We start from the raw sequence: 63,036 nt of genomic DNA, 5'->3' as shown, positions 1-63,036 counted from the left end.
AGGAGCTGAAAGGCAGATTTCGGCCAACAGTCACGTGACAGAGAAGAGGGAAAAGAAAAGAAAGAGAAGCAAAGGAAGAGAGAGAGAGAAGGGGGACAAAACGCAACAAAGAGAGAGAAGAGAGAGAAAGAAGGAATCAGAGAGGAGAAGGGATGGGTGTCGAAGAATGACCTGTGAGTGCAGAGCGAGACAAGAAATAGGAGGGTAGTGGAAGACTAGACCAAAGGATCATAGGAAAGAGAAGATGAATAGAGAGAAAAGAGAGAGAGAGAGGGGGACAGATCAAGTAAAAATGAGAGAGAGAGAGAGACAAACAGAGAGTCGTACCATTATTAAGAATATGTGTTCACATTAATGATAAGGGGGGTACGGGGCGCCTGGAATATATGTTAAGGTATGTAGAAAAATACAACATGGACAAGAACGTATAACTCTTAGAAGACGATACAATAAACATATATATATATATATATATAGATATATATATAGATAGACATATATAGATATAGATATATATAGATATAGATAGATATAGATATAGATATATATAGATATAGATATATATAGATATAGATATATATAGATATAGATATATAGATATATATAGATATATATATATAGTTGGCCAAACCGCTAAGTTACAGGGACGTAAACACACCAGTATCAGTTTTCAAGTGATGTTGGGCAGACAAATATTCACACACACACACACACACATACATACATACAAAAACATATACACACACATACATACAGTTTCCATCAGCCAAATCCACTCACAAGGCTATGGTCAGCCTGAGGCTATAAATGAAGACACTTTACTAAGGTTCCACGCAGTGTGGCTGCACCCGAAACCATGTGGTTGGTAAGCCAGCTACTTTATTTCATTAAGATTTGCCATAAAGGCATTACAAAGAGCAGCTTGCGGGCTGAACATATACATTGATGAGGTGAATGATGAAACAAGGATGATATTGATGAGAGAAGGCAGAAAACGCCCGCCAATTTTCTGCTTCTCTAAAACATTGTTCCTTTTTTCCATCAAAAACGACAATTATTGGACTTTATAGTCCATTACAAATATATGTACTAAATTATTCAGTATACAGACAATCTATAAGATCAATCCTCCTCATCGGAGCCTCCAAGCAAATGACACGCCACCTGTAGGAAAGCCTGCATCGGCAGGTCGGGGCCCAGAAAGAGGAAAGGAAAATCTTGACCTTGAACAGCTCCATGACATCCGCAGCTACCTACAGAGGCCAGTCTGGACAGTCTATACAAACCGAATCCAGTCGTTCTCGGCCTGGAAGACCGTCCAAGCACTTCTCGACAGGCCCTTCCCTGAGATAGAAAACGACGGGTTTCATGTCCTCCTCACGGGGAGGGGCCTCAGTACGCTCTTTCAGTGGCACAATTCCCATTGACAGAGCCTCTCACTCCGGTGGCACACCTTCCACCGGAGGAGCATCTGATTCAGTCGGCGGCACAGCGTTGTCTGCCGACCGTCTCCCGACCGTCTCCCGTTTCTCTTCCTTCTCTTTTCCTTCTTATGGGTTCGGGAGTCGGAGCCTCCACCGGCACACCCGGGGACGGATCCTCCTCCTCTCCCGCCACCTGCACGTCTGTTGGTGAGCAACCATTGTTGCTCACCTTTCTGTTCCTTCTCATTGAGGCCAATGCCTCAACGACTTCCGCCGTTTCTCCCTGCAATGGGAAAGCGGAGGACACCTTCACCTTTCCCTGCTCCGGGACCTTACCACGGCCCTGGGGGCAGTCCTTCTTAATGTGGCCTGACTCCAGGCATGAGTGACACATGAGGAGGCGACCCTCAAGTATCACTGGATACTTTGAGCCATCCATTTTTAAAAAGTCAGGGAAAGTCATTTCACCTGTGGGCACTGGAGTCCATAGGGTCAAAGTTGCCTTTGCACCCTCCCATTCAACCGCAGGCTTTATCTCTGTATTTAAAAGCCTGGTCTTGCTATCCACCAGGCCCTGCTGGATGGCATCTGCAATCCACCCCGCTTTGGTGCCCGGGAGAAGACCACATACCCAGGCCCTTATCACCTTCTCACGATATGTGGGAAGAAACAAAATCTCCTCCTCTTCCAGGGGCTAGCCTGCTACAGTGCAAGCCTCCTCAGGATTGTTGAAAAGTAGCCACACCGTGGCGTATTTGACACCCCTGGTTACATAATATTTTTTAGCTGGCAAATATTTTGCCAGCTCTTTATTAATAATACCGTTGTCGAAGCGGGCGATGGCATCACGCGACCTAGAATAGGTCCGTAGTACCACCGTCCTTCTCTCAAGGCTTTCAATCCATTGCTTAGGTGGGACCACCTCCCATTCTAAGGCACTTTTTGCATTTGCCATGTTAAAAGTCAATTCAAAAGAAACAAAGTCCAAAAAGAAATAAACAAGTCAGTTAAAAAAATATGAATAAAATTCAAAAGAAATGTAAAAACAGCTCCAAAAAGAATGAAAAAAACAGAAGGATAGAGAAAAGAAAAATAGTTCACACAGCAAACATCAATGGCCAATAGGTACTCCTGGCCAACTTCGTAGGTTCAATGGTAATCCAACAAGTTTCAATGGCAAAGTCCAGTAAGTTCGGGAGAGGATACGTCCCCTTTTTTCCCAATACAACAAAACAACAAACAGCAGCGGGCAGAATTGCCTTGGAGCTGGGTGAAATTTATCAACAAACAAACAATTACTATTTGACAAATTACACCCAGCTCAAACGAAAACAAAACCACCTACCTCGACGAGCTTATGCTGCTGTTCTTTTTTCTTTCAGTTCAATATTGGATGGAGCCAACACACTCACGTCCACCACGGTTCACTGTAATAAGCAACACCAACGCGCATGTGCGGAAAGTAAGCTACTTACCACACAGCCACTCCTGCACCTATATATGGGGATTTAAACACACCAGCATCGGTTGTCAAGTTATGTTGGGAGACAGGCACACACATCATCATCATCATTGTTCGACCGTGGTCGAGACAATGGAATTTACCATGTTGCGCCAGACTTCACGGTCCATCATAGCATTACGGAGGTCCTGTTGCTGGATGCCTGTATCCCTGGAGATTACATCAGGGTAGGAGAGTGTGCGCCCTCTGGTGTTGCGAGTAGATGGCTTCCAGAGGAGAAGAGTAGAAATATATCTTTTTCAGCTCTACAACAATGTCCAGCAAACTGGACTCTCCTACCTTTCACAAGAGATGACACGGGTGGTAATTTCCCATATATTTGCATTTTAGTTGGATGGCGCCTCCACGAGAGATTTTGAGCTCTCATAAGGAGGCGAGTGTAGGTTCCATCCAACCGCCTCTCAAGCTTCTTTGATAACGTCCAGGTTTCTGAGCCATATAGTAGGATTGGTTCGACTGTGGCTTTGAATATTTCAAGTTTGAAGTCTCTACTTAGATTTGATGACCAGATCTTATGCATGTCATTACAGGCTGACCAGGCCATACCCTTTCTAGTTAGAAAGTCTTTTCCAGATGATGATATGTATGACCCAAGATATTTATAATCAGAAACCATATTTAAAGGTGCACTGTTGAGAGTGTGGATGATGCAATCACTGTTGGACAGGCACTGTTTATGTATTCAGTTTTGGTCTCATTGAGGTAAAGACCTACACAATTTGAGGCTTGTTCAAGAGATTGTAAAAGAGACTGGGCATTGGAGAGAGAATCACTGATAAGAGCGATGTCGTCAGCAAAGTCAGTGTCTGTCAAATACTCAGCTGGGTGTCTGGAACTTCTTCTTGGTTTTATTTCAAAGCCCTTGCCAGAGATGGTATCAACTGACATATGTAGCACATAATCAACAACAATGATGAAAAGAAATGGGGCGAGTGTGTCTCCCTGCAGTATTCCGGCCTCGATCGAGAAAGATGATGTTTCTCCATCAGGGGTTAAGATGGTTGAAGATGTATCTGTGTAGAGGACCTTGATGGCAGAAATACACACACACACATACACATACGACAGGCTTCTTTCAGTTTCCATATGCCAAACCCACTCACAGGGATTTGGTTGGCCTGAGGCTATAGTAGAAGACACTTGCCCAAGGTGCCATGCAGTGGGACTGAACCTGGAACCATGTGGTTGATAAGTAAGTTACTTACAACACAGCCACTCCTTGAGAAATATATTCCATATATCAAATACATATTCCATATATTAAATATACACATGAAAACAACAAGGAATACCTGAGCAAGAAATAATAATAATATCTGACTTATGGCAAGCAGATAAAGACTAATGTCATCCGAATAATTCGATCAATCATTATTAAACATTTCAGTTCTAAGCAATATAGTACTATAATTAATAATAAGCGAAATCGAAATCGAATTGAACCAGCCAGGTCTGGTGGTACGTAAAAAGCACTATCCGACTCGTAGCCGATGCCAGCACCGCCTCGTCTGGCTTCCGTGCCGGTGGCACATAAAATACACCAATCCGACCGTGGCCGTTGCCAGCCTCGCCTGGCACCTGTGCAGGTGGCATGTAAAAAGCACCCACTACACTCACGGAGTGGTTGGCGTTAGAAACACTGCCAGATAAGACTGGAGCCTGGTGCAGCCTTCTGGCTTCCCAGATCCCCGGTCGAACCGTCCAACCCATGCTAGCATGGAGAACGGACGTTAAACGACGATGATGATGATGATGATGATGATGATGAATATGATTAGATTTTCAGTAACTATAATTCTATTTAGACATATATCATCTTTTAATAATGTATAACTTGATGCATATTACACAAATAGAAATAACACCTCTCTAAATACAAACACAAATGATATCCAAACAAACTTAAATGCCAGACATAATATATCTAGACAACACATGAACAATAAAACTGACACAAATAACACATCTAATAACTATTTAAATGATTTCTGTGATTGCAGGGTTAAAGAAAAATATAAATTTAAGAATTACTGTAAACATAAAAACCTAATATACCAAGCAACCGTTGAAGTGGAAGGCAAATATTTCTATTATGTCAGAGCAACCTTGTGTTATGTGAAGTCGAGACTTGCAAACCATCAGACCTCCTTTAGAAATGCTAATAAACGAAAAAGCACTGGCCTAAGTAAATTTATCTGGAAACTAAAAGATAGCAATATAACTTATAAAATTAAATGGAAAATTTTAAGCAATGCTCATGCGTATGAACCGCTGACCAAAACCTGCTCACTTTGCCTAAATGAGATGTACAACATTTTATTTTCTAAGCATAAACTTCTAAATGATAGATCTCAGAAATTTTCCCAATGCTTACATGCTTACATGTACACAAATATATTTTTTCTAAATATAAATAATTCCCTACTTCCTTTCTGGCAAAATAATAATATATAATATATCTGATATAAATACCCTTATATATTATATATAGACCTTACAACTCTAATTATACATACTTTCCACCTTAATTACATATCTTTTTTTTATCTAAATCCTGCCTTTTAATGTTTCAATTGCTCAATACGTATTACCTATATACTCTCTAAATATCATTTATCATTTTGTAACCCACTCTTAATACCATTTCTTATTAGAGATATACTTATAACCCATATTCTTATCCCCTTAACATTATTTAACTCTTTAAGATTTATTTCTAATCTTTAATAGTTATTTTTAATCTATAATTTTTAAATACCATTTAAAAAAAAATACTTAAATCCCAAATTCAAACCATTTTATATCAACTGAATACAACCTTTCTAATACCCATTGCAATGTTACTTTGCACTACATACATTTTCCACATTAACCATCTCCTCACATACTTGATTATACACTTATACATGTACCTAAATATTGTAAGTTCACCCACTTAAGTACATATAATTGTATAGAATGCATGTATATATATTTCCATATCATCCACAAACTCATATTTTCTGCATGCTCCACTTAATTACTAATATATAGACATTCTATATATGTATGTACCAACACTAACATCAATCACCAATTTCAAAACATTTTTCTTACTAAAGCACTCTACTATTAGATATATTTTTATATTCTTGATCATATAATTATACCTGGCACATAGTTTATATTCATACCTACGGTATGCTTTGCTTGCATAATACTAATAATTATATCTCTCCCAAATATCTATTTCTAAATTTGTTTTATCTGGCATTTAATCCAAACTCTTTACCGTAAATAGACGAAGGGAGATAACCTGTTGTTCTTAAAATTAATAAACACCTTATATTTTCATTTATTTTGCAACTTGAATCTTCACCAAGAAGTTCTAATACTTATCCCTAGACCTTGGTCAACATTACCATTATATCTTTGCCCTGTCTTTCATTATTGGCTGTGTGTGTGAGAGAGTCCATGCCATGATTCAATTAGTATCCTTACTTTATTAACATAGAGAAGAGAAGCTTCTGTTAGCATTCTAATTTTTTTTTTTTTTTCAGTTTAGATTTGCATCTATGTTTCACTAATTATTTGAGAGAGAGGCATGAATATCTTGTATTCTCATTTCCTCTTTGTAATAACTGTGGGGCCCTTCTTGATGTGTAAGAAATCATCATCATCATTGCTTTAACATTGATTTTAGCTTATTTTCCATGTTACCTTTCTGTTATGCTCATTTGAACTTCCTCATGCTTTTGGTTTGTATATTTATGGATTTATGTAGCTGTGGAAAACCTCTGCGCAATGAAGATGAAATGAGCATGCATGCGGCTAGAACTAAACACACCAACTTTGCTGCTTGTGAACACAAGGTGAAGCCATTGGATGAGGCAACCAAGAAGGAACAACTTCAAAGGTAGTTTTTTTTAAATCTTTATTTAATATAACTTGACATATGGATATTAGAAGCATTTCTATGAAATATTTAATTTCTTTCATTATGATAATTTAAAAAAAAATTTTTTAGATAAAGTCCTTTTTCATATTATTTGAATTAGTTTTGATTTCTGAGAATGGTGACTGTCATTATAATTAAAGAAGGCAGTAAATTGGTAGAATTGTGAGAGCATTGGTCAAAATGCTTTTGCAGTATTTAGTAATAGTTCTTTAAATTCTGAGTTGAAATCCTGCAGAGGTCAACTTTGCCTTCAATCTGTTCAGGGTTGATAAAATGAAGTACCAAACATGCCTCTCTCTCAAATAATTAGTGAAACAGAGATGCAAATCTAAACTGAAATCAATTTAATCACCTACTCTTCACCTCCATTTTCATTAATTTGAGCCTTATGCTTTTGTAGAAAATTAAGTTAAGAAAGGAAAGAGAGACATTTAAGAAACAGTCTTGCTGTACCAATGTTCAACAGAAATATTAACATGATCCAAGACATCATAATGGCAGGCGTTGGACAGTTTGATTGGATCTGATTGGGTCCAAGAGCTGCACTTTGTTCCTTTGTCTGCTTTGGCATGGTTTCTATGGCTAGATGCCATTTCTAGTGCCACTAGCACTAGTGAAGTTACCCTGCTGCTCAAAAGGCTATGAAACATGAAGCAGAATCAGAGGTGGTTCTTGCTAGGAGATGAGTGGTTAAAGTATGTGGCAAGTGGGGAGGGCAAGCAGGTTCTTGTTGTAGAGGCACTACTCACATTTAGTAGAGTGGAGGTGAATCATCTGTAGGAGTGGCAAAGAGATAAGCAGTGGTATTGAGGTGTCCAGGTGGCCTCTCAAGATATGAGATGAGTAGTGACAGTGGAACTGGGAGTCTTTGTTGGTATGTGGGGGCTTGTAAAAGTGTTTAGGGAAGCAAGAGATGGGGGAATAGGAAAGGGGAGATAGGCAGAAACTGTAAAGATTGTGTAGGGTTGAAGGGTGGGTATAGAGAGTGGTGGATAAGTGACAGGAGATGAATTAGGGAAAGTAGGGTAAGGGAGACCAGCAGGATAGTAATAATAATGATAATACAGTTGATGAGTTAGGAGTGGAATGCAGAGTACAGTTGAGAGATGACATGGTTGGACAGGCAGCAAGAGTGGGGGAAGAAAGAGAATATTTTCATTATTTATATAGTTGTCAGATGTGTTAAAGGCTGGAATGCCTTTGACATTTTTTTCACAAATAGTGCATCTGAGACCACATTATCTAATGTGTCTTTTTTTTTCAAGATATTAGTGCATAATTTCAGAAAGACTTAGCTTTTATTTCTTGGAAGTCGAGAATGCATCAAGACCCATTCTCAATATTCATAGAATTCCTCAAGGTAAAATGAAATCCTTTTATCAGTATCACATCTAAATCTGTAAAATTCCAAAAATGTTTGGTTAAAATGTTTGCTTCCTAACTGTGATTTTGAATTCAGTCTGTGTGGCACTAGGTATTTTGTACTATAATGCTTGGCCAATCAAAGTTTTATGAGTTGATTTGGTAGATAGAAACTGAAAGAAGCCTGTCATGTACATATATGTATATGTCTGTGTGTGCTGGTCTATGTGAGTGTTTGTGTCTCCTTGTGTTGATATCATGTGATAGTTATAAATGAATGTCATACAAGGGGTGTTCCTCATTTCCTGACTTCCATGGGAACATAAAACAACTCAAGCAAAAATATGATCTTCTTTGTAAATAGGTGAAGGTTGGCAACAAGTAAGGAATCTAGCCATAGAAAATCTGCCTCAACAATTCCATCCAACCCATGCAAGTATGGTAACATGGAACTAAACTGATGGTGATAACATTGTTCTATATGAAGGGAATTTCTGAAAAGTATACAAAATAAACTAAATCTTGGTTTTTAAAACTATTGTTTTTCTTTGTTTTTTTCTTTAACTTGTTTTTTTTTTTCTCTTTTGAATGTAGGGTGCAGGATTTGCTGGCACAGAAGAGACTTGAGAATGAAGAGAGAGATCGGAAAGAACAGATCCTGAAAGAGAAAAAGAGACGATCTGAAGGGAAAGAAATATCGAAGTTACGCGAATAGTAAGACTGCTATAAATATTAGAAGTGTTGTATTGTTGTTTAATCCTAAGTCAGCCTTGATTAAACAGATCTTTAATCAAAAGATATTCTAGTTTAGGCTATCCTGTCATTATTCAGGTATCTAAAGAGTACATTATGCAAATTTTTTTCTTTATGGTAGTGGATGAAGAAAAAATAATGGAATTTGATAGATAGTGATTTGAATGAAGGGCAGATACAGTGTTTGGTGAAGGGGCTGATATCTAGAAAAGGGGAGAAAGAGATAGTTGTATGGAGTGATAACCAGTGTGAGAACAATAATCTGTGTAAAATAGTATATTAAACTGGGATAGTTATTGTACTTTCTATAAGTATAAATGGTAGATTATATAACTGACTCTACTACAATTACATCCTTTTGTGCCCCACAAGCGGCACCTTTGTTTCAATAAAGAAAATACCAGCCTTGTATTGGTGGAGAAAAAGTGGGTGGTGGGCTATTTTGATCAACTAGGGCCTCTACTGCAAACTTATTCAGCTTTCCTTTCTTCTTCTTCTCTTCTTTGTCTCATTTGTCTTCTCTTTTCTTTCCTTTCTTTCTGCTCCCCTTCCTATTCTGTCCTCTCTATCTCTTCTACTCTCTCCATGTGTATATGTATGTATGTATGTATATATCAGACGCCATGATAGATCGTTAGCTACTACACACATTTTTTTCTCTCCTTGTTTCTCTCCTTGTTTTTTTCTGTGTATCTTTCTGTAGAAGAGCATAGGCTCGAAACGTAAAAGACTTTTTCTATTCCTGAATGTTATACTAATACATCTGTTTGTTTGTACACCACCTGCCTTCGTCTTTTGTTTATTTTTGTAAACTTTCCCTTTATATATATATGTATTTAAGATATAATATATATATATATATATATATATATATATATTATATATATGTATATATATTATATATATTATATATATATATATGTATATATATATATATAATATACATATATATGTATGTATGTGTGTGTAATGTATTGTGTGTGTATGTATGTATGTATGTGTATGTATGTATGTATGTATGTGTATGTATGTATATGTGTATGTATGTATATATGTATGTATATATATATATATGTATGTATATATATGTATATATATATGTATGTATGTATGTGTATGTATGTATGTATGTTTATGTATGTATGTATATGTATATATGTATATGTATGTATATATATATGTATGTATATATATGTATGTATATATATGTATGTATATATGTATGTATGTATATATGTATGTATATATATATGTATGTATATATATATATGTATGTATATGTATGTATGTATATATATGTATGTATGTATATATATATATATATATATATATATGTAATGTTAAATTATTAAATTAAAAATTTTTCTTTTTTTTTTAATCCGTATAGCAAAGTCTTATGTTTCTACATATATATTAGGAAAAACCTACAAACTTTGTTTTCATGTTATTGTATTGCATAGGATTACCTTGATTATTTATATTACCTTGATTATTTATAAATGACCCAAAATAGGATGTTATATTTTATTTTATATGTCTTTCGTATATATTTTTATTAATGCACCCATTTTTAAAAGCAATGTTTTTTAAAAAAAGCGATGTTGTCAAAATTAGAATGTTTATATAAGTATGTGTATAGCAAAGCATATGTATTTGTAAGCATGTGTATCTGTGTAGGTGTAAGTGAAAGCACACATATACACGAAGGTATGTATATGTATCCATTCAAACTTGTGTATGTATACTGGTCTCTATAGATGCCAATAACATCGTTACAAGTTTTTTCCCCACCCCTCCTTCGTTCCTTTTTCTCTCTTTCCCTTTCTTTCGTTCCCCCTCCTTGCTCAGTATATGAGAATTGCTACATAGATGAATTTTAGCTTGCGTGCGAGACGGTTTGCGTGAATATATGTACACATGCTTTTATGTGTATATTTAGATTCATATTCATACGTCTGTATGGCGTTTACGCGCATCCTTTTGTGTATGTTGATATATATATGTAGATTTTAATATAAATATGTATTGCAGTATTTATAACAGGTTTAATTTCTATGCATTAATTTGCACGGTCTTCATTAACGTCAATAGGTTTTTTCCTCGGATTTTATAATTTTTATAAGTTTTTTTATATATATATACATATATTTTTGACCTTTTTGTTTATCGCTCGAAGATTGACCGTTTTTTCTAAAGGGCCAATCAAACAAGTCCATTTCTTTTTAAAGGTGTAGCGTTTGTAAGAGTATAGATTGAATTGATATATCAGTTCCATTCTAGCAAAAACTGTCTGATGAACGGCAACGAGAAACTCAGAGTAACAGATTTTGTTGAATTTTCTGCTGCTTAAAATAATGTATATATATATGTATGTATATATATATATGTATGTATGTATGTATGTATGTATGTATGTATGTATGTATATATATATGTATATACACATGCATGTGTGTATATCATCATCATCATCATCATCATCATCATCATCATCATCGTTTAACGTCCGTTTTCCGTGCTAGCAGGGGTTGGACGGTTCGACCAGGGTCTGGGAAGCCAGGAGGCTGCACCAGGCTCCAGTCTGATCTGGCAGTGTTTCTACAGTTGGATGCCCTTCCTAATGCCAACCACTCCGTGAGTGTAGTGGGTGCTTTTTACGTGCCAGGGGAGTCTGGTAGCAGCCACGATCGGTTGGTGCTTTTTATGTGCCACCGGCACCGGTGCTGGCATTGGCCATGTTCGGATGGTGCTTTTTACGTGCCACCCGCGCTGGTATCACAGCTACTATTTCCATTGATATTTATTTCGATGTTCATGTACTTGACTCAATAGGTCTCCTCAAGCACAGCAGGTTGTTCTGAAATCCAAGGTACTTTGAATGGGCTGGGGCTCTGCGAAACTGGTGCAGGAAGCAGCCCGGGTCTTTGCAGTCACAGCATATCTCCAGAGATCTCGGTCCTTCGTCATTGCCTCTGTGAGGCCCAACGCTCTGAGGTCATGCTTGACTACCTCATTCCATGTCTTCCTGGGTCTACCTCTCCTCCTGATACCTTCAACTGTTTGGGAGCGGTACTTCTTCACACATCTCTCCTCATCCATCCGCAGTACATGACCATACCATCGCAAGCATCGCTCTTGCACACTACATCTGATGCTTCTTATGTCCAGCATTTCTCTCAGGGTGCTTACACTCTGTTGTGCGTGCACACTGATATTACACATCCAGTGGATCATGTTAGCTTCATTTCTTTCAAGTCTGTGCATGTCCTCTGCAGTCACAGCCCATGTTTCACTACCGTGAAGCATGGCGGTTCGCACACATGCATCATACAATCTACCTTTCACTCTGAGCGAGAGACCCTTTGTCGCTAGTAGGGGTAGGAGCTTTCTAAATTTTGCCCAGGCTATTTGTATTCTAGTGGTGACACTCTCTGAGCATCCACCTCCACTACTAACTTGGTCACCTAGGTAGCGGAAACTATCGACTACTTCTAGTTTTTTCTCCTGGAGTGTGATGGAATCTGTTTTCTGAGTATCTGTGGTGTCTTTGGTCTTTGCTACATTTACTCAGAAGCCCTTTGATTCTAAACCTTGCTTCCACACCCGAAATTTCTTTTCTAGTTCCGGTATTGATTCTGCTATGAGGTCCAGGTCATCAGCATAGAGGAGCTCCCAGAGGCAACCTGTTTTGAATTCCTCTGTTATTGCCTGGAGGACTATGATGAATAAAAGGGGACTGAGGGTTGAGCCTTGGTGGACACCTACTTCTACCCGGAATTCTTCACTATACTCATTGCCAATCCTAACCTTGCTGACAGCCTCTCTGTATAGGGCCTGTACAGCCCTTATTAGCCATTTGTCAATCTCCAGTTTCCGCATCGACCACCAGATAAGGGATTGGGGGACCCTGTCAAAGGCTTTCTCCTAGTCCACAAAAGCTATGTAGAGGGGTTTATCTTTAGCTTGGTATTTCTCCTACAGTTGTCGAACCAGGAATATAGCATCAGTGGTGCTTCTACCCGGCACAAAACCGAACGGCATCTCATCTAAGCAAATTCTCTCCCTAATGAGATGGGTTATGACCCTCTCTGTGACCTTCATCACCTGATCCAACAGTTTAATACTCCTGTAGTTATTTCTATCTAGAGCATCACCTTTACCCTTGTAGCAGTTGACTATGGTGCTGCTACACCAGTCATTGGGTATGACTCCATTATGAACTACCTGCTTTACAATGCAGGTGACTAGGCCATAGCCCACACAACCAGCTGTTTTAAGCATCTCAGCAGTGATTCCTGATGGGCCGGGTGCTTTTCCTGGTTTCATACCCTTAATTGCCTTAACTACTAGGGAGCTGTCTATTCGGATAGCTGGTCCCTCTACTGGGTCAACATTTGGCAGGCTCTCCTCCCATTCATTCTCCACATTCAGCAGTCTTTCATAATGGCTTCTCCAAGCCTCTTTCTTTTCACAATCATTAAAAGCAAGTGCACCATCATCCATGCGGACGCATTTCTCTCCTGTAACATCACAGGAGAGAAATGCGTCCACATGGATGATGGTGCACTTGCTCCATCATGTTTATATATATATATTGAGCACTCATTCTCATTGTCCAACATTTATATATATCTATAAAAACATACACACTCCTGTGTACATATCTTCCTGTGAGACATCTGTAGGAGAAGCATCAGCTAAAAACAAATCATTGTACTTGGCATTTGTTGACGTGGAGAAAGCCTTCAACAGAGTCCCTTGTTATGTTATCTGGAGAAGTTAGGAGTAAATGAATGCCTTGTTAGAGCTTGTCAGGTGATGTATAAGGGTAGTAAAGATTGTTTGCCAACATAACATGACAGTCCTGGTTTAGGACAAATGTTATAATTTAGCCCCAGGAGAATCGTTTCCAGCTGGCTGAATGACACAATCCGTGTCCTTATATTTTCAAACAAGGGAATCTAGCACCCCCATTCATCTCAAAACAATATCTCTGTTTCAAGATTTCCAGGTTATTTCCCTTCATCAGCACAGAATAATTGTTCTGATGAAGGGAAATAACATGGAAATCGCCATACACAAATATTGTTTTGAGTTGAGTGGGGGTGCTAGATTACCTTGTTCAAAAATATAAGGACACAGATCGTGACGTATAGCCAGTTGGAGACGATTCTCCTGGGGCTAAATTATGGCAACATTCGTCCTAAACCAGGACTGCCATGTTATGTTGGCAAACAATCTTTACTACAAAGTACTGTTGCTGAACATCTCTCGTGAGATTTAAAAATAGTAATTTTCTAATGTATAAGGGTGCTGTCAATAGGGCAACAGTCAGCCATGAATACAGTGATGCATTTAATGTACAAGTTGTAGTTCTCAAGGGCTTGGTTCTTAGTCTCCTCTTATTCATCATAGTCCTCCAGGTTATAACAGAGGAATTTAAGACTAGTTGATCATGGAAATTATTATATGCTTAAGATCTTACTCTTATAGTGGAATGTGTAGCAGAATTGGAAAAGAAATTCCAGGTTTGGAAGCAAAACTTGGAATCAAAGGGCCTTAGTTAACCTAGCAAAGACCAAAATTGTTGTTAGCAAGAAAGCAGGTAAGTCTCTCTTTCTGTCAGATAAATGGCCCTGTTCACTATGTAGGAAAGGTGCTGTAAGGAATTCCATTCAATGCACCCAGTGCAAGCTATGGATGCATAAGAGGTGCAATGGGATCGTGAGTAGAATAATACAGAAAGTAATCTTTGTATGTGGTTGATGTATAGAAACAATAAACCCTAAGGACACATAGTAATTAGATTTTTTTTAATGCTCAGGAGGCTCTCTAGAGATTGTAGATAATGTCTGTTACTTAGGGGACCAAATTAGCAATGAAGGAGGATGTTCTGAAAATATAGTTGCTAGAATAAGAATAGGATGGAGAAAGTTTTGAGAGCTCTGTTGGCAGCAAAAGGCCTCTCCCTTAGAGTGAAAGGCAGACTCTATGAAGCTTTTGTATGAACAGCTATACTCCATGGTGGCAGGACATGGGCCCTGAATGCATATGTTGTGTGTAAACTGGAGAGGAATGAAGCTAGCATGCTCTTAGGGATGTGCAACATCAGTGTGCATGTACAACAATGTCCAAATACATCAGAAGGGGAACTAGGTATAAGAGAGATCAGATGTAGTATGCAAGAGAGAAGACGATTGTTTGGTCATGTGATGTGTATAAATGAGGACAGGTGTATAACGAAGTAATGATTGCTTAACCCTTTCGTTACTATATTTCTGACCAAAATACATCCCTTATGTGTTTCAATTAATTTCTAACATAATCATAAATTTAGTCTGGTTTCATTAAACAACTATAACTTTTTTATTTATCAATATATTAACGTGAATTTTGGAAGATAATTTAATGAAATGTTCTCAACCAATTCTATACTATAATTTTTGTCACAAAGTGACTCTAATTGCAAGTAGATACAGGTAAATTCAACAAAATATAAAATTATTAAAATTTTGTTCAAACATCACTATAGAAAATGGGTTATTAGCTAATATTCAATTGGGTATACAACAAAATTTTACGATAGAATTTGTTATTCTGGGTAACTTTCTGATACCCATAATAATATTTATGGCAAAATAGTCTTAATTTCATTTAAGGTTATGGGAAACCACTAACTATCCTTTCGTTCGCTTTGTTTATGTTTAGCGTAACGGTTCATTTCCGCCGTAATGAGTTCAAATAGGCTCATTCGAAAAAGTAAAAAGAAATAGTCTAAGGCTTTACTCTTCTGGGAAAGTCTGTGGCTTGGTCCAGTTTCTTCAGAAAAATTACCGAAAGAAACAGTTTTTAAATTTTCACTCCATTCAGGCCCCCAGCTCTGTCTGGCCCCCGTGTCGGTGGCACGTAAAAGCACCATCCGTTCGTGTCCGTTGCCAGCCTCGCCTGGCCCCCGTGCCGGTGACACGTAAAAGCACCATCCGTTCATGGCCGTTTGCCAGCTCTGTCTGGCACCTGTGCAGGTGGCACGTAAAAAGCACCCACTACACTCACAGAGTGGTTGGTGTTAGGAAGGGCATCCAGCCGTAGAAACACTGCCAGATCTGACTGGGCCTGACGAAGCCTTCCAGCTTCACAGACCCCAGTTGAACCGTCCAACCCATGCTAGCATGGAAAGCGGACGCTAAATGATGATGATGATGATGATGTCGGAGCTCTCGGATTCACTGTTTTCACTTTCGGAAAATGAAACATCAGATTCATTATCAAATACCACATGCTTTCTTTTTTCAGTCATAGAGTTAGATTTATGAAGGTCTTCAGTAGAAAATCCTTCGAATTCTGACTCGCTGCTTGATATAATGAAATTCGTATCCATTTTTTGTCAGAATTACAAATTTTGAAACACAATAGGAACAAATTTCGGAAAAAAATCTCCCAAAATTCACGGAATTAAAATTACACTTCGATTTTTGTACAAAACTGTAGTTGAACTCTTTACGAAGTATAATACGTATTTTCACGAATGTACTAAAGAGATTTGCTTTGATATTCTCATTTAAATATGAATAGGTAAATTCGGGCGGCTTTGGGCGGTTTGGTCACATTAACCAAAATTTTTTTTTCAGGCGGTTTCAGGCAGTTAGGTAACGAAAGGGTTAAAGCAGATGGAACTTGTGGAAGAGGGAGACTCAGGAAGATATGAGATGAAGTAGTGAGGGTAGATCTCAAGATGTTGAGCCCCACAGAGGAGATGATGATCAATCAAGATGTCTGGTGATATAAGGTCCTTGAGAAAACCCATTCGCCTCAGTGAAACTGAGTTCTGGAAGCACTGTATTATGTGCTCTCCACTTACACATTATGTTAATTCATTCCATGCCCCCAATGAACCAAACTACATCTTATCTTTCACCACAAGTCCTTTTTTTTCTACACCCCACTCCTGCAGTCCAGTGCCACTTTGTCATCTTTCTCTCCTGTCCTCTCCCTGCCGATCATATCATTACTATACTACCACTCCCCTATGTACCTGTTTACACCACTTTCTACATGTCTCTTCTACTACCCACTTCCACAACTCTCCTTTTGCACTCTTGTGAACTCTCTATTCACTCTTCCTGTCCATTCCTCTGTACCACTCTACTTAGATTCATCTCCTTGTACCTTGAGGGTATGTCCTGGCAGATCTTCACTACTGTCTTCTCTCTCTTCCTGACTAGGGTAACCATGTACCTCCTCTACGACAAGACATTGCTTTCTGTCCTTCTATCATAGTTTAACTGCTCATCACCAGGCCCAAAGCCACCTACCTCAATACCACTCCCTCTCTCAGTTGAGAGGTCTTTGTCTTGCAAGTTACTTTGTGACCTCACCAGTGCTGGTGCGACATAAAAATCAGTCAGTACAGATAAAAATCATTTCAAGTGGTTGATGTTAGGAAGAGCAATCAGTCATAGAAACCATGCCAAAGCTGACAGAAGAGCTTGGCACAGTCCCTTGGCTTACCAGCTCCTGTCAAACCATCCAACTCATGCCAGCATGAAAAATGGATGTTGAATGATGATAATGTGTATATCTATCCCTCCATCTGTCCAGTGAAACATATATACATATATATGTATGTGTGTGTGTGTGTAAAAACCATGCCAAAACTGACCTCACCAGTGCTGGTACTATGTAAAAGGCACTCTGTCCACTCTATTGGATGGTTGGTGTTAGGAAGGACATCCAGCCATAAAAACTATGCAAAAGCTGACACAACAGCTTGGTGTAGTCTTCTACCTGATTGGCTCCTGTCAAACTGTCCAACCCATGTCAGTATTGAAGGTGGACAAGAAATGATGATGATGATATTAATTATGGTGATAATTTCCTATTTCTGTTTTGTTTATATTGATTTAGCAAAGAAGATTTTGATAGGAAAAAACTTATGGAAGACTTAAAGAGAGACAGATTACAGAAAAAATTGGCACGGTAGGTATTTATAAATTATTATTATATTACTGTCATGTAATAAAAATAATAATGGTTTGTGGTTTAGGCATAAGGTCAGGAATTATGAAGGGAAGAACTGGTCTTTAATTTGACCTTTTGGGTTTCATAAATTATAGTACCTGTCAAGTACTGAGATTAATGTGATTGACTAACCTCCACCTCCTGTTACTATTGCTGGCCATGTATCAAAATCAAACTCTGTTATCATTATTGCTCGGAAGATCTATGGAAATTCCAGTATGTTAGTCAGCATATTTAAAAACATGTTATATTAAACACAAGCAAAGAATTTCAAAAATTCTTTTGAAATCCTGCAATTTAATCAAAACTGTACTTTGAAATATATTCAAAATGAACTTAGAAGGTATTTATTTTCCTTCTTTGAATATAGTTGACAGATGTGACATGCTTAATAGTTTAAGGAAATAAAAGATGAATTAAAATAAAACTTATTTGTGTGTGTATATGTGTGTATATATATATATATATATATATATATATATATATATATATATATATATATATATCAAGAAAAACATGTTTTAAATCTCTGAACGAGAGAAATACAGTAGCAGTACTGAATAGTAATGTTTATATGCCAACATAACATGGCAGTCATATAAAGGATGATGTAACATCGTCCTTTACAGGACTGCCATGTTATGTTGGCATATAAACATTACTATTCGGTACTGCTACTGTATTTCTCTCGTTCAGAGATTTAAACATGTTTTTCTTCTTGATATGAAATCAACAACTGTCGGTTGCTTAAAGAATATATAGTATTTATGAGTGGTAATAACTTTTGTCACAAGCTGGTGATTGTCTCACACTGAAGATGGATAACATTCAGAAACTTAGGTCTGTGAGTATCACGTAAGGCCAGAGATGGGGGTGATGATCTCCCTTGCAAATACTATATATGAACACAAACTGTGTCAACAGCCAGCTGGAAAAGATGTTTCCCTGGGGCTAAAACAACAGGGAAACATCTTTTCCAGCTTGCTGTTGACACAGTTTGTGTCCATATATAGCATTTGTAAAGGAGGTCATCACTCCCATCTCTGGCCTTATATATTTACAGGGTGGGGCTGAGAGGACAGACGTTTTTGAAAAATTCACAAAATCATTAATTTTAGCTGCAAACAAATTTTATTGACATCAGTGTGTTCGTATTAAATTAGCATTTGTCAAAATCACGTGTGGAAAACAACACCCATCATATGGTGTCCATTTTCATCGATAGATTTCTGAAGGCATTCTTGGAAGTTGGTTCCCACTCTCTCTCTCCAGCATTGCTCTGTTGATTTGGGCGACTTCTCTGCAGATAGCTTCATTCAAATTGTCTGATGTATGGGGCTTATGCACATGTACACGTGCCTTGATGTTTCCCCACAAGAAATAATCACACATGGACAAATCGGGACCAAGGAGGCCAAGGAGTGTCTGCAAACCTGGAAATAAGGTATTCATCAAAGAGTAGGCGAAGAACGTCCATTGATGCTCTGGCTGTATGGACTGTTGCCCCATCCTACTGAAACCACACACAATGAATAGGCATATGTTTACATCATAATTCAGGCACGAAGAAGTTGTTTATCATCTTTATGTAATGCTCGGAGTTCACAGTAAATGATGGAAGCTTTTCCAACAGCACACCAGACCATCACTTTTGGGCTGTGCAGTTCTCTTGGATTTTCAAGAGCCTAATAATGACAGTTCTGTTGATTCACCATGCCATTGAGATAAAAATGAGCTTCATCACTCATTAACAAAATGAGGTTGTCATTTGCCTCAGAAATTACTACCATCTGACGTGCGAAGTTAAGCTGCTGTGCATAGTTCCATGGTTTCAACTGTTGCCCAATGACCAACTTGTATGGGTGGAAATGCAGGTCTTCATGTAAAATATACCTTATCGATCGATTACCGATGCCAAGTTCAGTGGAATGTTTATGAGCAAAACAATTTGAACTCTGTATCAAAGCTTGTCTGATGTGTTCCATGTTTTCCAGGGTCTGTACTGTTAGTGGTGCCCCTGCCGGTCTCCTATTCATTATTGTACTTCATGTATGAAGTGCATTCACCCAATGAAAGATTGTGTTACAGGTGGGAGCAGCCTAATTTTGGTGAATGTTGAAGTGGCGCCAAAACTCATGTTGAACTGCTAGGGCAGACTTGTTATTCTTCATGTAACTGTCGTCCATCAGGTAACTGTCATGTAACTATCGTCCACAGTGCCATGGCTTCCGCTGAAAAGAAAAAAAAATGCTAAGAGACCATGGATCAAATGGTACCTGTCGGATATATGTCCTTCTCTCTGGAGCTGAGTAATAGCCATTTCAAAAATGTTCAACCTCTCTACCCCATCTTGTATATGTATGTATATGTGTATATATATATATATATATATAGGAGTGGCTGTGTGGTAAGTAGCTTGTTTACCAACCACATGGTTCCGGGTTCAGTCCCACTGCGTGGCACCTTGGGCAAGTGTCTTCTACTATAGCCTTGGGCCGACCAAAGCCTTGTGAGTGGATGTGGTAGACGGAAACTGAAAGAAGCCCGTTGTATATATGTATATGTATGTGTGTGTGTTTGTGTGTCTGTGTTTGTCTCCTAGCATTGCTTGACAACCGATGCTGGTGTGTTTATGTCCCCGTCACTTAGCGGTTCGGCAAAACAGATCGATAGAATAAGTACTGGGCTTACAAAGAATAAGTCCCGGGGTTGAGTTGCTCAATTAAAGGTGGTGCTCCAGCATGGCCGCAGTCAAATGACTGAAACAAGTAAAAGAGTATATATATATATATATATAAACTACACTTTTCACTGACCAACCATCATCAATGCTTAGTCAGAGTTATTTACCAATTGAGATTATTTTCATTTCTTTTCATATTAGTTCAGTTTAGCTATATATCTACTTGTATATTTATATATCCCTCTATCTGCATATCTGTTGATATATCTGTAGACTCCGCTACATACCTATCTGTCTGTCTATATATATCTATATGTATCTGTCTGTATATATGTATAAGAAGAAAAAAAGGGATTAAAAAGTCCAGGTAGATATTGATAAAGCACTGAGTTTTAAATGAATTTGGTTAACTATATCCAACAATTAGATACCAATAGATGTAAGCAGAATACACATCCAAGGTAATTCCTCATGTATGACAAGTAGATCCAAATATCATCTAGAAGAATTTTGAGAAATTCAGCGTATTAGACAACAAAAATACATATAAAAAAAAAATCGCGTTTAATTGTAGAACTCACCTTATTAAGCCATCGATTATGTCTGTTGTATCAACTTATTCAGATGTAGAAAATATTGAAATTAATATTTCCAAAAATACATATTGACACAATGTTTTCATGGTAATGCAAAATTAGTTAGCAGAAACAGTAGAGCATTGGATAAAATACCTTGCTGTATTTGGAACTTTATGTTCTGTGTCTGAATCCCATTAGGGTTGACTTTGTCCTTCAGCTTTTCAAGGGTTCAATAAAATACAGTGAAGTGCATGGGTCTGTATAATCAACTAATTCCTCCACTTAAATTTCAGGCCTTTGTACCTATTATAGAGTTTAAAAAAAATTTTTTTTTTCAAATTTCATCCTTTAAAGGTTGACAAAATAAGTATCAGTTGAACATTTGGGTCAATGAATTGACTTACTCCTCCTCTAAAATTGTTGACTGTGTGCCAAAATTGAAACCATTATTATTTTCTGAATTTTAGTTACTAGTAAATACAGCTGTTATAGTAAACCTCAGGGGAAATTGCGTATATTCTTATAACTTCAACCAATAATCTTTAGTTTTAGTATATTGAGACAGTGTTGGCTGTGCCACATATTTTAATGTTTCTGGTTGTATTGTATCAAATATTGATATATATTTTTTTCTTTCTTATTTTCTGAACTTGTTGAACAGGGATCAAGTTTTAGACAATATTAGGAAAGATCGTGAAGCAATGCAAGAGGTAAGTGTCTTGTTTCATGTTCTTAATGGCAGTTCTGATTTCAGACTGCAATGTTATTGTTGTTCCTAGCTTCAGGTCACCCTTGATTAAACAGTCCTATAAAGCACAGGTAGTTGGCCAAATTACCAAGTGGTACCCAGAGAAACATTTTACTAGTTTTATCATATTTCTGCCTAACTGAAGACTGTATTTCCATACTCTGATATGTAGAGATGAATTGCATGGAGTGCAGCATAACAATGTAGATATGTTGCATTCTATCCACTGTTCAAATCTATTTCTGTATGTTTGTAGATTTTGATGGTGAAACATGGCAGTGACAGGCAAGGTGGACTTAGTGTGTGATGGTTGCTGTTTCTCTGCTATTGTTTATGGTGGTGCACATTCCAATGATCTTAGTGATGCTGGGGATGTATGAGAGGTGCTGAAAAGTTCCTGGCTTTGAGTAAAAGAAAATTCAGGAGGATCAGTTAATTATGATTTTATTCAACATATTCCCCCCTCAGACTCACACACTTATTGAAATGGTCCTTCAGTTTTTCTAAGCCCTGTAAAGGAACTTGGATTGTTGGGTCTCCAACCAGGTCTTGTGGTTTATCTCAGATACAAATGTTTCTGTTTTTCTTTTATTTTTGTTATGACTTGTTAATGACTTCCTTCAGTTATGACTGAGTAATATCTTTGGTTGTTATGACTGTCTAATATCTTTGTGTTACTATGGCTGAATGCTGTCTTTGAAATATAATTTATTTAACAAGTTATTATTGTTTCCTCTCAGAATGACAAAAGGAGGCAAGGAGGATCTCTTTCTGCTAATTCTACTGCAACAGTTAAACTTGAGTCCCCTACTGAACACACCCAAAATGTTGCTGATAGAGATTATTCTGAATGTAAACTGCTGGTAAGTGTTTGGGTTTGCTTGAATATTAATTGGTATTCTGTGTGAGACAGGGAAAAAGCTTAGATGCAGGAGAAAGGGTACCTTTTTTTTACTTTTGTAGAACCTTTGAAGCTGTGTTGGGGCAAAGAAGAATGCCCAACTCCTGGATTAACTTCAGCTTGAGATGTAAGCAGACACTTCCAATAGTCAACCCCACATAATGTACCTAGGGGCCAGGTGGTGTTAGTGTTGTTAAAGCATGTGATGTATTAAATTGACTGCTGAAATACAGTACCATCTAATATACCCCCCTACCCCAGTTTCTCTATACTCTAATTTCACTAAAATTGTTTGGTTTAATCTGAGGTATTGATAAGCATTAAAGGTGTTGTGTATTTGAATTGAACTTAAGACAATGAGATTACAAAGCAAATTTCTAAACCATATGGCCATGGTTCTGTTGCATGAGTGGTGCTAGATATGTGTGTGTATGTATAATCATCTTTTAAAGTCCATGTTCCATGCTGGTATGGTGTGTTTTGTGTACTAGACCATCATCATTGTTTAATGTCATCCTCCTTCCATGCTGGCATGGATTGGATGATTTGACTGGAGCTGGTAGGAGCCTTCACCATGCTTCTGTGTCTGTTTTTATCTCTTTATTCAGGCTACATGCCTATAATAAAGAGATAAAAACATACACAGAAGCATGGTGCAGGCTCCTGCTTCACTAGCTCCTGTCAAATCGTCCAATCCATGCCAGCATGGAAGGAGGATGACATTAAACAATGATGATGGTCTAGTACACAAAACACACCATACCAGCATGGAACATGGACTTTAAAAGATGATTATGTCTGTTTTGGCATGGTCTTTACAGCTAGATGCCCTTCCTAGCAGAAAAATGGGCTCAGTGCTTTTTACCTGGCATTCGCACAGGTGAGGTCAGTTTTGGTGTGGTTTTTACAGCTGGATGCTCTTCCAAATGTCAACCACTTTACAGTGTGGACTGGGTGCTTTTTAAGTGGCACCTGCACTGGCAGGGGTCACCAGGTAACTTTGCAAAAACAAAGAGTCTTTAAGAGGGGAGGGGCATTGGAGGAGGTGATCTTGTGTCAGATGATGAAAAATTAGAGTTTGACAGAGAAGCAGAAACAGATGCCTTGCTATAGAGGAGGTCCATGGTTACCTAGCCAGAGAGAGGAAAAGAAAGAGAAGGAGAGAAAGAGAGCAAGAGTTAATAAGAGGGTAGAATCAGGTGTGCTGCTGAAGAGGAGGGACATGGTTATCTAGAGAGAGAGGGGGACTTAACAAGAAAAAGGTGTCCTGCTGTAAAGGAGATACATGGTTATGTAGCCAGAGGGAAGGGCAAGAGGAGGGAGGCAGAGTGATCAAGAATGAGGTTTGTTACTGTGGAGGAGATACTTGATTACTCAGCCAGAAGGAAGAGCAAGGGAAAGAGGAGAGGAGGAGATAGCAAGAGCAGGAGAGGGATAGTGGTAAGTGCCAAGGTATACTTGCAAGGAATGGGGATCAGAGCATAGATGGGATGGTAGCATAAGGAAGAGAGATATGAATGGTGGGTGGCAAGTGCTGGCAAGGTATAGTCAAGGAGTCAGGAGTTGTGGTGGTGGGGGTTGAATGCTCTGACTGGTGAGAATCTGGGTATACAGAGGGGGAGGGGACAGGGGTTAGAAACACTACAGTAAGCAGGGTAGTGAGGACTGGATTGGGGAGTGGGAGACAATCACAGTGTATGAAGAGGAAATGTGAGGAAGAGAAACAGATTGGGAAGTGGGGATGTAGCTGTTTGTACACAAGCATCATACAATCAACCTTTCACTCTGAGACAGCATCCTTTTGTTGCCAACAGTGGTAATAGTTCTCTGAACTTACTCCATCCTATTTGTATTCTAGAAACAATATTTTCAAAGCATCCAACCACATTGCTAATTTGGTGACCTAGGTAACATTTGAAAGAGTCTAAGTCCCATGTGCTCTTAGTACTTATTGTTCTTGCACATCTGCCACACACAAAGGTGATCTTATCTGTTAATCTGCTTGTGGTTCCACTGCATCTCTTGTGTCCATAGCTTACATTTGGTGCAGTGAATGGAATTACTTCCCACTCCTTTCCTACATAGTGAACAGGGCCATTTACCTGATGGACTTAGAGTTTTATCTGCTTTCCTGCTAACAACAACTTTGGTCTTAGCTAGGTTAACTTTGAGGCACTTTGATTCCAGGTTTTGCTTCCATACCTGGAATTTCTTCTCCAATTCTGCTACACATTCTGGAATAAGAGTGAGTTAATCAATGTATAGTACTTCTCATGGGCATCCGATTTTGAATTCTTCTGTTATGGCCTGGAAGACTATGATGAATAGGAGTGGACTAAAAACTGAGTCCTGGTGAACCCTTACCTGTACGCTAAATTCATCACTATATTCATGGCTGGCTCTCACCTTACTGACAGCCTCTCTGTACATGGCTTGTATGACACTAACAAGCCACTCCTCTACTCTTAGCTTCCTTAGAGACCACCTTATAACAGAGTGTGGTACTCTGTCTAAAGCTTTCTCTAGGTTGACGAAATCTAAATACAGTGGCTTACTCTTGGCCAAATACTTTTCCTGCAGCTGTCTCACTATTAAGATGGCATCTGTGGTACTCTTCCCAGGTACAAAATCAAACTTCATCTCATCTAGTTTAATTCTTTTCCTAATCAGTTGAGCTATAACTCTCTCTGTAACTTTCATGACATGGTAGAGTAGTCTGATACCTCTGTAGTTGTTTCAGTCTAAGGCACCACCTTTACACTTGTAGCAGCCTAACTATAATACTACTACACCAGTCATTGGGGATGGCACCTTCTTGAATAACCTGATTAACTATGCAAGTGATTAGGCTGTATCTCGCACTGACAGACATTTTTATCATCTCCACAGTGACACCCTATGGTCCAGAGGCTTTCTCTGTCTTCATATCCTTAATTGCCTTATCTATTATACTGCTATCAATTCTGATGGCTTGTCCTTCAGTTGGTTCAATATTTGAAAGACTCTCCTTCTCCCATTCATTTTTCCACATTTAGTAACCTTTCATAGTGGTACTTCCATGTATCTGTCTTCTCTGAGACACTAGGTGCAAGCATTCCATTATTCATTTGCACACGTTTCTCACCCACCACATCTCTATTCTCTCTGGCACACTACTTTGCAATCCGGAACACCTCATGTCTCTGATCTTCACACAGTAAGACATTGGCAAATCTCTTACATTCTGCTATTCCTTTTGCTATATAAACCTGATGCCTAGCTTTCCTTCTGGCTACCTGATGTAATTCTCTGCTTCACTGTTTTTCCAGTCTTTCCCAGCCTGTCTCTTTGATTTTATGGTACTGTCCATCTCCTTGTTCTACCACCATGTCGGCCTCATTGGGACTTTGCACCAGTCACAGATTTGCTCTTCAGCCCTCAGTAGATTGTCCCACAGGAATTTCCAGTTGTCCTCTAAGCTATATATCCCTACCTCCTCCTCTCTTTCGTCAGAAGCTTCCACTAGAATATCTCTAAATTTCTGACAGTTTGCCGGGTCTTTGACCTTCCATACTCTTCTTTTCCAATGTGGTTTATTTCTCTGAGCCTTTCTAGACCTAATTCTGAAGTCACCAACTTATGTTGGAGTGTATCCTCTTCACCTTGAAAGACTTTGCATTGTGAGTATCTGCCTATCTCATTGCCTGGTGAGGAGGTAATTGATCTGGTTTATGTGCCCATCAGACTGATAAGTGATTAGGTGGCTGGCTGGTTTTCAGAAGTCATTTGCATCACAGAGCAACAGTAGTCTTGTTCCTTTCTCATTTCTAGGGCCAAAGCCATAACCACCATGCACCCCATGGAATCCATGGGACTGCTGCTCAACATGTCCATTAAAATTGCCAACCACAATAACCAAATCTCTGTCACTTGTTGTTGAGGTAGTCTGCAAGAGGACCTTGTAGAATTGGTCCTTCTGGACATCAGCCAGCCCAGGTTCTGGAGCATAGGCAGAGATAAATGTAACTGTTAATTTGTCTATGATAAGTCTTAACTTAATAACCACATAACCACATACTCTGACTACTTCAATTACCTTATCCACCCACTTTTCTTCTAAGAGTATGTCCACACTATCCACTCCATCACTCCTACCTACCCAGAAGAATTTGAACCTCTGTTTCTAACCCATGAGGTATCTAGCAGAGGCTCCATTCCATCTCACGTCTTGCACACTTCACATATGTAAATGGCGACACTCCATCATTTCAATAATCTCACCAGATCTACCTTTCATTGTGCCAATGTTGATGGTAGCGACCCTGAAATTGTGAGCTTGAGAATGACAATAGGAAGGCCGTTATTGAGAGTCTTTTGTCAGTACCTGATAAACGCTTGCCAAGTGACACAAAGCTTTGATACATAGTCATTCAATTCAATTTAATTACATTACAATTTGCTCAATCCCATACAGCTTCCATATTTAAGGCACAACAATGAAAGGTAAAGGAGCATGAAAGTAAGGCACCATAGGCTGACCAGGAAGATTGGTAGGGGTAACTACACAGTATGATAGCTTTTATATTATATTTATACAAACACTACACATGGTATGAATCTTACATGTTTATATACATACAAACAAACATATATATATATAACCCATGCTAGCATGGAAAGCGGACGTTAAATGATGATGATGATGATGATGATATATTCACACACACCTATATACGTAAATACCCTACCTACATATACAAACACCCATATCCATCTATCTATACATATATGCACACGCAATTCATATATGTGTACACTTAGATCATGTATACACTCATATTTATATATATATATATATATATGGATACATATGCAGTTTGCATGAGTACACACCTAGATGAAGTATATATATATATATATCTATATACATACTCACAAGCACATTTGCATATACATATATATGGAGTCCATATAAGCGCATAGTTACATGTATACAGTACTCTAACAAGCGCATGTACACAAGTATATGGATACAAAGAGGGAGTGTCTACTCACAGAAAAGGAGTGCAAGTAGCTAGGGGAACAAGTCATGTACATTTAGGTTGTATGCAGAGAATTAAGATAGTCCCCCCATGTTGCTTACAATTTTAGTTATTATCTGCTAACACAACTTATGATAAGTTTTAATATCTAATTATTAATATTATCATTACCATCATCATTATTAATATAATATTTATACGTATGTATATACTAAAAGGCATATTTATCATAGGAACATAAGCAAAGATGATGGATTCTATACCATGGCTAGTGGGAATGGGAAGCTGTTAGGAAGAGGGGAAATATAAGTATTGACTGACTGAGTCACATTTAAATGAAAATAAGATGAGGACTTAGCTGTGTGTCTCAGATGTAATGTCTGTCTCTTCTACAAGCAGTAGTTGCATTGTAAAGTTGCATTGTAAACATCACTTTGGAACCAGAAGTTTTGTATAATCGGACCAGGGACAGTCTCCAGCAGGTTGATATGAAAAGGGTTAATCATGGACAACCTAGGGCTAAACAACAACTGAGATATGTCAGTGATGGAATATCACATCATACCTTATGTACTGAGGACACATAAGCTTATATTGTCCATAACTTGAAAGAGACAGGATAGTCATGGACGGAATGTCGTTGATCATGGGTTAGTTTGATCAAAGTTCTTCTAGTGCTAAACAATGACCATTAATGAAGTCTTTAGTGTTGTCTCAACATATCTAACTTGATTCCAACATTAACTTCTAGTTTTGTTTTCAATTTATAAATAAAACTTCAGAAAATATTTCACAATATTTTAAAATTTTATTTACTGTATCCTTGTATTCTTTGTTTCATTTTTGTTTTATTGGATTTCTTTTAATTTTCATAATTATAAAGTATGGTTATGTATTTTCTTGTTCAATTGTATTATTTTTCTAGATTCGATTACCAACAGGTGAAAGCTTGAAGAAAGAATTCAAAGCTAAAGAATCATTGGCTGCTGTTAGGGTTTATGTGATGACCAAGTGGTCCAAAGACGATAACTCTGTTCCCAAGTTGTCCACAGCTTTCCCCCGCAAAGTTTACACAAATGATGATATGGCTATGTCACTTCTTCAACTTGGTAACTGTTACATTTATCATCATTTTTCCTTTGGCTTTCTTTCATTTTATTTTACTTTAGTATTTTATATGTTTTCATTATCATCATCATCATTCTTTAATGTCTGTTTTCCATGCTGGCATGGATTGGACACTCTGACCAGAGCCAGCAAACTGGAGAGCTGCACCAGGTTCCAGTCTGATTTGGCTTGCTTGGTTTCTATGGCTGAGTGCCCTTCTTAACTTCAACCATTTTACTCTGTGAGTTGGGTGCTTTTAATGTGACACCAGCACAATCGCTTTTACATGGCATCAGCAGAGGACTCTTGCATGTCAATCCTCTTCAGGGGATGTGGCCTTAACTCTTCTGCTGTGGAGGATGGATCTTCTTGAGTACAGTAAAGCACCAGGTATCTCGGTCTTTAAAATAAGTATTTCATATTTTGTGTGGTGTTATGTAGAAGTGTGGAGTGTCTTTGATGGAGTGTGGTGTATATAGAAGTGTGTAATGTTCTTTATGGAGTACATTGTAGTGGTTGGAATTGAGGGTGTTGGGAATCCCTGTGAAAGTGGTTTGAGGTGTAATACTTATTGTTCTTTAGTTCCATTTTGTTCTTGGTTGAATTATTGTACAATGAAAGGCTTTCTCTCCTGTGCTTTTTTCAATCATTGCATGTCTACAACTACGTTATCACCTTATTTTCAAGTGGTAGGTCATGATTTAAGGGAAATTTGGTTGCTATTTTTAACAAGTTGATTAACCATATAAGGACTCCCTCTTTATCTCCTTGTTGTAATGGTATTGTATAAAGCTGAGTCAGAGAGATTTTATTACTTTTATAAGGTACTCGAATGGAATGGTTATTGTATCATAACAGAGATAATTGAGAATATTTTTAAGAACACAAGATATGACTGTGTAACATTCAACTGAGCCATATTTACAAGTGTCTAATGTCACACCAAGGACTCTCCCCACTGCCAGTCCAATGTCTTCTCAAAGATCACCTTGTAAGATGATTGCTTTTATTTAGATATTTCTTTAGGAATGGTACTAAGCCATATTCAAGCTCTATTGGTAGTAAAAGTATTACCAGCATATTTTAGTATATAAAGGCCAGAGTGATGTTCAAATTCCACCAAATCTTTCTTAGCAACCTTCTGGCACTCAACTCTCACATATGAGAGTATGCCTCAGTGTGCCACCTCCTGGGTATTGTAAGGCTAGCTAAAACCAAGTTGAAGGATGGTTGATAAATTCTAATCCATCAATGGTCAGTGGTCAGATTACAGTGGGTGATTGTCAGCACTGTTGGTGGGGGAATCTGTACCTCAGAGCAAGGTAGGACATGTCGATTGCACATTATATTCACTAGATGCACTGTCTATGTACTAAATACACTGATACATTATCTATACACATATAGAAAAAATTGTATGGTAAATGTTAAAATACCTTTTATTATAAATTAACTGATGTCTATACTGTACACAATGCAACATATAATGATGAATCCTATTGGTGTACTGTGGAGTGTTGTGAAGACTTCATTGTCTATTTTTGTATCTCCATAGACACAGTGGTAATGATGGTCAAGGTAGAATTAGTCAGTGCACATACCAGTTATTCTTCCTTGGTAATTTTTGTATACACACTGGTGCAGTATTAGAAGTCAGCTATAATGGTAGTTTTGCAGTTATTTATCTCTTTGTTTTTTATGTTTGTTTGGGCTGAGTGTTTTTGGAGTGTTGTTGCATTCTGTTATACATGTGTCTGGGTATTTGGCAGTTATGTTTCATTTAATGACAGAGGACTGTGGGGAGGTGAAGCCTGCTGCATCCATAAATTATGCCTCTTCATGACTCGGTAAGCCAAGTGAGACCATAACCCATGACCTATGCCAGTGGTGTAACCAGCCCACTTATGCATACCTTTCTTTCATTGGACACTAAACTCTGCTTGCGAAGACTTGTTGAGGCAAGTGAAATCGAAATCAAATTCACTGATGTGGCCGATGACAGCACCGCCTGACTGGCATTCTTGCTAATGGAATGTTAAGAGCACCATCCGAGTGTGATCGTTGCCAGGGCTGCTGACTGGCTCTCGTGCCGGTGGCACATAAAAAGCACCATTCGAGTGTGATCGTTACCAGCATTGCCTTACTGGCATTTGTGCTGGTGGCATGTGAAAAACAACATCCGAGCGAAGTCGTTTCCAGTGCTGCTGGGCTGGTTCCTGTGCAGGTGGCACATAAAACACCATTTGAGCGTAGCTGTTGCCATTACCATCTGTCTGGCCCTCATGCCGGTGGCACGTAAAAGCACCCACTACATTCTTGGAGTGGTTGGTATTATGAAGAGCATCCAGCTGTAGAAACTCTGCCAGATCAGATTAGAGCCTGGTGCAGCCATCTAGCTTGCCAGTCCTCAGTCAAACCATCCAACCCATGCCAGCATGGAAAGCGGACGTTAAACAATGATGATGATGATCTCTTTAGGTGAGTTTTCATTTTTAACATCTTGTGTTATTGTGTAATTGGTGTGTGTTATAGGTGGTTTGTAGGTATGGTCTGGTTACAATGTGTTATAAAATATTGGGTGTGAATTTTATGCTCTTTATAGTTTATTGTTTGTTAGGAAGAGATAGTTAGATAGGGGTTCAAGTAAAATTATAGCCTATGATGGATCTAATTAATATATCTATACGATTGTTGCTGTTGTATTTTTTGTTGGCAAAATGTAGTGTCAGTGAGTGATGTGGAGGTGATATTATCTTATTTTGCACCCATTCTTTACTAACATGGTCATGTATACTGTTAAATCAATAAATACTGTTAAATTTCTAAATGTTTTCTAATAATTTCAATTGTACACGGATGTCTATCTGTAAATCTATCTTTTTATGTATTTGTAGTCTGAGCTTTGTGTGTAACTGTACATGTGTATGTGTGTGTCTATCTGTATGTTTATTGATCACGTTATATTGTTCTTTCAGGCTTGGTTCCATCAGCTGTCATCAATGTTTCTTGAATCAAGTGAAAATATAGCAATTAAAGAAGCCAGACAACTCACTAAAACAATGCTTAGGGTTTCACAGCAACAAAATATCTTTTCAGAGCAAAACAGAAAACAAAACTTGTTCTACATACAATATATATATATATATATATATATATATATATATGCTTTCTTGTTAGCAAGGACAATTTTGGAATATTAAAAATGTTTGTGTTTTACTTAAGTGTTATGTTACTCTTTTAAATGGTTGGCCTAGCGTAAGAGGCTGTGTTCATGGCATTTATAATTTTGTTCTGGAAGAAGATGCTGCCTTCATTAAATTTATATAATAATCTGTTTTTATTTATCTCAAGGTACAACTTAATGTCATCTTTGTATTTAGCACAGTAGCATGCTTGAATTTGGCATATATTTTGTTGATGTATATGTAACAAACAGCAGAAGATCATGAACAGATCCCTGTGTGACATCAGATATCATCACATAGGTTACTGAATATTTTCCTAGTACTGTCGTTACTTCTTTTTAAATGGAACCAAATGACTTCAACACATTATAAAATGTCGCTCTCATGCTCATTGCAGAGATCTTCACCATCAGCCATTTGTATAGCACAGGGTTTAAGGCTCAGCCAAATTGAGGTGGATAACATCCACCATGAGCTAGCATCTGTAATTTGTTTGATGTCTTCAAGATAATTGATTAGTTGGCTACAGCCGCTGAAGTTAGGGATAAATCTAAATTGTGATAGTTGAAAGTTCCAGAAATTCAATTTGGTGATACAGCTTATGAGACTGATGATTGACAGGTGATATGTGGTCACCCTTTTTGAACAAGGGAATCATCATCATTATCATCAGTTAATGTTTATTTTTCATACTTGAACGGGTTAGATGGTTTGACTGCTAGAGAGCTGCACCAGGTTCTAGTCTGTTTTGATTTGGTTTCTATGGCTGGATACCCTTCCTAACACCAACCACTCCATAGAGTGTATCAGGTGTCACTGGCACAGGCACTTTTTACATGTCACTGTCACTGGCCATGAACACAATTTCACTTGGCTTGATGTGTCTTCTGAAGCACAGCAAATAGCCAGAATTTTCAGTCACTTCTCATCACCTCCATGAAATTCAACAACTGAAGATCATATTTTACAGGTTCCCTCCACAATTAGAAATTGGCACTTCTTTACATAGCTGTCCTCATCCATATGCATCACATAACCATACCAGTGCAGTCTTCTCTCTTGCACACTACATCTGATGCCTCTTATACCCAGTTTTTCTCTCAAGACACTTACACTCTGTTGTACGTACACATTGACATTGCACATCCAGCAGAACCTGCTACCTTCATTTCTTTCAAACTTTTGCATGTCCTCTAAAGTCACAACTCATATTTCACTGCTATATAACAATGGTTGTTCACACACAGTTGTCGTACAATCTGCCTTTCACTCTGAGGGAAAGGTCCTTTGTTACCAACAAAAGTGGAAGCTCTCTGAACTTTGCCCAGCCCATTCTTATTCTAGCAGCTACATTCTCAGAGCATCCTCCACTGCTGACTTGGTCACCTAGTTAACAGAAGCTATCTACTACTTCTAAGTATCCCTCTGGGCATTTGATGAAGTCTATTTTCTGTATATTCCTAGTGTTTATTGTACCTGCGCATCTTCCACACACAAAAACTACATTCTCTGTTAGACTTCTTCTGATACTGCTGCACCTCTTAGGTGTCCATGGCACTGGGTACACTTTATGGAGTTTATATCTACACCCTTTCTACATATCAAGCAGGGTCATCTTGAAGGGAATAAATAATGCTGGGGTAACAGTTATTAAGGCAGAATTAGAAGTGAAATGAAAACTGGTGCAGTAGAAAGAGCCTGCTATATTTGTAAAGCATACAAGTAACAATATCAAGATCAAGGGAGGCATAGTAAGTTGCATGTATACTGCATTTACAAGAGTAAATTCAACAGATGCTGTAGAATTTGGTGTCAGTAGCAGTATAGATGACACATTTGGATTTTCAACAGTAAAAATGCCAGCATAGCATTCAGTAACAAACACTGCACACTCTTTTGGGCCACCAGTAATCCAACCTGTGTGAGGACTGCAAAGAGGGCCAGCTGGAGAGTGAGACTGCTTCAAACATGTTTCCAGAACACTATTATCCTGGTTAGTTGCTGTGTTGCTTGAATTTAAGCACTGCCATTTTCATCACCTGATTGATATTATTAGATGCTTTGTTGTGCCTTCCACTATCCTGGCCAGATAGTTTTCCAAATTGCATTTTTAAAGTTTCTTACATGTTTACATAGTGCTGATGTTTCTGATGTGACCCAGACTGAATGTAGGATGGTATTGACCCCTCTGGAATCATGGAATCCAAGCCAATTTTAGTGCTGCAATGTGGTACAATGGTAGTTCCAGTTAGCTTTGATCTAGTCCAGTGGTCCCCAAAATGTAATTAGGTGTGCCTCAAAAAAGTAAGATTATATTTCAAAATATGAAAAATACAAACTGAAATTCACTAGAAAGTTCATATATAAATGTCTAAGTGGCAATAAACTACATACTAAGTTCTAAACTAAGAATGAGAGGTGGTTGTGTCATTCAATTCATTTAAGCTAATTATGGTATGACAGTGTTATTTAATTTTGAATCTGAGATTTCATAAGGATAAGAACTAAATTAGCTTCAATTGGTGGAGGTAAAGATCATGGATTACACCTATTTAGCGATTTTTTTTGTTGTTACTATATCAAGGGCGGAGATTCTGAATCTGCAAAAAAATCTGCATTTCAAAATTTAAACCCCAGTCTCAGTTTGACTCTATTAGTGATCTGTGCCCTTTGTGCAATACAATTCATATTAACAGACTAAATTACCTATAAATTGAAAAAGTTTACTAAGTCATTAACCATGACAATTATGAATCTGAAAGTGAATGTTCGTCAAAAGCAACTAAGTGTAGTGATAATAATGCGAAGCTCAACCCAATCATAAATATTGCAATAGCTATTTAAAGTTTGGGTTTCATTGGACTAGCAACCTCTTCTGTGTGTTATTTGTGCTGAAAAGTTATCTAATGACGGCATGTTGCCTAGCAAGTTGAAAAGACATTTTACAACTAAACACATCTTCAATGTAAAGATTTGAATTAATTTCCAAAGACTGCTAGAACAGCAATCTAAGCAAAAAAACTATTTTGAGAAAAGGATGAATGCTTCTGAAAAGGCTCAAGTTGCGTCTATTGAGATAGCCAAAATGATTGCACTACAAACGAAATTGCATACTTTAGCTGAGTTGATTATCTTACCCGCTTGTAGAAAGATGGTTAAAACCATGTTAGGTGATGAAGCCAAACAAGAAATAAGCAAGATTCCGCTCTCAAATAATACAATCCAGAGGAGAATTATGGATTTATCTGTTGATACAGAGGAAAATGTACAGAAGAAACTTCAGAACACAGAGTTTGCTCTACAGGTTGACGAATCAACTGACAACAACAATTACAAAGTACAATTACTTACAATTATTTCTGTTATTGATGATAACGAAACCATAAATCAGTTCTTTTGTTGCAAAGAAATGCCACTAACTACAAGATATTTTTGACATTTTATCTGCCTTTCTTGCAAAATGGAATTTATCCTGGAATTCATGTGTTGAAAAATGTACTGATGGAGCACCATCTATAATAGGCTCTATTAAAGGTTTTGTATCACTTGTTCAACAGCAAAATCCTAATATTATACATACTTATTGCTTCCTACATAGGGAGGTACTAGTTTCAAAAACAACAGCAAGTATTAAACCAAGTTGTTGAAATGGTTAATTATATTAAAAAAAGGCCATTGAAGTGTTGCTTATTTGAACAAATTTGTGTTGATATAGATTCCCAGCACAAGCGCTTACTTTTACACACAAATGTCAGATGGCTTTCAAAAGGTAAGGTGCTATGTCGCATACATGAACTCCAGAAGGAATTGCATGAGGGTTTGTCTTTCTCAAATAAGTTCCAATATTGAAAATGTTTCCAAAAAACATCAAGTACATGTTTCTCATTGATAACTTTGCATCATACATGGAATAAAGAGTAAGTACATGCCATTTTTCTGCATTTTTAATCTATATATATAAAACAGAAGTTATGTGGTGTCTGTCTCCTATGATTTAGATTCCTAACTACTCCCACATTTTGTGGTGCAGTTTAACCAAAAGTGGGTTAGTCGTGATTCATATCGAGCCCTTCTGGGTATTAGCGTGAGTCTACGATTTAAAAAAATATTTACCATCATTTTTTTCCATTTTTAATGCATTTTTTTTGCTATTATATAAGGGAAATAACTCTCTAAAAATGTCTACGATGAGTCTACGATTTAAAAAAAAATTTACCATCATTCTTTTCCATTTTTAATGCATTTTTTTGCTATTATATAAGGGAAGTAACTCTAAAAATGCTTATATAGTTATTTCCCTTACAAACCCGAGCAACGCCGGGCGATACTGCTAGTTATTTATATATTACTTTGTAGTTTATGCTATGTTGACATGTATAAAATCCCTTTTGAATAAATTTTAGAATTTATGTACAAAGTGCACCAAAATATTTTGACTTTTTGCAAGGTGCGCTGTACATAAAAAAAGTTTGGGAACCATTGATCTAGTCAAAGAGAGTAGTTTGAAAATGGTGGTGGCTTTTCTTTCTGCCCATAGGAGACTGAATAGCAATGACCATAGTGTGAGTGGAGTCAACCAAAGGTTACTTGATAGTGATACTGTTAATAGTTTCAGGAGTGGTGATAAATAATAGATCTGAAGTGTTGTTACCTTTTGCAGGGAAGGTAACTACTTGGGACCTGTTTGCATCTAGCATCATATTGAGGAAATCATTTGCACTTTGTAACCAGTGAAAAGTTTCCCAATCAATATCTGGGTGATAGAAACTGTATGCATGCATACATACACACACTTATTACTGACCATGGGATTGCACCTAGAAAGTTACAAGACACAAGCCTGGGCAAGGTTGTTTATGGAAGACCAGCAGTTGCCCATGCATACTGGCCTCCCCTCTCCATGCCACCAGTGTTATCCAAGGGAAAGGCAAAGGCCAATACAGCTTGGCACCTGTGACGTCGCAACTCATTTCTACAGCTGAGTGAACTGGAGCAACATGAAATAAAGTGTCTTGCTCAAGAACACAACACGCAGCCCGGTCCGGGATTCGAGCTCACAACCTCACGATCATAAGCTCGATGCTCTAACCACTGAGCCATGCGCCTTCAGGTAATATATACACTTAATATACACATAATATACATGTAGATGCATACACATGAACCTCTGTTCTTTCCTGCTGTGTGTGTGTGTGTGTGTGTGTGTGTATACCTACATACACACACACATTCACACATGAAAAGTAGCAGTATTTGGAGATCCCACAACATCCCTTCAAGATATACAAAAGCCAAATTGTTTCGATCAAATAATGGTAGTAGTAGTGATGGTAGCAGCAGCAGTAATAGTAGTAGTGTTGTCTGTTGATACCTTTCTGTGAATATGTGTGTGTGTGTGTGTGTGTGTGACATTGATACCCAGTCTGGCCTCTCTGCCTGAAATCTCCACAAAGAAATCTTTTGTAGAATTCATAGCTGCAGAATTTTGTTTATTTATTTATGTTTGTTTACAGATATTTGTTGTCTTGTTATTAAACCAATTGTGACAATCTTATACACACACATCTTCTGATGCACACACTATCTTTCATTGACACACACATGTATACACACACTATCTTTCTCTAACACACACACACACACCCTATCTCTCTCTCTGTTTCTGGCACACGAACATGCGAGTCAGAAGGTGGCATTTATCTGGCTGCTAGATCTGTTGGAAATAACAGCTAAATGTAATGACATAGCCTAATAATGATGTAGTTAGTTCCAAATTGATTTGATGGTCACAATGAAACACCTTTGATCATCGGTCTGTTGAATCAAATATAACTTGGAACTAAACAACAAGGATGATGGTGACGATGATAAGTCATTATTTGATCCCAGCCACCAGCAGTACCTGCCAGAGTAGGGTAGGATGAGGTTCTGTAACATCACTAACGATGATTATAGCAGAGGTGTGTAGGTCTTAATGTGACGTCACTGACAATGATGAATGTAAATGTAGGAGAGGCCTGTAGATGTTAGTGTGATGTCACTAACAGTAGTAACTGTAGGAAAGGTCTGTTGCTGTTAGTGTGACATCACAAGCAATTGTGACTGGGGGAGGTGCTAAATTTTTACTGTTCAGTTGTCTATTGGAAAGTATCACTTAATGAGTTCGAGTATAACTAGTAATGTCCTACAAAATGCATGCACTGCTTTCCAGTGACACTAGTGATCGCAAGAAGACTACTATATACTCTTTGTTTGGCCAAATGTTTTTTCCATGAGCTATTACTTGTTGTAAGAAGTGGAAAACTGGGTTTTTGGACACAGGTCCTTTGATAGAGCAACTGGTGCTAAGAGAGTTTAAAAGGTGAGTACAGAAACCAAATAAGGGATATCACAGTGAATAAGGATTGATGTGTGGTTGTTGAGAGAAGCTGACAGGATGATGAAGTGTGATGTGTTAAGGAGAAAGGTTGTTATTGTGATAGGGATGATTTAAAGATATTCGCAAAGTCTGAGAAAGAGGTCATTTCTTAAAAGAGTGAAAAGGTATTGTAGTGACATTGGAATTGATTTTGATGTATCAAAATATGTGACTTTAGTCATAGAATAGTTATATCAGAAGAATGGATTTTAGAGCCTGATGAGACTGGGTACAAGTATCTAGACATATAGGAACTTGATTATATCAAGTTCCTATATGTCTAGATACTTGTATGAGGAAATGAAAGCAAAAGCAAAAACAATATTTTTTATCAGATTAAAGTTAGTATTGAAGTCTAGATTTAATTCAAGGAACTTGATGAGACCAACAGTGATTGCCATCATACTCTACAGTGCTGGAATAGTGGATGGGATAAATGATGAAACATGCATTAGGCAGATGAGAAAAGTCCCTCACTATGCATGGAAGGTTTCATCCAATGGCAAATATCAATAAGGATATCCAGTGTTAACAATTCTGCCAGCTCGCCGCCTTAATTATGATGATAATAATTAATAATAATAATAATGATAATCCTTTCTACTATAGGCACAATACCTGAAATTTGGGAAAGGGGAATAATCGATTACATCGACCCCAGTGTTCAACTGGTACTGAATTTATTGACCCCGAAAGGATGAAAGGTAAAGTCAACCTTGGTGGAACTTGAACTCAGAATGCAGTGATGGGTGAAATACCGCCAAGCATTTCGTCCAGCATGCGAACAATTCTGCCAGATCGCCACCTTAATAATAATAATAATAATAATGATGATGATAATAATCCTCTCTTTATTAACCACTGAGGGTTCATGTAAAAAAGATTGGAGACGGTACCAGACAATACAATACATATACAATGGGATTGAATCATGTAAAAAGGGAATAAGAATAAAAATTATAATTTGAAAAAGGCCAAATAGGAAAGTATTTGTCTGCAGTCCTTTCAACCTGGTCCACTACACAATCTCTTTCACTAAGGCCACCAGACAAAGAAACACTACCTGCCCTCCCCAGCCAAAAGAAGGTGGCCAGGCAATCTTCATGATAAGTGGATCTGTCCTACACATAACATGTGTTCGACATAAACCCACTAGTCAGCATTGCTTGGGTATTGAACGAGAGTGTGCAGAACAGTTTTGTTGCTCTGCGTGCACCTTGGGCAAGCCCGGCTGATAGTACTTTCATGTCTGTAGAGTTTATCCTGAACCTCCAAATCCACCCCCTGCCCCCACGATAGCTCTGCCAGGCCAGGGATTTCTGAAAAGTATCCATGGGCCCTGGCCCGAAAGTCCTCCGAAACCAACTCATTCTTATTGATACCTAGAGTCTCCCCGAGAATGTCGTCGCATTTGCCCGCCACTAATCCTCTATAAAACACCTGAGTAGAACTCCCTCCGACTGCATTGCCAGACAGACAGAATACTGTGAGTGCCTGACAACACACTAGGTGCCAGGCACCCTGCCTCGGTCTACACTTGATCTAGGACTGCAGCACAGACAAAGAGACAAGCTGTTAAAAATCCTGTCTGACAAATGGCAACCACATCTACCCACTGTCTGGGAAGCGCTGGAGATGTCGCAGCCTTGGTGCATGACTGTGCATCAGCAGTAACGACATGCCCATCCCTCCATTCAGCAGGTGTTGACAGCAAATGGAGTGCCTGACCAGTGGAATGCGTTCTTTCCACAGAAAGTGGAATAGTAGGTGCTCCACTTTGGTCAAACATAATCTGGGGCAAGGTATGACAGTCAGGCGATAATATCTAATGGAGGCAATGTAAGCTTTCGCTACCTCTGCCCGACCTTTCAGGGATGGCTTTCTCTCGGCCCATTTCTGAGTGAGATTGGCCACCTTGCTCATCACCTCATCCCATTTCTTCACCTGGAGACCTGAACCAAACCAGACCCCGAAAAGTTTAACTGGTCCCTCCGTCCAGCATCCCAGATGCCAAGCTGCTAGCCTACTGAAGTTTTCTGGTTAATTGCTTTAGCCAGTCATTTGGTGCTTCTTATGTAGCTCCACATTTTGGCTTGCAATAAGGATATCATTTAAGTATGCAAAGACAAAATCGAGGCCTCTGCACAGTGTCCATCAAGCGTTGGAAGAATTGTGCTGCGTTTTTCAGTCCAAAGGGTGTACGTAAGAATTCATACAGACCGAAATGAGTGATCGCAGCGGTATTGTACAGGTATTTGGTAGTATCCTTGGATGAGGTCAACCTTGGAGAAAACCGAGCACCCAGCTAGCTGGGCTGAGAAATCCAGTATGTTTGGAATGGGATAGCGGTCAGGTGTCATATCTGTGTTGAGACGGCAGTAATCTCCACAAGGTCAATAAACTCTGTTTGATTGGGGGGGGGCACAAGCAAGGGTAATGGCCAGGATCTGCTTGATTGGCGAACTATGCCCAGTGCCTCCATATTGTTGAACTCGGCCTTTGTGATTGCAAGTTTGTTTGGTGATAGACGACATGCACAGCTGTGCACGGTGGGGAGGCGGTGGAGATGTGGTGTGTCACTCTGTGGTGGGCTGTAGGTTTGGAGAATGTCAGAGTGGTGAGATTGGAGCGACTTGCAAGAAGATTTGAGAATTTGTTCTTGGTCTGCGAGATGATTGCTATGCAGTGGGGTGGGGGAGGTATGTGCAGATGTTGCCAGAGACACGAAAGCGTTTGTGTTGTTGTTGATGAGCATTGCAAATCAACCAGTAGTAAGTGTGCTTGAAGAACGTCTACCCTGATAATGAGCTGATGGACATCGGCAATGGTGAATGTCTACGTGTATTTTTGTGAGCCAATGTTGAAAGAAAGGGTTCGGCGACTGCATGCCTCGATTGTGGACCTGTTAGCGGCTGTTAAAGGTTGGCTCCACTTAAAGGGATGTCCACTTTCTGTGACAGAGGTCCCTTGCCAATATCAGGATCACACTGACTTCTTCTCCTGTGTCGATTAGGAACCTATGCCCAGAGCTCCGATCGTGGACATAGAGGGTGTTCACTGGTGGCTGGACCTAGAGTTTCCCTGGGTCAATGGTGAAGGGGTCCCAAAGCTATATACCGTAAATCCTTGAGTATAAACCGCATTTTTTTCCCAAAATTTAAAGGTCAAAATCCCTAGTGTGTACTATATACAAGGTTGAAAATGAAAAATAGTTTCTAAGCGATGTCCGAGTCTCTATTTGCTGTCCGGCAATGTTTATTCAGATGCATTTTGCAATGTCTGCGTATTATACTCAAGGGCGTACTATACTCAATGATTTACGGTAGTTGTTTGCACTTCGTAGCCTTTTTTCCGAACTTTGCATGGTAGAAGCACAAGTCATCATACTTAACCCTACCCTGTCTCAGGGCCAACTCTATGGCGCTGACCATGACACCACTGGATGAAAAATACCTGTTGGCTGCCTTTGCTAATTGCTGCAAGTCCTTGATTGGGGTGGAATTTTGTTTTAGAATATTTCCTTAAACAAAAAGGAAGGTGACTCACCGGGGTGGGGGGACTAATGCCAATATCCTGTCCATCAGTTCCGAAGTCTTGGAATCGCCTAATTCCTCCTCCAGTATCTTGGCTGCCGCTTCTCTTTCACTGCATCGGAATGTATCCACTACCCTATCTTTCAATATGGTGTATTTTTTCTTTGGTTGGGGTTGGGTTAAAATGTCCAGCACTCTTGTTGCCATATCTTCGTCTAGTACCGCTACAACTTAGATTTTAAAGGTCCATTTCCATCTGCTACTCGTAACAAATATATTTTAACAGTAGTTGATGAATATTCTAGATTTCCTTTTCTTATTCCATGTGAAGTCACTAGTACTCTAACAGTCGTCAAGAGTCTTTGCTCAATATTCTCAGTATTCAGTATGCCTAGTTATGTGCATTCAGATAGAGACTGCTGCTTCATATTGGAGGAATTGAAAGGATGGCTTCACAGTAAAAATGTTGCCACTAGTAAAACATGCCCATATAACCCAAGAGGGAATGGACAGTGTGAACGATATAATGCTATCATTTGGAAAGCAATTGAACTTGCCTGCTGCTCCAGAAAACGTGATGTGAAATTTTGGGAGGTTGTTTTGCCAGATGCACTTCATTTGATCCTCTCCCTACTTTGTATAGCAACAAAAAATTTTACAAGACGATCTCTATATGGGACATTAATTCCAACGTGGTTGAGTAATCCAGGTTCTGTCTTATTGAGACATTATATTCGCCAGTCAAAATATGATCCTTTTGTTGACAAAGTTCAGTTGATTGAATGAAACCCCCAGTATCCTGTATCCAATATCCAGATGGTCGTGAAAGTAACATATCACTGCATGATCTAGCACCATGCAGTGAGAGACCACAAATTTCCAAACGGGGTATTGGAAAGCGAATGACCAGTAATAATCCAGTGGTCAACAATTGTGAATTAAATTTAGTTCTTGTCGTGTCTTCCCCAAATAATTCTTTTGATCAAGCCTCAATGAACTCACCAGATCCAAACTTGATCAACTGGCTGGGGAGAACGATATGATTCTTCTGAGTGTCCTCTGGACTATTTTATAAGGAAGCTTCTGCACCTCTGCAGGCATATATAATGTAGTAGAATGTGCGGGACATAACAGTATCAACAGTTTCTAACTTTTCTTTTCTTTGATAATCTTGTTAATATTTATTTCAAGAAGAACCATTCCCAAAGTCTTATGTTGGAATAATACTTATATTGATGGTTAACTTTGTTTTATTTCCTTCATTACAATGACAAAATTTTTTCCAACTAAATTGATTAACCTTTCAGAGATGAAATGATCTGCAACTGGGTTGAGCGATAATAATAATAAAAATAAATAAATAATAATAATAATAATAAATAGCAAAGTACTAGAAAGTAAGAATTATAAGATTTTTGGGACTTCAGACAAAGTGATAGAAGCTGGAAGGCTTGATTTAGTAGTAGTAGATAAAGAGAATAGAAAGTGCTAGATAATTGATTTTACAGTCCCAAATGAAGAAAAAATCAATATGAGAGGTACAGAAAAAATATCAAAGTACCAGGACGTAGCCATTGAATTACAGAGACTATGAAAAGTATGGATAAAATGTATCCCAGTAGTTATAGATACATTAGGAACTATCCCTTAAGATTTGAACAGATAGATAGAGGAAATAGGTATAAAACCCAGTATAGTATAGCTCCAGAAAACAGTGTTAGTAGGGACAGCTAGGATACTTAGGAGGGTTCTTGGCATCTAAGGTTACTTGTTGTAGCCCGATATTGGGAATCTTTCTTTACTCACAGTCTAATCTGTTGTGTACATAACAATAATAATAATAATAATAATAATTTCTTTATTAACAACTAAGGGTTTACATAAAAAAAGCATTATGGACAACACAGGACAAATACAATGTGGAGGTTACATGAAAGTTGTGTAAACAATAATCGAATATAACAACAAAATTCCCCAAAAGAAGGAAGCCTCCCAGGACTGCTTGTGAAAACCCAGAAGTCCACAACAGTCCTGACCACCAGGGTAAGTGCCCTTTCCACTTTGTCTACAGGTGCATGCTTAGGGCCAGTCTTGCGATATTCACCCACCTTTTAAAAAAATTGCCGGGGGAGTGTGTGTGTGTACAAAACTTCCCTCACCACCCTCACTTTTATTTTCAAGTGAAATTTGAAAAAGCTGATGAGGGCTAGTGTCATAAATAATACTAAAAACACTTTTAAATTTTGCTAGTTCAATATAGGAAAATTTAAAGTCTTTTGACTTCAGAAATGTTCAACAATTAATTGTGAATCGTATGTTTCAGTGCAGAATAGTGCCCGTCATTTTCAAAGCTTGGATCCAAACCAACACATGTTTAATTTAAGGTATGTTAAAATGGGATGCAAAAAGTTGTTAAAATCGTTTTTTTAAGCATCAACAAACATGGCATTTACATTTAAAGCTAATAATTGAATGGTTATCAACATTTGACAGATTATTCATTTTGATGCATGTAGCCAAAAATAAACAGACAATAAACCAACATAAACCTACCACGGCTCAAAATATATTTCAAATTTCTCAATGAAATCCTACAGAAATGGATATCATTAGGAGACCTACAGATAGCCTGTCTACAGATTTCAAACCGGCAGTTCTTTAATAATTAGTATAATTAGTGAATCCCTTTTAGATGTTCATTTATTTTTTTATGTTTTGGGGTTTTATCAACATATCTGACAGTGAGGATCACTCCATGTTTGCTGAATTTATTATTTGCATTGGAAATGGGGCTGAATATCAGTTCCTGAGGACACCCATGTAAAACTCTGAGTCCCCACTCACCATCCACCTTTCCTTTTACATGAAAGTGCAGGTAGTCTGTCAGACACGTCCATTGCACTACAAGTTTGAAGTTTATAAACATTTGTATGAGTTCTAATGTGTTCTAAGGTATTGACAAACAAATACCCATATTGTTCACTGTGTGAAGGGAAATACATGTAATTTCCTGTTTATTTTTCATTTCATTTTGTATAGGTCACCACTTTTCTCTGATGATGAGAATGATGACGATGATTCTGAGTATCAAAGATGGATACTTCAAAAGCCACCTCCTGTTGTTCAGTTTCCAAAAGAGAGAGCATCTCAACCTGCATTGTCTTCTCCAGAGCCAAGGAGATATCCACAGCTAACTGACATTCACTATACACCAAAAGAAAGAAGTGCAACTTGTTGGGAAAATCTGAACAGTTGTTGCATGGTAAGACAATATTATATTGTTGGTATACTTTAGCGTATGTGGAAAGTGGTTTCAAATTTATTTATAAACAGAAAAATAAAACATTCTGTGTTTGAAAGCAGCTCTTGGGGTCATTTCATGGAGAGCTGTGTTTGAAATGTTTGCTTTCACATAATTACATTGCTTAAGAAATAATTACATTGCTTAAGAAATATTTGGCAGGTAAATGAGGGTAGAGTCAAAAGACAAAACACATTTTCAAGAATTTTACCAATTTAATCTATCTTGTTTCTAAAGGATTACTTAAAAACAATAAATTGTATAACTCATCCTAATTGATCTGTTGATATTTGTGTGAGGATATAACTTTTAGCTTCAGCTAGCCACAACATCTCCATGTTGGACGTTTTCTCTTTTGGGTGAAGAGGTATAAAAACTTTGCTTGTATTAGCATGAGGAATATAATACTGTAATATTAACTTTGGTCTTTTACTATTCTAGAGGCCTATGAGGCACTGAAACAAGGTGATACTTTCCTGTTAAAAAGGTATCATAATTCCCATTTGTGGAATATGAAACCCCTACCCTTAATCATGGTAAACTATATATAAGGCCACAGATAGTTGATTGTTGGTTTAGCGATCTCTTTGATTCCAGAAAGCAAATGTGAAATAAGATTATTATAGATTGTGTATTATTTTCAGTATATCTGTAAACTACTAATGTCATGAGATATACTCAGCAAGTATTGCGTAACTCTTCTCTACCTTCTTTTTCTATTTTCTATTTCAGTTTGGGATCAGCTGCTATTCACCACAATTGAAAAAAATTAAGAGGAACAGTCCCAGCAGAGGGAAAAGGTGCAGTCTATACTGCAGTTAATTCAAAATATTCCATCCTCATCCTCAATTTCGGAGACAAGAAATCTCCCAGACACAATTCATTTCCCTTGTGAGAGTGAAGAGGATGTTGAGGCTTTGGAAGCTAAGTTAAGTGATAGTGTTTTTATGTCTTGGGGTTTATCAACATATCTGACAGTGAGGATCACTCCATGTTTGCTGAATTTATTATTTGCATTGGAAATGGGGCTGAATATCAGTTCCTGAGGACACCCATGTAAAACTCTGAGTCCCCACTCACCATCCACCTTTCCTTTTCCGGTGTTTGAGAGAAGATAAGATTTTATTAATAATGTGTTAAAGTGATAGTGTTAAGATGTGCTAGCAAGTGTTGTGTATGTGTGCATGCAACAAGTGTTTGTGTCTGTGTGTTCGTGTGTGTGACAGATACAAATAAGGTGAATGCGTATGACACAGAAATACAGAGCACAGATGAAAGTCTCAGCATAGAGTTAAAGATGGAATTTGGATTACCAGTTCATAAGGCACACGATATGCAAGAGTTCTATAACAAGATGTTGTGTCTCGAGGCAGAGACCGGTTGGGCGAATATGTCGTGCCGCGGTTGTAGTCTCAACGCCGAGCTGAGTTCTCTTAATACAGAATTTCTTCATATGGGATGACTGTTATACGTGGTGAAAGGATTCACTCTAACAGCGTTAGTAAAACTGGTCGTGTTGGTGAGTACATGTCTGAAGTTGACGGTGGTAATGGCGACGATGGTAGAGACAACTTGTAGTTGGTATGATGATGGTGACGACGGCGGCGGAGATAGAAGACATTCTGTCTGTCGCTGGTATATAATAGCGTCGTAGTGGCTGGCTGTCGTCTGTCGCTGGAAACTGGAACATAGCTGAGCATGATGCTGGTCAGTGACTAAACCTTAGAAGGTCTGGAGTCAAAGACGAAGAATAGTGAAAATGCAAGCCTATTTATAGCCCGTGGTGGGCTCAAAGAAGGGCATCAAGAAGCAGGCCTTATCCGAAGGCCGTGATTGGTTGGCTTCACACTCTGGCGCGAAATAGGAAGTAGAGACAAATCGCGCCACATGTCAACCAATCAGATCAGTGGACACAACAGGAACAACCCAGCCAAAGATGGCTGTAATCTCAAACGAGATCATTCCTGCTGTGTCTTACAGATCTGTCCACTTACATGTGACAATTGCTTCCTTCATTCTTCACATGCTTGTGTTTCCATATCCCTCACACACACCAAAGAAACTCACACCCATCATTGTGTGCTCATCTCAGTAGTCATAACTTCAGATTTGATTTGTTGTGAATGTATGGTAATTAAAAATATTTAAGCGCATCAACCTGTTATTCAGTTGAAAAGATTATTTGATTAAAGTCCCAGCGGGAACTTTAGAAAGTAACATGGTGCTTGTATACTGTAGTTTACTAGGTCTGTTTTACTGGTAAAATAAAGTAAGTCAACAATGGCGGTTAGCCATCATTTGCATAAACAATTTGGCAAGTGGACATCACATGCATAAACAATTTCCAAAACTTGATCCTGTTTGTATGTTGTCACAAAATAGCTTAGATACTGAAATTGACGTTGTGCACCATATGTAATTAAATGTTGGGATATCTTTCTGGGCTCTTATATTTGCCAACAAAAGAAAAATGTTCTACTTAAACCAGTAGTCTGATGCTTCCACATCAGTGTTGGCTGCCTGTACAGGGAGCCAACACTGGTGAGGAAACATTGCTACACATTAGTCAACAACTCGAGGAACTAGATTGGGTGATATTTAAACAATATGATTTGAGAACCTATGTAGTGAGTGCGCGATTTGAATATAGAGGCACCTACCTTCTCTTCGTAGTGACGGAGACCCTCCAGAGATGACTAGTCCTTCCTCACAGCCCCGACCCGAACACTAACGATAGCAGCTGCTAGCCCAAACCCTTAGCGACGTCCTCGCACGTCTTGTCACCTCCACGACCCACGTTGGAAAGGGCGATTTCCGCTCGCTGCGCACGCCTGACAGCTGACCCCTTCCGCTTGCCCCGCTTCCGGTCAACGCACCCGGCTGCTGACGTCCGGCTGCTGACGTCCGGCTGCTGACGTCCGGCTGCTGACGTCCGGCTGCTGACGTCCGGCTGCTGACGTCCGGCTGCTGACGTCCGGCTGCTGACGTCCGGCTGCTGACGTCCAGCTGCTGACGTCATCCCACACGCCACCCTGATCTTAAAGATCACAATCTCTCCGCTCCATGTTGTAGTCTACCATCCAACCGGGAGAGCGCCTTGCTCGTCGAGATCTTCTCAAGCTGGGCTCCTCATTCTCCCCCTCTCCAGAATCATCGTCCGTCAAAGCAACAATCCTGCGAAGGTCCAAGACGTGTCGTGGTGTTCCATCTACGGATACGTTGCTTCTGGAATTGATCGCCGTCACCGTTCCTCTGCTCCATTGAGACGTACAGCGCGCCTTTGGTGGCTTGACCCAGACTTCCTCCCCTATTTTCACGCGAACGGGTCCCTTCTCTTCCTCGTGACCCTCCGGCGCTTTGCTCGGGTGCCTCCATTCATATTTGAACACAGCTCTCTGCGGCACAGATTCCTCAGCCTGTCCGGATCGGGGAGACAAGTTGTACCAAAAAACTGCTTCAAGCGGCGAAATGTGACCTCTTTCCGCTATGGCCTTGACTGTCCGATGGTGCCTCTCCACGATCCCGTTACCGCCTGGCCTATACGCTGCTCTGAACAAGCGTCGCACGTTCCACCGATCAAGCATAACCCTCAATGCTTCCGAACGAAACGCCGCCCCGTTGTCCATCAGTAGTTCTTCCACGAGACCTCTCTCTAAAAATATCCCGTTCAGGATCTGCACGATCTCGTCAGCAATGCCCGATCTCAACTCCCTCCAAATGGCCAGCCGGCCCGGCCCACAGTCGACCATGGAGAGGTACATTCGGTGACGGTAGTGTGTCACATCCACAGCTAGCCTTTTCCAGTTCTGCTCCACGGAAAGGCTTCCCTGTTCATGCCCACACGGAGCAGGGTCGATGGACTGACACCTGTCGCAGCTCCCGACCACCTTCCGGACGCTTCTCCTAGTGATGTCAGCATCAATTTTTTTTGCCAGATACAGGGTCCTGTCCACACCCAGGTGATGCATAGCGTGCAGTTTCTTCAGTTCAGGGTCATCCAACCGACATACCGCAGCTATCCCTTTCCGGGCCTCCTCCGGTTCTTCCAACCACGCCCTTTTCACCCTGGTCAGTACGTCCGCCCTGTTTTTCTCCGAAGGCACGAAAACCACGTTCAGCTTCAGTCCGAATTCGGCGATCAATTCACCTAGAACTCCTAGACGGCGCTTCACTAACATCTCCGCAGCACCTTTCGTCCGCACTCTCCTGTCACCGGTGATCACCGATCCTACCCAGCCAAGCACAGTGGCCGAATCCGTCCGCATTTCAATCGTGCGCAGCCCCCATTTCAAGGCCAAGTTCACCCCTTTCAGCAGCGCGTCTAATTCGGCGACATTGATGTGGTTGAAATCGTCTGCTTTCCGAAGCCAGGCCGCGTCCTCCACCGCAGTGCCTTCGATTGCCAACACCACCCCTATCGCTATACTGCTAGCATCACACCAGACGGTCCCGCATTTCGTCTTGGGCACGTACCAGTTCCCCCTGACCGGGTCTTCCGCTCTTGTCCTCTCTAGGATCTCCTGCATCATCGCCACCGTCCCTTCTCCCACCTTGTCGCCCCACCTTTCTCCTTCTGCTCGTCTCTTGGTGTAACTACACGCCGTGCGCAGCCATCCAGCGATCGGGTAGTGACCGACCAACTTCCCACACACCGAGAACAGCTCTCTCCTGCTGACGCTGGAACTCAGCTCTGGGATTTCATTTCCTCTCCGGAACATCAATTCACCTGATCCATCTCTTCGCAGCTTCAGCCCCAGCGCGGCTCCCCCTTCAATCGACTCCGGTGGCTTAGCAATCAGTCCGAACTTCTCCAGATGTCTAACTACCTCGTCGGCTGGCACTACAGTTTCGTCCACCAAAATGTCGTCAATGTAGGAGCTGGTGGCCTTTCTAATCTTGCCGTCTTTCCCTAGGACGGACCTAAGCACTGCCACCATGATCTTCGGAGCGGAATTCAGCCCGAAACCCAGCCTGGTTAGACAGTACGTCCGGCCCTTGTACCGCACCAGCTGATATCGCCACAGTTTGTCGCTCACATGGAGCTGCAAGTATGCCGATCTCAAGTCGACAATCGTCGCTGCCTCAGTCGACTGTCTCCACTTACGTAATGCCTCACCACAAACGTCTGTCGCCTCACCTCCCGTGTGACACGATATGTGCTGGTTTAGCTCCCTGAAGTCCAGCACCGGTCTGACTTTTCCCTTCGTAGGCTGCACCACCGCCATCAGGGGTAGCACTCCGCCCGCTACCTCCTCCTTCCAAGGGACAAGGACCCCTTCCTCGATCCACCTCTCCACCTCGTCTTCAAACTCGACCCTGGCGTGGCCTTTCAGGGTATGCTGGTAACAGCTCACCCTGTTCTCCAGCGTCGGGGGTTCGTCCTTCCATCGCCACTCTATCGTCCACCGCTGACCATCGAACGCCGCCTGAAAGTCTTTGTCCTCGATGGTGTAAGCGGCGCAGTCCCTCGTGGGGCTCTGCTCTCTCTGGCGATCCTGACTCGCAGTGCACGACGCCCCCACGCTTCCGAACGTGACCTCATTTCCCACAACACTGACGCCACCGAGGCAGTTGATGGCGTCCATCCCCATCACCACATCAACTCCATCTATCACGCGTTCGGCCACAATTGCCTGCAGTCTTAGCGTCGCGCCGCGCACCACTATCTCTACCTTGCTGCTGCCTCTGCAACGGATTTCGCTGCCGTCGACCGCCCGGAAACTACTCACCCCGTTCCATTCCTTCGTCACCCTCGAAGTCACCAGGGTGGTCGTACAGCCCGTATCCACAAGGGCCTTGAACGTCTCCCCCTCGGCCTCCACGTCAATCAATGGCAGCGTCTCCAATAGCGCCTCTACTCGTTTGAGGGGAAAGTTCGAGAGGCAGCAACTTCCCCGCGGTCGTTTCCCTGGCCGCAATCACGGGCAATGTGCCCTGTCTGCCTGCATCGATAGCAAACGGGCCCCGGCTGCGTACAGTCCCGCGCCATGTGCGGTCCCTGGCATCTAAAACACCGTCCTGAGAACGGCCACTCTCGTTGCACGGTGAGCTTCTGTACCTCTTTCTCGGGACGTCGTCCGTCTTTACGCGCCTCCGTCACCGCCATCGCCATCGCCTTCCGCCCAGAGTGTCTCGTCAACGCGCGAGCATGAGCTACAAGTTCGCCCAATGGCATCTTTTTAACCCCGGGCAGTCGTTGTAGGTGAATCCCTACATCGTCGGGGAACCCATTCACGAACGCCAGTCGGGCTGCTCTCTCCAGTCCTTCTCCGGCAAACCCGGTTAGAGTCGCTAGCCTTCTAGCTTCTGATGCAAAGTCGTCCACTTGGCCTCCCGTCCACCTGATTGCACCTAGCTTAGCGAAAGCTGTGTACTCGCATTCCGTGTATGCGTCACACAAGCGTCGCTCTATATTCTCATCGCTGAGCCGTTCCTCTTCATCCATCTCTAGGTAGAGCGACAACGCGCTCCCTTCCAAATACAGCGCCATAAGACTCGCCACGTCGCTTATGCCCTGCAGTCTCGCCACCAGCCTGATTTTGCGAATCCAGGCCACTACATCGCCTTCGCCGTTAAAAGGTCTGACGACGTCACTGGCGATCCTAATTTTTGCAGACATCGTGTTGAAAAAAAATGTGAATGTTTACGAACGGCCGAAATAGCTTGTAGTGAGTGCGCGATTTGAATATAGAGGCACCTACCTTCTCTTCGTAGTGACGGAGACCCTCCAGAGATGACTAGTCCTTCCTCACAGCCCCGACCCGAACACTAACGATAGCAGCTGCTAGCCCAAACCCTTAGCGACGTCCTCGCACGTCTTGTCACCTCCACGACCCACGTTGGAAAGGGCGATTTCCGCTCGCTGCGCACGCCTGACAGCTGACCCCTTCCGCTTGCCCCGCTTCCGGTCAACGCACCCGGCTGCTGACGTCCGGCTGCTGACGTCCAGCTGCTGACGTCATCCCACAGTAGTGTAAATAGTTTTGTTTTATCAGAAGGATGTCATTGGAAACTCATGAATTTTTTGTGGAATCTAGCTTGAAAATACCCTTGTAAAACCTTGAAAACCCTTGAATTCTCTTTTTAAAAACCTGTAGGAACCCTGTTAACTGTTTTTGATGTTTGACAAAGAGGCCATTATTCTACATTTTGCTTTACATTTGAGTATATATTTTATCGTTTGCTCAAAGTGTATTGAAAATGACTGCATTTTAAAAATTTTGATTTGCGGTCATTGGACTGAAAATGGACCTGGGTTGGGCATATAATGATATTAATATTCACTTTGAGTACTGTTTTAGCCAGACTGTGGGGGTGTGATGGAGGTGGGGAGTGGTTGTACTAGTTTTGGTAGGTTCTGACATAAAACAGTAGTGAACATTTATGAATGCAAAGCTTTCAGTTTGTATCTGTTTTCAACAGATTTGGTCAAATCCATGTAATTTATGCCAGTAGATTTTTGCCTTTGTGAGTGCATTTGTTATTCTACCATTAAGAACTACTTTTAAGTAGCATAATTAATTAATTTCAGGAGCTGTTTTCAAGACTATGAAAAATGCAACAGAAGCAGAGGTTAAGTTGCTGACTCGAGAATGGCTTTGGACTGCCAGTGACAGAAATGGTGGCCGAAGGAGGAGAGAGAAAAATTTGGACAAGTCTGCTCTTGACAATGAATCTGCCACAGATCTCAGGTCTGCACAAATTGAAAATTAAGATAACTCATTTATAGGTTACCTTAATATTTTAAGGTAATCCATTTTAATGATGTACTGGTAACAATAGACTGAATAACTTTGCATACTTGGTTTCATCTTCAATTCAAATTACTCATTCACCAGGTTAGTAAGTAATACTCCTCTCTGTGATTTCAAATACAATTTTATTGATGATATCTCTTGCATTTAGTATGTTTTTCCTATTTCTGCACATTCTAAATATATTTATTTTTAACAAATCTCCCAAATTTCAAGTCATAAAATCGAGCCCTAAAATAAATACCGTTACTCCTTATTTACTGGTCTTTATGTGCAGATATGAATGATTGTTGAACTTTGTCACAAACAGCCACAGCTGTATAAGTGACCTTAACGCCAATTAAATAAATATCTTAGTTTTACAGTGTATATTGGCCAGTATATCTTATTTTCTTCTTGGTAGATTAAAAAAATTCCTAACAGACGATAATATTTTTTGTGTTTGACTTCAGTAAAATATGTAAAGAATTTATACTTTAATGTTTTATTCTTCCTGTCTGTTTTCCTTTTCTTTTTACTGATGCGATGTCGGCTAATGGAGTATCAAATCGCCATTTTCCTCAGTTATCTCGTGTTGTGTTTTCACATAGAATAAGAACACATTTCCTTAAAAAGCTCATACTATTTTCTTAACCCTAACGTATCTTAATCATCTAGTATATTTCAACGAAAAATTCTCTGCTAACATTTCCTTTCTATAAATTAACTAAATTTTTACACGCTAGGCCACTGGTAATGGAAATTTCTAATATTTCCGATTTCCCTTTGATAATGTAAGAAATATGAACGCACGTGGTCGCATTGTGTAGGGAATACGATCGCACGTGGTCATATTCTTAACGAATTATTATAAGCCATAAATACAATACAGTGCCAAAAGGACATAGGTGAATTGACGACGGCGGAGATAGAAGGCTTTCCGTGGTGAGTGTACATTAGCGTCGTCGTGGCTGATCGTCTGTCGCTGTGACTGGAACATGTTGAGTAGCTCTGTGTGGTCTCCGACTAAGACCTTAAAAGGTCTTAAGCCAAAAGACAGTGAATCGTGATATATCAGCCTATTTAAAGAGTTAAGATGGCTCAAATGAAAAGTCCTATCCGAAAGCCGTGATTGGTCAGTTTACCCACTGGCGCGAAGTAAGTAGAGAGACAGACCGCGCTTAGATGCCAACCAATCAAAATAGTGGACACGATAACGTTAAACTAGCCAAAGATGTTTGTAATCTCAAACGAGATCATTCTTAATATTTCTCTCAAACAGTGAAGATAGCAATGAAGAAAACAATATTGCTACAATATATATATATATATATATATATAATATATATATATATATATATATATATATATATATATATATATATTGTTATATTTCGGAATGGTCATTTTGCCAGTTTAGCCAATAAATAAATATATATATATATATATATATATATATATATATATATATATATATATATATAACGGGAAGCTTTATGAAAATAGACAAAAGACGAAGGCAGGTTTACGGAAATAAACAAAAGACGAAGGCAGGTGGAATACAAACAAACAATTGTATTAATATGGCGCTCAAGAAATATAAATAAAACAAGTCTTTAACGTTTCGAGCCTACGCTCTTCAACAGAAAGATACACAGAGAAGAAACACAGAAAGAAGGAGAGAAAAAAATGCGTGCAGAGGCTAGCGAATCAACATGGCGATCTGATTTCGGCCAGAAGTCAAAGATCAAACGTGAGACGCAAGAGCGAAATTAGGGGAGATAATAGGGTTAAATGACCTCGCTCCAACATAAGAGTGTGTGTGTGTGTATATGAGAAGAGTGTGTGTATGTGTATGAGAGAGTATTAGTGTGTATGAGAGGTCTGGACGTGTGTATGTATATATGATGTGATGTATAAAGTCGTATGGTGTAGTGTAGAGAGAGGAGATGAGGGAAGAGGGGGGAGGGGTGAGGGGGAAGGGGGAGAAAGAAAGGGGAGAAGAGGAGGGGGAAGGGGGAGAAGGAAGAAGAGGAGAAGAGGAGGGGAGAGAAGGGGGAGAAGGAAGGAGAGGAGAAGAGAAGAGGAAGGGAGAAGAGGAGGGAGGATAGAGGGAGAGGGGGAGAGAGAGAGAGAAGGGGAGTGAGGGAGCAGAGAGAAAGAGGGAAGGGGAAGAGGGAAGAAGGAGGGAGGGAGAAAGAAGGAAGAAGGGAAGAGGAGTAGGGGTGAAAGGATGAAGGACTGAAGAGAAGTAGGGGTCGGGGGGAGGTTAGATGAGGAGGGGGAGATGGGGGGGTTAGATGAGGAGGGGGGAGAGTTGAGACCAAATGGCGTATAAGAGCGAAGAGAGAAGATTAATTCCTGTTCACGGCGCAAACGGGAATCCGGATGGCCTCTGTGCAAGGACAAACCGAACACAGACAGGTGTTGCAAGGAGTGACCGGTGGAGCGGAAATGGCGTGAGACCGGTGTGTCGTTCGCAAGGCGGATGTCACGGAGGTGTTCCGCGAACCGGTCAGCCAAGCGGCGTCCCGTTTGTCTGATGTACAGGGAATGGCAGAGAGAGCAAGAGACGCAATAGATAATATTGCTGGAGGTGCAGGTGAAGGAGTTGATGATGCGATAGGGTCGATGATGGGTGTCAGTGAGGAGGGTGGTGTTGGAGAGGTAAGGGCAAGTGCGGCAACGTGGGCGGGAGCAGGGGAACGAGCCAGGTTGGGAGGTAGGGTCAGGGAAGGAGCTATGGACCAAAAGGTCTCGAAGGTTATGGGCTCGTTTGAAAGAGGGGAGGGGTCGGTTAGGGAAGAGGTGTGAAGTGGACGGGTCGGACTGGAGATGACGGAAAGCTCGAAGAATGGTGCGTTGGAGACGTAGGGTAGTGGGGTGGTAAGTGAGGGGAAAAGGGAGGCGGGAGACTACAGGGCGGGTTCGGGAAGAGAAAGCAGATACACGGTCCACGGAACGTGCTCTGGCAAGGGCGGTGTGGATAGTGGTGAGGGGGTATCCACGTAGGATGAAGTGGTGAGCCATATGTTGAGACTGAGTCTCAAAGTCATGGTCGTCACTACAGAGCCTACGTAGACGGAGGAATTGGGAATAGGGGATGGAAAGCTTGGTGTGTTCTGGGTGGGAGGAAGAGAAGTTGAGGTATGAGTGTGAGTCTGTGTATTTGTAGTGAATGGAGGTGGTAAGAGTGGAGTGAAGAATGCTAACCGAAATGTCGAGGAAGGAGACAGAGGTGTTGGAGATAGTGGAAGTGAAGTGGAGGGCTGGATGGAAAGATTGAACGAAAGAGAGGAAGGAATCTAGATGTTCACGGGAGAGTGAGGTGGCACCGATAATGTCGTCAATGTAACGACCGTATAGTTCAGGAGTGGGACCAGTGAAATTAGAGAATATTTGGGCCTCAACATAGCCAACGAACAGGTTCGCATAGTTGGGGCCCATTCGCGTTCCCATGGCCACTCCCGAGAACTGATGGTAGAACTCGCCCGTGAACGAGAAGCAGTTAAGAGTAAGGACAAGTTCGGCCAGACGAATGAGTGTGGAGGTGTCAGGTTCAGGGTTGGAGCGGAGGTCGAGGAAGTGTTGAAGTGCCTGCAGTCCTTCGTGGTGAGGGATAACGGTATAGAGGCTCTGAATGTCCATAGTAAAAAGGATTTTGGAGGAGCCGGGAGGAAAGGAGAAAGAGTTGAAAAGCCGGAGAGCATGGTTGGTATCGTGGATGTGGGAGGGAAGAGACGCCACTAGGGGGGCAAGGACACGGTCGAGGTATTTAGAGATGAGCTCCGTGGGACAGTTACACGCGGAGACAATGGGGCGGCCAGGGTTGTTGGGTTTGTGGATTTTGGGGAGGAAGTAAATGGTGGGGGTACGTGGGATTCGCACAATTAGGTTGGATGCGGTGTGGGGGAGACGGGAGGACGAGATGAGGTCGTGGACAGTAGAGGATACCGTCTGTTGGTAGCTACGTGTGGGGTTAGAGGACAGAGGGGAGTAGAAGGAGGTGTCATTGAGTTGGCGGAGAGCCTCGGCCCTGTAGAGGTCCGCGCCCCACACCACTACAGCTCCACCCTTGTCAGCCGGTTTGATGATAATGTCAGCGCGCCGTTGGAGGGAACGAAGAGCCGAGAGCTCGGCCGGGGAGATGTTGAGGCGGCGTTGGCGCCTGGAGAAGTTGAACCGCTCCAATGCACGCTGACAAGCGCCCGCGAAAAGATCCACTGCTAGGAACTGGCCGGGGGCAGGCGTCCACGAGGATGGTCGGCGGCCCAGGTCAGTGAAGCAGTCCTCTTCGTTGGATGCGGGTGGTGAGTCGCGGAAATGCGCACCCAACCGGACGTGGCGCACAAAGCTGTGGACATCAACTCGCGTCTGGAATTCCTTACAGGATGGAGTGAGGGGGATGAAACGCAGACCCCCTACTAAGGACGGAGCGTTCCGCCGCAGAGAGGGGAAGATCAGGGGGGGAATGGTAACAACAGACGGAAGTGGAGAAGGGGTGGGTGGAATAGAAGTAGGAGGGGTGGTAGGTCTGAGGGGGAGGGATTGGGGAGGTGTGTGGGGGGTTGTTGGGAGGGGCAGTAGGGTTAGGTGTAGGTAGATGGAGCCTATCAGGAGGGGAGGAGGGGTTGTTGGGAGGGGCAGTGGGGTTAGGTGTGGGTGGATGGAGCCTATCGGGAGGGGAGAAGGGTAGTGGAGGAGTTGGGGTGGTGGCGTCGGGTGTGGTGGAATTGAGGAGTGATTGGAGTTTACGAAGTTTGGTATCGGAAAGAAATTGATGGAAGAGGTGATTCAAATGGATAATGAAGCGTAGCGTGTTTGGAGCATAGAAAGGCGGCAGAGAGGAGAAAAACGTGAGGAAAGCAGGAGGAAGAAGGCGGTTGATGGTATGTAGTTTAGAGAGATTGGAGCGAATGGTGGCCCGCATAAGGCGGTAAGATGTGGTGCGGAGTATGGGTAAGATGGAAGAATCCGAGTGGAGAGCAGGGTGGAAGTGGAGGCGGAAACCTTTAGGGATGAGTCGGTGATGTAGGTAGCGGCTTAGGAAAGAGACATGGCTAGAGAAGCGGGTTTTTTTAAAAAGAAGCAGAGAGAGATTAATGGACGGCTGAAAACAGTTTAGGGGGAGAGGGCGGAGGTGATCCTTCAAACGGTGGTGGATAGTGAGAAGGTAGGATTTGTAGTCAGGCATGGTGGGATAGTGAAAAAAAGGGGAAAAACCAAACGTTCGAAAAAAAAACAACAAAAAAAGCAATCGTATGAAAAAACTAGATAAAAAAAGCGGTAGGGGCAGAAAATAAAGGCGGAGAAGATAGGGCAAATGGAAAAAGGAAAGAAAGAAGGGAAGCAGAGAGAGGGGGAGGCAAAAAAGGGGGTGCAGGCAGAGGAAACAGAGTATGGACATCCAGAGAAGGAAGAAACGACGGAAAGGAGGACAAAACTGCAGGAAAATGTGGAAAGTATGAAATGAATGTAAAAAAAGGATAATATATGAGAAAATAAAAATAAAACGAACGGGACAGTTTATGCGAACAAGTTCAAGGTTGAGAGTTCAAGGTTAGAAATGTATAGACGTCGTGGTATATTTTTTAAGGATTTCACATCAATAACAAAGTCACTTTGATCCGTGAAAGAGAGGTGCAGCCAATGGTAAGTATCCAAGGGGTAAAGAAAATCCAATGTAGAGGTAAGAGTTGATAGTGGTGTTGGTAGAATATAGGATGAAAGTGAGACCACGTGAGCGCGTAATATATAACGGGAAGCTTTATGAAAATAGACAAAAGACGAAGGCAGGTTTACGGAAACAAACAAAAGACGAAGGCAGGTGGAATACAAACAAACAATTGTATTAGTATGGCGCTCAGGAAATATAAATAAAACAAGTCTTTAACGTTTCGAGCCTACGCTCTTCAACAGAAAGATACACAGAGAAGAAACACAGAAAGAAGGAGAGAAAAAAAATGCGTGCAGAGGCTAGCGAATCAACATGGCGATCTGATTTCGGCCAGAAGTCAAAGATCAAACGTGAGACGCAAGAGCGAAATTAGGGGAGATAATAGGGTTAAATGACCTCGCGCCAACATAAGAGTGTGTGTGTGTGTGTGTATGAGAAGAGTGTGTGTGTGTGTATGAGAGAGTATTAGTGCGTATGAGAGGTCTGGACGTGTGTATGTATATATGATGTGATGTGTAAAGTCGTATGGTGTAGTGTACAGAGAGGAGATGAGGGAAGAGGGGGGAGAGAGGGGAGGGTAAGGGTGAGGGGGGAGAAAGAAAGGGGAGAAGAGGGGAGAAGGAAAGGGGAGAAGAGGAGAAGAGAAGGGGAGAAGGAAGGAGAGGAGAAGAGGAGGGGAGAGAAGGGGGAGAAGGAAGGAGAGGAGAAGAGGAGGGGAGAGGAGGAGGGAGGATAGAGGGAGAGGGTGATATATATATATATATATATATATATATATACACATTTTATATTATTAAAAGAAAGTAGATGGATTTAAAGTAAAATGACAAATACGAGCCACCAGCATTGTCATACAACCGATCACCATCTTCAGTATCATATGATTGATATGATTATATATTTATTAAAATGTCATGTGTGTTCGTTGTGTTAAGTCAGCTGTACATTGTGTGTGGAGGCGCAATGGCCCAGTGATTATGGCAGCGGACTTGCGGTTTCGATTACCAGACCGGGAGTTGTGAGTATTTATTGAGCAAAAACACCTAAAGCCCCTCGAGGTTCCGGCAGGGAATGGTGGTGAACCCTGCTGTACTCTTTCACCACAACTTTTTCTCACTCTTTCTACCGGTTTTTTGTTGTACCTGTATTTCAAAGGGCCAGCCTTGTCACACACTGTGTCATGCTGAATCTCCCCGAGAACTACGTTAAGGGTACACGTGTCTGTGGAGTGCTCAGCCACTTACACGTTAATTTCACGAGCAGGCTGTTCCGTTGATCGGATCAACTGGAACCCTCGTTGTCATAACCGACAGAGTGCCACATAGTGTGTGTCTATAAGCTAATTTTCAATAAGATTCTAAGAATATTCAAGGCTATCGAGTTCTCTGAGCTGTCACCTTTTACTTGTTTATTTACTTACTTGTTACGATCTTTGATGAACTAGGCGTTCCTTCATTAGAATCCAGTTGGAAATGTGGATTCTGTGACTCGGCATCATCAGAGATCGAGTTCATTTATATCCATGATATCCATAAATGAACTTTTTTTACCTCCTCCCCCTAATCACAGACACACCCAAAAGAGTCAATGGCGCTGACTTTTCTCCGGTAAGTAAAATAGAAATGGCAACAGCCACGAATCAGAACCGAGATCATGCTTAAAGTGGTTTCGTCATTTACGCGTACCATCTTCGCTACGTTCACCTACTTTTTATTGAAACTTTTATGAGAGAAAACTCTCTATTCTCACCTTCCTTTTCAAATGGTACTTGAAAAAGTTGATGAGCGATTGGCCAGAGAGGAAAGTGTGTCTCTAAACCTTTCGCACGAGTCCACCACACACATTCTTTCACCAAAACCACCAGTACAATGAAAACTGCCCTGCCTTCCCGGTTAAAGGAAGGTGACGGGACAATATTCACGATAGACTCGGCCGATAACCGAGTTCGTCCTACATATGATAGCAGCCGTTCGACATAAGTCCACAGGTCTAAAATGGTTGGACACTGCTCGAGTGCGTGCAGAACGGTTTCGTCGCTCTCACCGTACCTCGGGCAAGTCGGTCCGGTGTATCTCGAACCGTGCCTGTAGAGTGTAGGGCGGAATTCGTGACAGACGAACTGTAACTTCGCTGCGGGCGAGCTAGGAAGTTGACCAGCAGCAGGGAAGGAACTCCAGGAAGGAGAAGCAAAAAGAATGTCAACAGTGAGTGTGATACGAATCTGAATGAACTAAACAGAAATAACTGGCGACTTACGTAAAGTAATAAACCTCTGATAAATGTATTCTCGTTTGTTTGCGTATAGCTTAACAAAGCTATAACTGGTGACCCCGACGATAGAACAACAGCTCTCGCTATCGAAACAAACATGTCTAGCAACAAAACAACACTGAGGCTACCACGGTTGTAGCTTAAGAGGGTCGAACTGTGGTTCGCGCAGGCGGAGGCTCAATTCGATATAAACAAGGTAACGGCCGACCAAACGAAGTACTCGCACGTTGTGGCGGTACTAGACGAAGATACGGTAACAAGGGTGCTGGACATTTTAACCCAACCCCCACCAACGAAAAAATACGCCATATTGAAAGATAGGGTAGTGGATACATTCCGACGCAGTGAAAGAGAAGCGGCAGCCAAGATACTGGAGGAGGAATTAGGCGATTCCAAGACTTCGGAACTGATGGACAGGATATTGGCATTAGTCCCCCCACCCCGGTGAGTCACCTTCCTTTTTGTTTAAGGAAATATTCTTAAACAAAATTCCACCCCAAGTCGAGGCTCTCATAATTCAGACCGAAATCAAGGACCTGCAGCAATTAGCAAAGGCAGCTGACAAACATTTTTAATCCAGTGGCGTCATGGTCAGCGCCATAGCGTCGGTCCCAAGACAGGGTAGGGTTAAGCATGATGACCTGTGCTTCTTCCACACAAAGTTCGGAAAAAAGGCGACAAACTGCAAACAGCCATGTAGCTTCGGAACCCCGTCACCAGTGACCCAGGGAAACTCCAGGGCCGGCCGCCATTTGAACGCCCGGATGGCCAGCAGACATGACCAAATACTCCTCTATGTCCGCGATCGCAGCTCCGGACGCAGGTTCCTAATCGACACAGGATCAGAAGTCAGCGTGATCCCGGCGTCGGCAAGGGACCTCCGTCACGGAAAGCAGAGCCAACCATTAACAGCCGCCAACGGGTCCGCAATCGAGGCATACTGTCGCCGCACCCTTTCTCTCAACATCGGCTCACAAAAATACACATGGGCATTCACCATCGCCCATAATCGGTGCAGACTTTCTTCGAGCACACTTGCTACAGGTTGATTTGCGGGGAAGAGACTCCTCGACAACAACACATATGCTTCCGTGCCTCTTGCAACATCTGCACGTGCCGCCCCCGCATACCATCCATCTCGCAGACCTAGAACGAATCTCGGATCTTATGGTAAGTCGCTCCAATCTCACCACTCCGACATTCTCCAAACCTACAGCCCGCCACGGGGTGACACACCACATCTCCACCACTGCTCTTCCAAGTGCACAGCTGCGCACGTCGTCTATCACCAGACAAACTTGCAATCGCAAAGGCTAAGTTCAACAATATGGAGGCATTGGACATAGTTCGCCGATCATGCAGTCCCTTGTCATCACCCCCGCATATGACCCCCAAATCTAAAAGAGAGAGCGCTTTGCCGTCATGTGTTACTTTCCTTGCCTGAGGTTACCGTGGTCTTTTCCGTAGGCTTTTCTTTTCACGGATAAACCTCTTTTACATTTTTACCCCGCCTTTTTTTTTTGCTGTTTACACGTCACAAACACTTTCGATCCCATTTGATAGTTGTTTTTGTTTTTCTTTTTTTCGAAAAGAAAAGTTCTACATTGTATTGTCCCCTCTGTGTTCGGCCCTGCGTGGCTAATAAAGAAAGATATCTGCCTGCCTACCTGCCTGTTTGTCCGTCTGTCTCCACATAACTACATATCAATCTACCTACCTACCTACCTATGTACATGCATACATACATACACATCTATCTATCTATCTATCTATCTATCTATCTATCTATCTATATCTATCTATCTATCTATCTATCTATCTATCTATCTGTCTGTCTGTCTGTCTATCTATCTGTCTGTCTGTC

At 40.7% G+C, this 63,036-nt stretch overlaps 1 protein-coding gene and 1 long non-coding RNA gene across 2 annotated transcripts in view; both read left to right on the top strand.

The window, feature by feature from the left end:
- Positions 1-6,675: 6,675 nt before the first annotated feature.
- On the top strand, positions 6,676-32,185 carry LOC115217191 (UBX domain-containing protein 1). The gene is made up of 7 exons (XM_029786824.2): positions 6,676-6,841; positions 8,840-8,959; positions 17,903-17,974; positions 21,939-21,987; positions 22,766-22,888; positions 28,873-29,056; positions 32,030-32,185. Exons 1-7 carry the CDS (start codon positions 6,696-6,698, stop codon positions 32,062-32,064), a joined length of 729 nt encoding a protein of 242 aa, XP_029642684.2. The 5' UTR covers positions 6,676-6,695; the 3' UTR covers positions 32,065-32,185.
- A 30,237-nt stretch (positions 32,186-62,422) lies between these two features.
- The window catches only part of LOC118765424, an 18,367-nt gene continuing 17,753 nt past the window's right edge, over positions 62,423-63,036 (top strand). Inside the window, exon 1 of the long non-coding RNA XR_005001287.1 lies at positions 62,423-62,433. This is a non-coding gene — a long non-coding RNA (uncharacterized LOC118765424). The remainder of the gene's footprint in view (positions 62,434-63,036) is intronic.

Source organism: Octopus sinensis, linkage group LG11 (assembly GCF_006345805.1).
Source record: "Octopus sinensis linkage group LG11, ASM634580v1, whole genome shotgun sequence".
NCBI lineage: Eukaryota > Metazoa > Mollusca > Cephalopoda > Octopoda > Octopodidae > Octopus > Octopus sinensis.
The sequence above is the reverse complement of the archived record's forward strand: the minus strand, read 5'-3'. Positions and strand labels throughout refer to the sequence as shown.

What these genes read in the sequence shown, in the direction of transcription:
- LOC115217191 (XM_029786824.2), top strand. Translation starts at nt 6,696, where the DNA reads ATGGATTTATGTAGCTGTGGAAAACCTCTGCGCAATGAAGATGAAATG. An exon ending in ATATCGAAGTTACGCGAATA is followed by an intron (nt 8,960 to 17,902) that starts GTAAGACTGCTA and finishes ATATTGATTTAG; the next exon opens with CAAAGAAGATTTTGATAGGA. An exon ending in ATCGTGAAGCAATGCAAGAG is followed by an intron (nt 21,988 to 22,765) that starts GTAAGTGTCTTG and finishes GTTTCCTCTCAG; the next exon opens with AATGACAAAAGGAGGCAAGG.